This window comes from Tyto alba, unplaced genomic scaffold, assembly GCF_018691265.1.
Source record: "Tyto alba isolate M040663 unplaced genomic scaffold, T.alba_DEE_v4.0 Super-Scaffold_15, whole genome shotgun sequence".
NCBI lineage: Eukaryota > Metazoa > Chordata > Aves > Strigiformes > Tytonidae > Tyto > Tyto alba.
The window spans coordinates 7160165-7231138 of record NW_024881277.1 but is presented as its reverse complement, the minus strand read 5'-3'; the positions used below and the strand labels follow the sequence as shown (position 1 = coordinate 7231138).

The window sequence follows — 70974 nt, the reverse complement described above, 5'->3', positions numbered from 1 at the left end:
GTGTTTCCATCAGACAAGGGGATCTCCTCAGGGCAATGCAGGAAGGTTTAGGTCTTCTTCCAGAGTTGCTCTCAAGAGCATACCCAGGAAATTACCCAGAAGAGAAACCACCAGTGAAGACTGAAATGTGTGAATGCAGGGTGGGGGCACACAGCAGTGTCCTCACACATTCAGGCTCCTGTGAGAGACCTGAAGGCCCAGCAGAGCAGGGGCTGGGCTGTGCCCATGTGCGCTGGGCACCCCGGGGAAGCTGCCCCAGGGCAATCACCACAGACCAGCACATAGCAACCACCATTTCCAGCATGGTCCTCTCACCCCAGCTCAGAGAGGCTGTTTATCTGTCTTCAGAGGGACACGGAGGATTAGGTCAGAAGTCAAATTGTCATTGTGTCTCTCTGCTCCATCACCCTTTCTTGGCTGTCTGGCCCCTGCCTTCAAATGCACAGAATGAAAGGAGCTGCCCTGGGGAGCATCTCACCTGAGCACTCAGAAGGGGTTCTGCAAGCATGAGTGACACTGCTGCCCTTCAGAAGAAGGCATTTCCCACCTTTCAGAAGGCACAGAGCACATCTAGGGAGTGTGAATGCACTCAGAGGCACACATACCTTCACTTTCACCTCTCCCAACTTCCTTTACAATTGATTGAAGCAACTAACAGAGAAGCAAAAGTTCTTCCTCGTAGGTACCACCTCTGCTCACAGCAGTGTCAGTGCTGGTTTTGGCACCTTTTGCAGGTGCTGAGTGTTTCCCGCTGGTGGCCACATCCTAAGGTCAGTACCGGGCTGTGTGCCACCCACTTCTCTCTGCAAGATTCCCAAACTGGCAGGTCTGTGCTGAGAAGGCAGCTGCACCCTGGCTAGGGGTATTGATGTCATCTACGGTCATCATCTCATTCCTGTCCCAGATACAGTGCTGTGGCCCCAGTAGAGTGGGCCACCTCTTCTGCGATTTCACTGGAGCTCTCTGTCTTGGTTTGGGCTGAAATAGAGTTAATATTCCTTTTCAGGGACTAGATGAGTGCTGTGTTTTGGATTTAGCTTTGGGTTTGTAATGGGAAAAATGCTGATAGCACACTGATGTTTTCAGCTGCTACCAAGACTTCAAGGACTCTCCGACTCCTCATGTCCTGCCCGTGCGCAAGGGCACAGGAAGCAGGGAGGGAAAACGGACAGAGCATCAGACCCTAAATGGCCAGTGGAATATTCCATATCATGGAATGTCATGCTCACTATTTAAAGGAGGGGTGGTTGGGAAGGAGCTCTCTCACTTACAGGATTGTGATTGCGGGATCTTGGTATCTCGGGGTCGCTGGCCGGGAACGGGATGGATATTGGTTAGCAGGTGGTAAGCAATTACGCTGTACATTGCCTCTTTATATATTTCTTTTGTTTTCCCCCTATCATGGTCATTGTTCTCATTTTATTGCCATTATTAAACTGTTCTTATCTCAGCCTGTGAGTCTCCCTTCACCCCTCTAATCCCCTCCCCCATTCCCAGGTGGGGAGGGGGAAGGGAGGGTGATTAGCTGCGGTGGTTGGCTGCTGACCAGGCCCAAACCACGACACTCTCTGCAGTGACACCATGACAGTCCTGCTGTTCGCGGTCACACCCTTCTTCTGAGATCCAGTCCTCACCTTCCTCTGAGGGTAGGCTGAGGGACTTGAGCTTCTTCAGCCTAGTGAAGTGGCGGCTCAGGGCACTGTAGCAGTAGCCTGCAACTGCTTAAAGGGTGGTTTCAGAGATGATGGAGCTTTTCTTGGTAGTGGGAAGAGAAGGAAAGCTCCACAAAGTGCAACTTGGAAAATTCAGTCTGGATGTGAGGGAAGGAAATCTCACTACAAGGGTTGCATTGTGGCATAGAAGGTGCCCAGAAGGACTCTCAAAAAGCCCACAGCACTGTTTTTCAAGGAGCAGCCAGCGAGGGTGGAGAGATGTCAGTGAAGGTACAGAAATGCTAGGGTGACAGCTCGGTGGGAAAGCAAGATGGATGTCAAAATCCTGAAGGGAAAAAGGTGCATAAAGGGGACAGTAGAAGGGAGCCTGCAGTAGTGGTGGCCAAGGGCTCTGGAAGGGCTGAAAAGGCCACACAAGAACAAGCTCTTTGTCCCCTTGACTATGGCAGTTGCCTCTGTCACTGAGACCTACCAGGATAAATCTTATTTTGAGGCTCTGGAATTTGTTTCATCCTCTCCCCATCTTGGGGAAGCTGGGGGGTTTGCAGTTTCCCTACACGTGGCATTGCTCACCCTCACACCCCACTGCCCCCAGGAAGAGCCCTGACCCACACGTGAGGGACAAGACCTGCCTTCACAGGGCCTGGGGGTCAGGGCTTGGCCTTTCTGCTTCACAAAACAAAACAAGGGGTTTTTCAGCTTTACAGCCACCTGCACAGTGCCTTTGCCTACCTGCAACCACAGCCTCCAATTATCTGCTCTAACGAGCCCATGGGGAGGCTTTGTCAGTAATGGCCCTCAGTGGGGCCAATCAATGCTTCAAGGTACTTTGGGTTTTCTTCTGACTTTGACTTCTTGAGTATTTTGCTCAGTCTCCTCTCAGTATCTGATGCTCCTGGACTCAGGGCCAAACACACCATGGGGCTCATTAAAATACAGAATGTCCTAACATGCCATGCATTTTCCTGTTATTTTCTTGAAGTCTTCAAGACTTCTACAGCTAATTGAATAATTTTGCCATGTAGTTAAGGAGGAACATTTCCAAAGATATCTAATAAAAATGATTCTTCATTATAAAGAGCATTTTATATTAATTTCACTTTAGAGAAGAGGTGATAACAACATTCTGTTTCTGATATTGATGCAGAATGTCTCGTCGGGAGGTCTGGACAGTCCCTTGGGGTCCAACACAGAATGGACAATCCTCCTCCTCATTGCCCAGTCTCACTATTTATAATATTGACCCCCTGGGACTTGCATCACTTCTCCTTACATCAGCCTTCTCCACTGATCTCTGCAGCTGGATGTTACAGGTCCTTTGCACCAGCTCCCACTGCTGTCCTTAGAGAACTGGCTGCCCACAGGCACAGAAGGGTTTTAGTTCCTTGGAAACAAAGAAATCTAAAGTATGATAAAGCTTCATCAACAGTAAAACCACTTCACGAGCATATGCTAAGTACAAGATATTGCAAATGAGGTTGCCTTCTGCAAGGTCTACTGTCAGGAAAAATACCTTAGGTAGCTAAGTACACAAAGATAGGTATAAACAAAATTAAAGTGTTGACTAAGGAAACAACGAGGCTGTTGAAAGATTTTACTCCCTCGAGTTCAAAACAAGCACAGGTGAGAGTTATCTGAAGGAACAAAGAATAAAGGGAAGGAGAAATCTGGAGAATAATGGAAAGGTCCTTTGCCTCAGGGGTCTGCATCTGAAAAGGTGACATGAGAAATGTTAATTGTATCCTGGACAGGTGCAAATTCATGAAAGATTAGAGAAATTAAGTATGTGGTAAACCAGGCAGGATAGTGGCAATGACGTTAGACTGGAATATGGATATTTCTTTGGCATATGCCTGTTAAGAGGTCATGGAATTGGTAGAGGCTTCTTGTGGGAGAGGACAAGCCAATGTTGCAGCCAACTTGAAAGATCCCACAAGGGCCACCCAGGGAACCACAGGCTGTACAAGCTCTCTTTGGTGAGGAGTGTGCCGTCAGTTAGAGTCCTCTTGGGTGACGTTCCTGGGCACCTAAAAGAGAAGAAAATGTCCAAATGCAGTCGCAGGGACTGTCCAAGGGTAAATCATGCCCCGCCAACCTGATTGCCTGCAGGATGAAGTAACTGTTTTTGTGTGTGACATAAGAACAGTGGATGTCAGGTACCTCCAATGCAGCAAGACATTGGCCATGATCTCCCTCAATATTCTCGTACCCACGTTAGGCCATTACAGTCTGGGTGGGTCAACAGACAGAGAGGTGAAAACCAGTTGGAGGCTCAGGCTCAGAGAGCTGTGGTGAAGGGGTCATACCCTACCTGGAGGCCAGTGGGAGATACTGGGGCATTGTGGGGCAGCACAGAAAAATCTCCTGGGATCTGGGCAATTTAACAACTCTATCCATGACCCAGAGGAGGCAATTCTGACAGTGTTTGTCAATGACAGTAAATTGAGAGGACCATTCCTGTGCCCTAGGGATGCCATTCCGATGAAACCTGGCATATGAGAGGACAGTCCTGTCAGGAACTTCACAAGACAAAAGAAGGAAAATGTCCAGGTCTAGCCCCTGGGAGAGAGTGACACCCTGTAGTGACGGCAGAAGGTGTCTGCCTGGATGAGGAGCAGCTCTGTAGACAAGTCTGTGGTTTTGCTCAGGTATAGAAAGCAAAACATGATCCAGCAGTGATCAGCCCAATCCAGCATGACCTGGTTGCAAAGGCAGCCAGCAGTGTCCTGGAGTGTTTAAAGAGGAGCCCTGCCAGAAGAGTGAGGGGAGTGATTTACCCACCACTCATCACTCGCCAAACCATCGGTACATTGTTGTATCAATTTTGGTTCAAGTGTGCTGGGACTGGCTGGGATGGGGTTAACTTTCATTGTCACAGCCCTTATGGTGGCTTGTTTTGCATTGGAGCCTAAACCAGCATTGAAAACACAGCATTGTTGTGGTTATCGAGGAGCAATGCATGCACAACATCACTGTGTTTTCTCACTCTTTTTCCTTCCTGTCAATAGCTGCAGGTGGGCAAGAAGTTAGGGGTAGATGGGACACAGCCAGGACAGCTGACCCCAACTGACCAAAGATATTCATAGAATCATTGTATCATAGAGCAGCCGAGCTTGGAAAGGTCCAACCTTTTCTGAGAAAGGGAGCCTACATGAGACTACCTAGCACCCTGTCCAATTGCTTCTTGAAAACCTGCAGTGGTGGGGACTCCACCACATCCCTTGGGGAGTTCCTTCCAGTGAATGACTGTCCTTAGCCCTTTGGCCTGTCTCCAGTCTGCCTGTGGATTTCTTTCATTGTGGGGACCAGAACTGCACACAGCACTCCAGCTGTAGCCTGACAAAGCCTGAGCAGAGTGGGATGATCGTGTCCCTGTGCCTGCTCGTAACGCCCCTGTGGATGCAGCCCAGGAGCCTATTTGCTGTTGTTGCTGCAGCGGGGCACTGCCGAGCCTCTTCAGCTTGCTGTCCACCAGGAACCCCCAGGTCCCTCTCAGCAAGGCTGCTCCCCAGCCACACACCCGCTGGCCTCTACTGGGCTCTTTGGTTGCTCTGACTCAGGTGCAGGACTTTTGACTTGTCTTTGTCTCGTGGTTCATATTGTTCTTGCTGGCCCATTCGTCCAGCCTGTGCAGGTCTCTCTGTAAGATGACTCTCCCTTCTGGCATGTCCACCTCACCACCCAGCTTAACGTCATTAGCAAACTTGCTGAGGGTGTTTTCAATCCCAACATCCAGATCATTTATGAAGATGTTGAACAGCATGGGACCCGGTACCAATTCCTGGGGGGATCCAATGTGCTACAGGCTTCCAGCCTAAGTAAAAGCATTGATCACCACCCTCTGAATGCAGCCTCTGAGCCAATTTCCTACCCATCTCTCACACCAACCCTTCAATCTCTGTCTTGACACTTTGTCCAGGAGAAGGATGTAGGAAACAGTGTTGAATGTTTGCTGAAGTCCAGGACAACAACATCCACTGATCTCCCCATGGCAACAGAAAATGTTATTTTGTTGAAGAAGATGATGATGTTATATTGACATGATTTGTACTTGAGCAATCTATGCTGGATTTTCCCAATCACCTCCTTCATTTGGTTTATGATAGTTGAAAGGTTTGCTGTACCAATCCCCAATACAGTTTTCATTGCCTCTTCTCCCAAGTCCATGATGGTTTGGAGGCTCCCCCAGCATCTGACCCCTGCCCAGACCCAGCTGTGGCCCATGCTGGTCTTTACAGACAGCCCTGCTCCAGGGTCTGCCGGGGTCTGGGCCAGGAGAGAGGCTGGGCAGGGCTGGCCGGTCCCCCCATACAGGCACTGAGACCAGCAGGACGATGGATATGGTCTCACAGAAAGACTCACCCATAAGTTGGGTGAGCAGCCAGTGCTGGAAATGGCCTGTGAGAGAGGCTGGGGGGAGATGAAGGCCCTGGGTCACATTCCTGGTCTGTTCATTCTAAAAAAGGGCACAGACCAGCCTCTTCTCTCCTGCACCTGCATGCCTTCAACCCTTCCACAAGCCCTGGCTCTGCACCACAAATCCCCTGGTGTGTCCTCACCCTGTGTGGTCATGCAGTACAACTTATACTCTGTTGTTTTTCTCTTCCTGCTACTTTCCACTCAAGCCCAACTTCTCCAAGATTTCCTCCTCCCCTGACCTCCTCCACCTCATTCCCCAGAAAAGCCCAGTCTGGGTTAGTCCCAAGGCAGGTTCCTGGCACTCCCCCACAGCCTCAGCCCCTCTGAAAGGCAGAGCAGCTCCTTGGGGGCAGAGAGGGGTTAGCCCCGGAGATGGGAGGCTTCAGTGACACAAGTAGAAGGATTCCAGTGGCACCCAGCATCCCATGCTCTCCTCTCCAGCACATCCTGAGGGCTCTGCAGCCCCTCCATGCCATCCCCCTCCCGTGACCTGCACAAGAGCCCTGGCCCTGGAGGTTCTCAGGCAGCTTCTGCTGCCACACTGTCAGAGAGGCCTGACCTGAGATGGTGCAGCCAGAAAGGTGTTTTCATTCCCCATTCATTCCTGCCCCGATCAGGATGGATCTAAGGCAAAAAGTTGTGAGTTCATGTATTCTGCTTAATACACATAGAGCTCCTTATTGAGACCAAGTCTCTGGGTTGCACAAGATGGTTGGATACTGAAGTAGGAGGGAAAGAATAATGCTATTTCTTTGAAGAACACATCATCACAACTGGAAAAACGAGGACCAAAATGTATAGAGAAGCAAAGGTATTCTTGGGCTGTCATGACATATAGTAGGGGTCATCTGCAGAGAAAGGCTGAGAGTCTATGGCTGCTGAAAAACCTCCGATCGGTTTCGTCAGGGCATCCTTGAGTTCCTGGTTCCTAATGCTATAGAAGAGGGGGTTCAATGCTGAAAGCATTCACTACTTACAGAAATGAAACTATCAGATACAGAGATGGGGAGAACATAGAGGAGGCCTTCAGGTAGGCAAACATGGCAGTGTGGATGAACAGGGAGATCACGGCCAGGTGAGGGAGGCACATGGAAAAGGCTTTGTGCTGTCCCTGCTCAGAGGGGATCCTCAGCACGGCCCTGAAGATCTGCAGATAAGACAGCATGATGAAGAAAACCCAACCAAATACTGAACAGGATGTAGCCAGGAGAAATCCTTAAACTGTTTTCTATCCAGGGCTCCACTTCTCAACCTGTTTCTTAAAATGGTTCAACTTTTGCCAGACATCTTCATTCAAGTATTGATTCAGTTGCCCACAAAGTGGTGACCACTGCCCGCAAGATACACAAGGGTAGATGAGGCCATGGCATGGGACTGGGAAATGTGTCCCCAGGCTGATGGGAGACTTTCTGGAGCAGGAGCTGGTGGACAGGCAGGGTGAGCCAAAACATCTCAGTCGAGACAGCTCATTTCTGTCCCTTGAGTAGATGAGGAAGCCTGGACAATTGCACCCAAGCTGCCCTGTGTGGGAGGCGAATAAGAAATGAGTGGGTCCAGATGTTGCAGAGCCTACTGGAAGACGTACTTGTAGCCCACATACAGTGGGATTAGTGCAGATATGACTATTCAAAAGAGGGTATTTCCTTTGTTTAGACTCTTTACATCCCTCTGTGAATTTAGGGAGCTTATAACTTCAGGGTGTGAGAAAACGTGAGTAATTATGGACAGAGTCTGGGTCAGGGCATTCTCTGCTTGACAAAAAATATATTTTCCTTTGGTGTAAGGGCATCTCCACGATAGAACTTGGACTTCAGAGCAGTTTAGGTGGACTTCATATGCAGAAGAGGAGTTCTGTTTTTGTTGTTTTTTTTTTTTTTTTTTTTTTTGTTGTTGCTTTTGCTTTTTTTTTGTTGTTGTTGTTTTTTTTTTGTTGTTTTTTTTTTTTTTTTTTTTTTTTTTTAATATTATTGAACTGGACAATCACTTGGTTTTGTTTTTTGGCAAGTAAGAAACATTCTTCTGTGTCTGTGTGCAGCTCATTTCCCAAGTACGGCATGTAGGTGTTGGTGTGAATGGGCTGAAACGTGCATCTACAGACCATCCTGGAGAAAGCTCAGATTGGAACAAAGGTGCTGTAAGTCACAGGGGGCTGGTGAGAGACGTGGGGTTGGAGGTAGGGACAAACACTGTCCAGAGAGTGTCTGACATACAGGGTCTTGACTTACATCCATATTCATACTTAATCAGGAGATGCTCTAGAATCAGTATCAATTGCAGTTGGGTGATGTCCCTTAGTGTGTAAGCAGGAAAATAAGAACTAATGGAAAAAGAGATTGTTTCTTATTAACATTTAATACTGAAAGCTTTTCACTTTGACTACACTTCTGAAACCACTCAAATTCACCACATAGGAACTGAGGAATTCAGTGATACTCAGAGACTTGGCTATTGAGGACGTTTTAGCTGCTTCTGGGCCCTCTGGTGCCCAGTTGCTGAACTGCAGATCCTGGAAAGGGATTGATCTGGCCTCTAGAGAAGTCGGAGTCAGCAGGAACCCTCCAAGTTCCTGAGGGTGTCAGTGATCACACCGAGGGCCATCACTGAAGAGCCCATGGAGGGAATGAGGAGACAAGGTTCCTGTCCCTGGGGGTGGTGAAGCAGGAAGGCAGAGGCACTGCTGCCAGCCTGAAAATCAAATGTTCAGGCGACTGTGAAAGCCCTTGATGTGTTTCCTCATGCAGGCTGTTCAAGCCCTGACCCCCATAGCCTGGGAATGGGGATCCTTCCCCTCAGGGGATGCTGAGGGCTCTTCCTGGGGTCAGTGAGATGTAAGGGGGTGTGATGCCAAGTGTAGGACAGCGGGAGGACTCCTCCCAGGCTGTGTGGAGGGTAGAGGAGGAGGCAGCAGAGCGTTGTGGCTGTAAGGAACTGGTGTGCTCTCAGGGACCTCAGTGGAAGAGACAGCAGCCATTATCAGAAGGACAAGGATTTCAGTTGTGTTGGGGGTCCCAGCCCCATCGGAGGGGACATTCCCACCACAGGCTGTCCTACACTTGCCTATGCCTGGGCCTGTTTCTGTGCAGAACCACCACCTCTGCTTCCCCATCTCACTCTGATCCCATCGCATCCCAAGATTTACTGGTAACACTCTGTCCTAATTCATTATTTGTTCAAACACAAAACTGTCATGTTCTCTTCTTTTTCAAATGGCTGTGAGTTCCCCATAACCTGTGGAACTTCTTCCAAAGGCCTGCTATTGCTCCTCAATTGTCAAAGTTATCCCTGAACCCAGCCTTACTTCAGTCATCTATATAGCTCCATGTCTCAGCACTGAACTGCACACCTTCTTCTCCTTCAAATCAAAACTCCACCACTCCCTTCACTACGATACACTCCCACTTCACTACGATACACTCCACTTCACTACGATACACTCCCACACCTCCCCTTGCCGCAGACCTCTCATCTTACTGTTTGTTACACACACACTGCCACACCCCCCCCACTCTCTCCCTGCACTCCCATCTGTCTCACACACCCTTCCTCTTCCCCTGCAGCGGTGGAACCTCAGCCCAGGAGGTTTGTGCATCCTCCAGGCTCCTGGATGTTTCCTGAGGCCCATCCAAGTGTGGGGAGTGAAGGAAGGAAAGAGAGGTGTCTCAGCCTCCCCATCAGCCCCAGGGCTGAGGGCCAGCCATGGCATGAGGAGACGGAGGCCAGTGTCTCCCTGTGTCCCTTGCTCCGGTCTCCCAGGCATCCTTATTGTCCCCTGCCAGCAAGCCCCTCTGGGCCAGCCCCTCTCCCAGGAAAAGACTCCTGGCCCAGGGGCTCCTTGGGCTTCTCCCATTGCCCCAGCAATAGAGAATCTTGATCCAATCTGGTGCATTCAGAAATAGATTTCTTCTGAGAAGAATAGTTGAAAAGGTAAAGAACATGCAAAAAGCCATCCAGAAATTGAAGGACGAGGAATTTCCCAGTTTAAGAAAATTGTCTTAATCAAAACAACATAAGATCTTAGGGTCCACAGACACAGACTCTGGTTACAAATTAAATAACTGCAGCTAGATATTGGCCAACCACAAGATTTAGAAAAAGAACAAAAGATTTTTGAAAATGAGCTAGAGAAAGATGGAACAGCATCTCGGTTTCTAGCAGAGGAACACATTTTCACTCACATAAGTGGCAATAAATGCAATGCCTTCACTGGAGTCTGGGAATTCAAGTGTCAGTCTTCTTCAAGTTCCACAGGTTCTTCCGGGAAGGCCCAGGTTCCTGTGGGCTGCCACCATGGATCCTGGTACCCTTGCCAGAACATTCTTGGGGATGACCCATAGTTAAAGTAACTAAGAATGTTCAGGTAGAATCTAATTAAGCTCATCCATGAGCTAATGCAAACCCTCTGAGCAGAGTGAAGGACAGTGAGTGCTGGCCTAACAGGAAGAAGGATGTAGATCTCTGGTGTAGGAACTGTCTTTCTCCTGCCATGACCAGTGCAGATTACGCTGGAGTTAAAGCCCCAGTCTAGCACCAACAGAGTGAAGAGCCACGGGCACAACTACAGACTGATTTTGTGGGACCTCTGCCAGTGACAGCTTGAAACACCAAATGCATCTTGGTAGTAGCACATCCTATTAGTAATGGACAGAAGCCCCCCTTGCAAAACCGGCATGGTTGCCACCACTGCAAATCTACTGTTTAACAGCATCATTTCTTGATGGGGTGTGTTGCACAGCACAGACTCTGATCTCAGCACGGCTTTGTCACAGTCATTATGCATCAGCTGACTCCTCATCCATCCCCAGACAGAGCTCCATGCATTCCTGTTGCCCTCTTCCAAAAAGGACAAGTTCCCCTTCAGGTAAAGGCCTATGGCATAATCAGTACCAGATGCCCAAGCACCCACAGTATCTCCAGGAGGTGGTTTGAGCCACCTTACTCCTCCAGTAGCTATTTCCATAAATTCTGGTCTCTCTATTGTCCAGTCCAGATTTAAGCTGTCAAAAATTTCAGACTCCCAGTCCTCTTCTACTCACTGTTGCTCTGGTTTGGTGTTTGCTAGTGGTTACACCCACTGACATACATACACACCAACGTGATATACACACACCTGTCTCACCAGTTGCTGGCCCTATCGAAGAACATTTGGAAGAGCAAATGACATCATCTACCCAGACTTGTGCAAGCCATTTGGCACTGTCCCACATGACATCCTTCTCTCTGAATTGGAGAGACATGGATTTGACTGATGAACCAATTGGTGGATAAGGAATTGTCTGGATAGTCGCACTCAAAGATTTGCGGTCAACACCTTGATGTCCAATTGGAGAAGTGTGATTAGTGGTGTTCCCCAGGAGTTAGTGTTAGGCCCGTTGCCGTTTAACATTGTTGGTGCCAACATGGACAGTGGGATCAAGTGCACCCTCAGCAAGTTTGCCGACGATACCAAGATCTGTGGTGAAGTCAACACGCTCGAAGGAAGGGATGCCATCCAGAGGGACCTAGACAGACTGGAGAGGTAGGCTCATGTAAACCTCCTGAAGTACAGAAAAACCAAGTGCAAGGTCTCGCACATGGGCTGGGACAACCTCATGCACAGAGACAGGCTGGGTGATGAGTTGGTTGAGAGCAGCCCTGCAGAGAAGGCAGCCAACCACAATGGGGGAGTGTCCGGAACTTGTTCCTCCTGCTCCATCGTGGTCCCTCTCTCACAGGAGACAGTCCTCCACAAACTTTCTCCGACATGAATTCCTCCCACGGGCCACAGCGTTCCCCACACTGCTCCGTCACGGGTCACTAACTTCCTCTGACTGGATTCCCTCCCACGGCTGCATCCCTTCCCGAGCTGCTCTGGCGTGGGACTCCCCCGCATGCTGCAATCCTCCCAGCACTGAATTACAGCAGCAGGGCTGCCTTTTCCCATGAGACCCCGGCCTTCTTCAGGCAAAGAACCTTGATCATCCGAGCAGGAACAACAGGCCACAAATCAATGTCTGCTCCACTGTGTATCTTCATGGGTGGCTGGGGGGGGCCGCCCTGTCGTCTCACCACAGGATACAGGAGGGTCTCTGCTCCGGCACACCTCCCCCTTCCTTTCTTCCTCTGTTCTTCCACTGACCTTGGTGTTCACGCAGCTGCAGCAACTCCTCCTCACAAGTCCGACTGCCTGTCACCACGTCCCTTCTTAAATACGTTATCGCAGAGGCACAGCTGATTGGCTCAGTTTTTCAAACAGAAGTGCAGCTGACTTGGAGCTGGGGGATCTTCGAGAAGCTTCTCACAGGGCGCCACCCCGATAGCCCCCCCCCTGCTACCAAAAATCTCCACCACTCACTCAACCCAGGACATTCCACCCCTCACCTCTGCAAATCATGTATTTAAGAATTAAGAGATCCAACATTCAGTACAGAAAATAGCAAACACATCAACATCAGAACAAAGATTAGGCAAAACCAGAATGAAATGAACTTCCCCACACCCAAATAAAACATAACTGACAAAATACTGAGACACAATACAGAACATCCACCCATAGTCCCTTCACCACACCTGAAAAAAACTTCCCCACAATTACAACTACAGACATTACAAAGATCATTCCACTAACGGAGTTCAGTCTGTATTTTGCTCGCTACCTCTCCCAATTAATATCCTTATCACATCGCAACCCTCTGCCCCACGTTGGGCACCAAAAACTGTCGTGGTTTGAGCCTACTCAGCAGCTAAATGCCACACAGCCACTCACCCACCCTCCCCCCACTTGGGAATGGGGAGGGAATCGGAGGGGCAAAGGGAGACTCGCGGCTTGAGATAAAAACAGTTTAATAACAGTAACAGAATAATACACTGATAGCAATATCAGTAGGTAATGTACAATACAGCTGCTCACCACCCACCGACCAACACCCACCTGCTCCCAGCCAGCAATCCCAAACACAAAGACACCACAGCAACACTCCCAGAGGTGGCAGCTTCTCCCCCCTCTCCTGCCTTTATATGGTGAGCACAATGTCACATGACATGGAATATCAGCCAATCCGGGCCCAGCCCTCCAGCTGTGCTCCCCCACACACAGGTGAGGGCACTAGGACCTGGGGAGCCCCTGGGGTCTCAGTGTGCTGCAGCACTCCTCCAGCTACTAAAACAAACAGGAACTCTATTCCAGCCCGAACCAGGACAGAAAGTCACTGAGACAGCTGATCCATTACACTGAGGGATCAGCAGATCTGCCAGAGACCTCTTAAAGTGCCTTCACCCACTACTCTATATACTAACAGTACCAAGATCACCTTTTCCTGAGGGTTAAACTTTTGGCTGAGGTGCTGCTTAAGACATGCAAACACAGAGCTGTCCCTGGGCAGTGTCCTGCTGCCAGGAGGGGTCTGCAGGGCAGAGCTGAGCACACAGCGGGTGGGATGGGGGCTGGCAGCACTGACAGGGAGGTGACATTTGGACAGAGAAATGGCTCCAGGCAGGGAGATCTCCAGGGAGCAGAGACCAGACCACCCCTCTGTATCCCATTCTGTTCAGCTGTACAGGAACAGAGAGAATATTTTGGAGAAATGGAATTTGAAAATGGCTCTTCCAGGCTTACAGAAGTCAAATTTCTTCTTCAAGTATGTTGTTAATTACATCATCCTCCAGTGGAGAGAGCTGTAAGCAGAGGGCACCTGTGTGGTAACCAGCAGGTCACTCAGGGCAGATCAGCTCTTCCGACTCTGCACTAGGGCACAGGGAGCCCTTTTCTCCCTCAGCTCTCTCCCATGTTCAGGGTGAGAGCCATGTGAAAGATGAGGATTTCTGCCACTTCAGAGAAGGTACCCTCACTCAGCAACAACTCAAACTTGAGATCACTACTAAAAAAGGAATGATGTTATTCTAAAGAAAGAGAAGTAATTCTGAGGGGATTTTCTGTGAAAAAAAAAAAAAAAAAAAAAAACAAACAAAACCATAGCTTGGGCTCAAAGAAGTCTGCTCTAACTTGTCAGTATCTGTTGGAGAACGGCTCAGAGACAAGGGTCATGAGCCCACCGAGCAATTGCACGATCAGAGCCTGTTCTAAGGGCTGATGCTGCCTCGCTGATGCTGGGCCTCACTAGGGTTTGCCTGCAGCTGCTCGCAGATGCTGATACATGAAGAATGTCAAGGACACTTCGGCCTTGTGTACCGTGGTGTGTCGAAAACAAGTTAAGAGGAATTAGAAATAGTGGTCTGAGAAACCTAGTGTTATGGTAACGGTGGCCTGAGAAACTTTGTGTTATGGTACCGTTGTGTATCGAAAACAAGTCAAGAGGAATTAGGAATAGTGGCATGAGAAACTTAGTGTTATGAGAAGCTTGTGCTGTTAGCTAACTGCAAGTAGGTGGACCGTGTGAATACGACCTTTAGAGCTTAAGCCAATCAGCTAGTGACTAGGAGGCATAATAATTAGCGCTGGCTGTATAAATATATGTACCCTGGTCCAATAAAGATATATGATGCTCTATCACCCACATTGAGTCCGTCTCGGCATGTCGTTCCTCCGCAGCTCCACAAGATGGCACCTGAACAGGGACCTGCACAGAAGAATAACACGGATGGAGCAGCGGACACGGAGAAGCGCCGGGTACAGCAGCGCCCGGGGACCGAGACTGGACGCGTAGAAGCGTCACATACAGCAGCACCCGGGGATTTGAGAGCGGACGTGGAGAAGCACCGGCTCCAGCAGCGCCCGGGTGATCGAGAGCGGACGCGGAGAGGTGCCGGCTACAGCAGCGCCTGGGGGGGTCGAGACCGGAAGCGGAGAAGCGCCGGCTCCAGCAGCGCCCGGGGACCGAGACCAGAAGCAGAGAAGTGCCGGATACAGCAGCGTCCGGGGGTCGAGACGGGAAGCGGAGAAGTGCAGGATACAGCAGCGCCCGGGGGATCAGAAACGGACACGGAGAAACACCAGATACAGCAGCGCCGGGGGATCAAGAACGATCGAACATTGGATCTCCGATGTGTCATTCCGAGGACCTGAACCAAGATAGAGGGTCGCTCTCTGCAAGGGCTACTGGCAAGAGCTGCAACTGGTGCCTTAATCACGGAGCATCAGCAACATGTCAAAGTAAGGGAACATTACTGTGCCTTAGACAGGGAGCACAGGGCCGACGGTGCCTTAATCAGGGGTGGGTCGGCGGTAACAGTACTGTGCCTTAGTCAAGGAGCACAGGACCGGAGGTGCCTTAATCAGGGAGCACCGGGCCGGCGGGAGTGTTACTGTGCCTTAGCCAGGGAGCACAGGGCCGTCAGTGCCTTCATCAGGGGTGTGTCGGCGGTAACGGTACTGTGCCTTAGCCAGGCAGTGCAGGACCGGAGGTGCCTTAATCAGGGAGCACCAGTTCGACGATATGGAACAGGAGGTAGCCCTGGATTTATTACAGTGCTTTTTAGAAAAACGGGGAGTAGATTGTGTAAAATCACTTGTGGGATTAGTAGCGTTATGACAGGTCAAAGGATGTTTTCAAAATCCTAATTCTCTTTTTGATGTCGAGGATTGGAGACGATTAGGTGATGTTTTATGGGATATGGTAATTGACAAGGATAAAGCTGCAAGGAAAATGATGAAACCGTGGAGGAAGGTGGTGAATAATATTAAGCGATATCAGCTTGAAAAGAACCTTGCAGCTGTGGCAACTACAAAGTTGGGGGGGAAAGTTCCACTGTTACCCCAGAAAGTGATGCATCCGGTTCTATGGTTTTTGACAGTGATCATATTCCTGTACCATCAACAGGAGTGCCAGTTTCTGTTAACATAAATAGGGGAAGTCTGGAGGCCAGCCCCACCCCAGTGCCCTTACAGTCATGCTCCCCCACCCCCCCCAACCTCGGAGGCGGGGGGGGAGAGGGAAGATGGCCTCCCAATGTGGTCAGATACAACGAAAGCACAGGGGTGGGTACGTCATGTTGACTGGCGGGAGATCATGCGCCAGGCGGCAGAGGATAAGCAATATGACATTGTTGGTACCCTCTCTGAGAATCTGGCATTTCCAGTTTGATTCAAATGGGCTGAAGATGGAGCCATTTATGGCAGCCATAGTCCATTGAATTGGAAAATGCTCTCGCAGTTGAGTAGTACTGTTAATGAGTCTGGGTTACATGGTGAACCCACGAAGCAGTTATTAAATTACATATGGGGGGGAACCCTTTTGTGTCAGGAAGATATTAAGGTTGTTATGAAAATGATTATGACCCAGTCTCAGTTATTGATATGGCAGGCCCACTGGCAACGACTCTGTGAAATAGCAGCTCAACAGCCCAGACAGCAGCATGACCCACTGTTTGGGGTAACTGTGGAACAGCTTATAGGAGTGGGGCGATATATTACCATAGACGCTCAAATGCAGCAAGGTCCAGATGTCTGCCCGGAGGCCATGCGGACAGCAAGGCTAGCCATAGCCGCAGTTAAAACAGCCCCCCCTTCTCCATCTTATATGGCAATAAAACAGGGACGGGACAAAACCTTTGCACAGTTCATTGATCGGGTAACCGCAGCTATAGAACAGGCAGAGGTTCAAGACTGGATGAAACCTGTGCTCCTCAGGCAATGTGTTTTAGAAAATACTAACCCAGCAACAAAGTCTATTATACTAACATTCCTGAGGATGTTAGGATAGAGCAGATGTTGGAATGTATGAGCAGGGTGCCTGTAGGCCCCCAGGCTATGTTGGTAGAAGCAGTTCGGGAGTTAGGGAGGGACCTGATTCAGGCCCAGCACCAAGCCTTTGCAGCCCTAGCCCCATTACGTCCATCTGAGAAGCAACAGCGACCACCGACGCGGGCCGTCCCAAGTGTTTTCGATGGGAAAGAAGGACACATTCGACAAGAATGCCCTGTTCGACGAGTCTGGTGCGGGAAGTGCAACATGAATAGCCATAACACCAGTGCATGTGGGCGATCAGGAAACACCCAAATGAGTGCGATGGGCTGCCGCGCAACGACAACAGTGGCAGCCCCTGCACAGCTAGACAACAGCCTGATACTGCCTCAGCAACAAGTTCCAGCATCTGCCAACAAGAATCCGTTCCTGCGAGTGCCCTCCAGCCAGCCACTAGAGGGAGCCTCGGCTTGGACCTGGCGACAGCAATAGATGTTACACTGATCGATCAACAACCGCAAAGGATTGCAACTAAGGTTAAGGGCCCAATAGTAATTAATGGACAGCCACAAGGTGCTTTACTAATTGGGCGATCATCAAGCAGCATTAAAGGACTGTTTATTCTGCCAGGAATTATTGATGCTGACTTTACTGGGACTATATGCATAATGGTACAGACTTTATTTCCCCCAATTCATTTTCCAGCAAACAGCAAAATTGCTCAATTAGTGCCTCTGCCCCAACTGACCAAAGAGATGGAGGCCTCCCCCACGGTTACCAGGGGAACCGCTGGCTTTGGATCAACAGGAGATTTGGCTCTGCTAACTATGGCAATGAATAGCTGTCCAGTGACCGACGTTACCTTCTGCTGAATGGGACACAGATTTGCCTTACTGTATTATTGGATACTGGAGCCGACCTCACCATTGTGGACAATAACCATTGGCCACCCAACTGGCCTTTGGTACCTATGGCTCGTGGGGTTGAAGGAGTTGGGGGACACTCATCAGTGATGCGCAGCAGAGAGCACATTCAAGTGATCATAGATGGGAGAGCCAATATGTATGTAACAGTTATGCCTCTGCCTCAAGGAGTTTATGGCCTAATTGGCCGTGATGTGCTGGACCAGATTGGTGTCATCCTGACTACCAGCGATCCTTTTCAGCTACGGTCACTGCTTCTAAAGCTTTCCGATCCCGTTGAAGTGTTATCAGACACCCCGGTTTGGATCAAGCAGTGGCCGTTGAAAAAGGAAAGCCTTGCAGCAGCGCATCAACTAATTGAGGAACAGCTGTCTCAGGGACATTTACGATTGTCCACTAGCCCGTGGAATACACCCATATTGTTGTCCGGAAAAAGTCAGGGAAATTTCGCCTCCTCCATGATCTGCGTGCGGTAAATGCGCAGATGCAGCCCATGGGAGCCCTCCAGCCCGGGCTGCCCAATCCATCTATGCTGCCTGAACACTGGCATCTACTCATTGTTGATCTGAAAGACTTCTTCTTTACCATCCAACTGCATCCAGAGGATACACAGCGCTTTGCCTTCACCCTCCCATCGATTAATCGTGAAGCACCGGCTCAGCGATTCGAGTGGACAGTATTGCCACAGGAATGAAGAACAGTCCAACACTCTGTCAACTGTTTGTAAGCAATGCCTTACTACCTGTCATAATTGCCTGGCCTACTGCAATATATATCATTATATGGATGACATTCTGATTGCTCAAGAATGCCCTTTCTCTCACCAGCAACATTCCTTTTTGACTCACGCTCTTCAAAAGGAAGGCCTTGTTACTGCTCCTGAAAAGGTTCAGTCTTCGGCACTGTGGAAATACCTTGGGTGGCTGTAACAGACTCACAAATACAACCACAGAAATTACAGATACAGCTTCATGTCCGTACCTTACATGATGCGCAGAAGTTGCTTGGAGACCTACAATGGCTTCGCCCTGTGGTAGGAATTGCCAATGATGAATTGGATGTCCTCTGACCTTACTCCAGGGGGTTGATCCCTCTCGCCCAGTGCACTTATCAGAGGAACAACGATCAACCCTGTCCCGAATTACAGACTACGTTACCCAGCGATGGGTTGACCGCCGAGATCCCCGGCTACCGGTAGACCTCACCATCTTAAATGGCCCATCCCAGCTCATCGGCGCATTAACTCAACACCAAAAGAAAAGGGGAGAAGGTCAAGGTACTGGAAGTGGTATACACAAGGCTACAGCCTCAAAATCCATTCAACAAAAACTGGAGAACCTAGCAGAATTAATTAGAAAGGGCCGAACTCGCATCGTACAGATTACGGGATCTGAACCGGGCAGCATACATCTCCCATCAAGAGGGAGTTGCTTGAATGGTGCATCAGACAATCGGAAGAGTTGCAAGCCAGCCTGCTAACTGCAGCTCAGGATATAGCAGTGACTCCAATCAAATCGCCAGTACTGCAATGGGTGAGCCAACACGACTGGATCATGCCTTCCAAACGCAGTGAGACGCCTCTATCAAACACCATTACTGCTTTCACTGATGCTGGAAAGAAATCTAAGCGTGCCGCCGTCACCTGGTTGGAGGATAAATTATGGCACCACCATGTTTTGTCAGCTCTTCCAGGGGACTCATTGCAAACGCTTGAACTGTCAGCAGTGGTTTGGGTCATCCTTTGATGGCATGATCAACGTCTCAATGTAGTAACTGATTCTTATATGTTGCAGGAGTCCTACACGTATAGAAGATGCACGACTCAGGGACTCAAAAAATCCCAGATTAAATGAACTATTTTGCCGACTTCAATCTGCTTTGCAACAGCGCCAGAATCGTATGCAGTCATTCATATAAGAAGTCATATGTGGTCCAAGGACTAGGGGAAGGAATCAAAGAGCAGACCGACTCGTCACCCTAACAGTGCCACTCAGCAACTTTGTCAAGGCCCACGAGGCTCATGCTACTTTCCATCAGAATGCAAAAGGCCTGAAAAAACAGTTTAATATAACCACTGAAGAAGCAAAGGGATTGTAAGAGCCTGCCCAGAGTGCAGCCATCATGGTCCGGCCTGGGAGTCAGGGTTAACCCCCGAGGGTTGGCCCCTGACCTCTGGCAGATGGATGTGACACATGTACCAGAGTTTGGTCGGTTAAGATATCTGCACGTCACAATTGACACATACAGCCCATTTGTATGGGCCACGCCCCAGACAGGCGAAAAGGTATTGCACGTAGTACGCCATTTGACGAGCTGCTTCGCTGTCATGGGGGTTCCACAGAAGATAAAAACGGACAATGGTCGGCTTATATTACTGAAAAAATAGAAAGTTCTGTCAGAGCTGGGGGGTTGTACACATGACAGGTTGTGTGGTTTAGGCCTGATTGTCAGCCAACCACAATGCAGCAGCTCTCTCTCCCTTCCCCTCCGGCAATGAGAAGGGACAGAGAGCCAGGCTTGGGGTTCAAGATAGGACTGGGATGGGGAAAAATCACCCTTTTATGATCACGAGCAAAAGGCAGACTCGTTAGGGGAAGAAAAAACCCATACATTTATTACAGACTAACAACAACACATAACAGAGTAGGACAGTGAGAAGCATTGCCACATCTTGAGAACACCTTCCCCCCACCCCTCCCTTCTTCCCGGGCTCAGCTCTGCTCCCGATATCTCTACCTCCTCCCCCAGTGGTGCAGGGGCAGGGAATGGGGGGTGCAGTCAGCGCTGCCACTTCCTTCATCTTCGGTGAGGGGAGTGTCTGAAACTTGTTCCCCCTGCTCCATCGTGGTCCCCCTCTCACAGGAGACAGTCCTCCACAAACTTTCTCGACTTGAATTCCTCCCATGGGCTGCAGCGTTCCCCACACTGCTCCGTCATGGGTCACTAACTTGCTCTGACTGGATTCTCTCCCACGGCTGCAGCCCTTCCCGAGCTGCTCTGGCGTGGGACTCCCCCGCATGCTGCAATCCTCCCAGCACTGAATTACAGCAGCAGGGCTACCTTTTCCCATGAGACCCGGCCTTCTTCGGGCACAGAACCTTGATCAGCTGAGCAGGAGCAACAGGATAAATCAATGTCTGCTCCACTGTAGATCTTCATGGGTGGCAGGGGGGGCCGCCCTGCCGTCTCACCACAGGATACAGGGGGTCTCTGCTCCGGCACACCTCCCCCCTCCTTTCTTCCTCCGTTCCTCCACTGACCTTGTTTCATGCAGCTGCAGCAACTCCTCCTCACAAGTCCGATGCCATCACCACGTCCCTTCTTAAATACGTTATTGCAGAGGCGCAGCGATTGGCTCAATTTCCCAAACAGAAGTGGAGCTGACGTGGAGCTGGGGGAGCTTGAGAAGCTTCTCACAGGGGGCACCCCGATAGCCCTCCCCTGCCACCAAAAACTCCACCACTCACTCAGGACACAGTTATTCCCCATTCTCCAACTGGGCAGGCTATAACTGAAAGATCACATCAGACAATTAAAATATATTTACAAAAATTCCACGACGTCAAAAATATCCAAGAGAGAGTAGCTAAGGCACTGTTTGTGATGAATTACCTTTGCATTTTTGGAGATTCAGATGTAGCGCCGGTTAAGAAACATTCTGACACCTCGGGAACAACAAACCACAGGGCATGAAAGTCTATTATAGAGACCTATCCACAGGGAAGTGGGAGGGACCTGCTGAGGTCCAGTTCCTTGGTAAGGCTATATGTGTGTTCTTACTCCCTCAGGCTCCCAGTGGATTCCTGCCAGGTGGACTAAGGCCGCTTTGGACGTTGGACACTCGAAGTTCCAGACTGTTAAATTTCCTTGGGATAACTGAAGCAATGTGGTGGTTTCTGTTACTGGTTTTGGGGGCGCGAATTCGATTGGGGTTGGGATAAGGAGAACCGTGTTCGATCCAAGAGAAAATGTATGGGTAACATTAGGCTGAGCCGCAAACACTACCACCTTTTGCACTAGTCTCGCCACCCAAGTGTGCCCTTTCTAACATGCTTGGTAGGCATCCCCCTGAACGGTGCCAACTGGGGTTCTCTAAACCAAACACTTGCGGAATATGCCCAACGCTGGAACCAATCCAGGAACTGGTATAGGGCTTTTGCATCAAACATGAGTAGCTGGTTTGACAAATATGATTCTTGGGCTAACCGCCTGCCCATTGGCCCACGCCCCCAGGAACTTGAACTAGTAGACTCACTGAATGCCTCTTACTGTGTTTTCCTAGATGCGTCTAAATACCCCTGCAGTGAAGGGAACCGGTACCCTTGCAAGGTCACAGTAGGAACTGAGGTATCCTCACAAGGCAGTAGCGCCTGTTGGGGAAATTGGTGTAAGTCAATCAGCCGAAACAGGCTGCATCCAGCCCCTGGTACTACCACGCCCAGGAGGTTACCTCCTGGCCTATTTCTCATTTGTGGTGATCGGGCATGGCAGGGGATCCTTCCGACCCACTGGAGGGCCCTGCACCATTGGGCGTCTCAGTTGGCCTTACCCCATCATCACCCTAATAAAACCCATCCAGTCCGGATATAGATGCGCACTAAAGACCCTCACTAATGCCTGTGATGACAATGTCAGCTTATGGAACAAATGGGAAGCAATATTCTCTTCTTTCTTTGTCCCAGGTGCTTCTGCTGCCCAAGCGCACCGACAGTTAGAGAAATTATCTTGCTGGGTGGTAAAACAGGCAAATCTTACCAGCACTGTACTTTCAGGCCTAGCCGAGGGTATGAACGAAGTCCAGCATGCCATATTACAAATCGAATGGCCATTGATTTCCTACTCTTGGCGCATGGTCATGGCTGTGAGGATTTTGAGGGTATGTGTTGTATGGATTTGGAAGACAAATCGAGGTCAATTCATACGGAACTTAAACAGCTTGTAGAACATACCCGAAAGATAAAACAAGATGTGGGGTTCTTTGGACTAGACGGACTCACTAACTGGATGGGATTAGGTGGTGGTTAAAAAGCCTTTTCCAAAGTTTGCTTCTTATTCTGATCTTTGTCATTATTGGGCTTGCATGTTTAAGTTGTGCTTTATCATGTATTAAGAAAATCTTTGAACAAACGTTGGGGCAGGCTCTGCTCGTACAAAAAGAAAAAGGGGGAACTATTGGAGAATGGCACAGAGACAAGGGTCATGAGCCCACCGAGCAGTTGTACGATCAGAGCCTGTTCTAGGGGCTGATGCTGCCTCGCTGATGCTGGCCTCACTAGGGTTTGCCTGCAGCTGCTCGCAGCTGCTGATACATGAGGAATGTCAAGGACACTTCGGCCTTGTGTACCGTGGTGTGTCAAAAACAAGTTAAGAGGAATTAGAAATAGTGGCCTCAGAAACTTCTGTTATGGTAACGTGGTCTGAGAAACTTCATCTTATGGTACCGTTGTGTATTGAAAACAAGTTAAGAGGAATTAGAAATAGTGGCATGAGAAACTTAGTGTTAGAGAAGCTTGTGCTGTTAGCTAAGTAGGTGGATCTGTGAATATGACCTTTAGAGCTTAAGCAATCAGCTAGTGACTAGTAGGCATAATAATTATCTGTCTGTATAAATATATGTACCCTGGTCCAATAAAGATATATGATGCTCTATCACCCACATTGAATCCGTCTCGGTGTGTCATTCTCCGTCGCTCCACACATGCATGTGACAATAAACCAGCCACAAACTGGAACCAAAAAGTGGACGAATAGACAAAAATGAGGAAAATAGACATGAAAAATTCTTTAGACCCACATGGTATCTATTGGGAGAATGGTTACATCAAAAAAGAAAAGATCTCTGGCCTACTGCTTTTGCCTGTATATATCTGGGTTTTCACAGGTCTACTTTTCCATTGTGCTTTGATCTTTCCCACAGCAGGGCAGGAAGCTCAAGGATGTTCAATAAGGTGCCTGTGTTTCTCACAGGCCTCTGTTATCTAAGCACAGACATTCTACCTGTCAAGCACACAGAGGTAAACCACAATTAGTGTGATATATGTGTTTTTTGGCACCCCAGCTGCAAGTCACTTGAGCATATTTACAATCCTCGGCAATTTTCCATTCTATTCCCACAACAGGGCAACCTAATAAAAGCCAACAGCTACCTGCAGAGATGGTGGAGCCAAGCTCTTCTGCAGTGGCCAATGATATGACAGGGGCACCAGTCACAAACTACCTTTGGGGAGCTCTAGGCTGAGCCTCAGGAGAAATAGAATGGACTAGGAGGAGCATTGCTGTGATCTCCACCTTTGGAGTGCTTCGGGTTTCAGCTCTACAAAGTCGCAGCCAGCCTGGAGGCTGGACTAAGAGACCCCTAGAAGTCTATTCCCCACCATCTTTCCATGAGCCTGTGCCTTGCACACACCCTACAAGAAGAGACTAAGATGGAGGTGAGGGCCTCTATGTCATAGGACAATTCAGGGTAAAAGGGAGCTCAGGAAGCCTCGAGTCCAATGCCCAGCTCAAAGCAGGGCCAGCTCTGAGGTCAGACCAGGTAGCTCGGTAAATGTCAACATTCACATAGAGAGTTTACACATGAGCCAGGCATCTAAGCCACCATTACAGAATTGAAGATGAGACATTTGACCATCTCCCTGAACACAGCTATCAGTATGCCACCCTCCTGAGATTCCTGGGAACATCCACCTTCTTGTGCAGAAGATTCTTCTGTAAGATTCCTGGCACATCTCCAGACCAGGGGGTGCTCTAGGCCGTAAAAAAGAAAGAAAGTCTGACTTGGGTACTATCAACTTAATTGCTAAAAGAGAGGGAGATGGAGGGATCTCAGAGCTTCCATGTTGCTGCTGAAGATTTAAGCCTCTGAAAAAGGAGCTCAGAATGAAAGTTTTGAACTAACATACCTTTTTGATCATTTCACTTGTGAAGGCTCTGCTCCCCACATCCAGTCACTGGTACCCAGATACCTGCCCGCTTTTCCTTCTTCTCCTCCCCAAACCTGACCAAGTGATGAGAAGAAAGGAAGCAGAAAGGCCCTAGGCCTCTGTGAATCAGTGGGGGTCTGGCACTTGGAGGCCACAGTGTCATTTCATTGTACACCCCGTAAAGAACCAAGCTGGGAAGTGAGACTGAAAGCCCAAATCCACAGGTTCATTGACAGGCAAGGCTGTGTCCGTGGCTGGTCTGGAAACCAGTACACCTCCTGCGTAGTCAAGCTGGTGTTGAAACTCTGGCTTGGGCTTCAATGGTCTCCTGGGCCCAGGGACAGAGGTGTGGGCCCAGACCCGAGGTTGGGCTGCCAGGGCCGATGGAGGCCTATGGATGCTCTCAGTGCCCTGACACTGCACCCACGGGATCCCCCCTGGCAGTGCCCTCGAAGCCAAGTTCTCCTTCCCTGAAGTCCAGGGCCTGTGCTCTGCTCCTCTCCTTCCACATCCCTGGGGATCTGGGAGACCAGGATTTCATGGTCACACCCTGACAATGGTATTCACATCCCTGACCAGTTCTTTTGGGAATACCAGGTCCAGGTGAGCAGACTGAAAGGACTATTTGCCATCTGTGCTAAGAATATTTCCACAAACTCCACAAGAAACGTCCTGGGTGGTTTGCATGCTGCTGTCCCACATGAGCAGTGAATACAAGGAAACTGTGTCCTCCAGAAGACCAGGTTGTGTGATCCACTGATTTCCTGCGATCATTCAATTAAGACATTGTTGACTCCTCACTCTGGCTCTATGACCTGTAAATGGCTGGGATGGAGTTGATTTTCTTCATAGCAGCCCATAGGGTGATGTGCTTTGGATTTGTTACTAAACCAGCACTGATAACACAACAGTGTTTTGACTGTTGCTGAACAGCCCTTGCAGAGCATGAAGGCTTTCTCTTTTTCCCACTCTGCCCCTGCGCAAGTAGGCTGGGGGTACACAAGAAGTTGCAGGGGCACAGCTGGGACAGCTGACCCCAAAGGATCAAAGAGATTTTCCATTCCATATGATGTCAGGCTCAGAAATAATAAAACAAAACAAAACAAACAAAAACATCCCCAACCCCCCCACACTAAAAAAAACAAAAACAAAAACCAAAAAAAAAAAAACAGGAAAAGAAAACAGAACTCAATGGAAGTAGAAAAAAGGGGAGATTTTCATAGTCATGGCATTTGTCTTCTGAAGCCCTGCTTTCCTAGGAATGACTAAACATCTGCTGCTGATGAGACATAGTGCATGAATTCCCCATTTTGCTTTGCTTGCACACACAGATTTTGCTTCACCTATTAAATAGTCTTTGTCCTGACCCATGAATTTTCCTGCTTTTGCACTTCCAATTCCCTCCCATGCCCTGCTGGGGTCGTGGGAGGCAAGGGGAGTGAGCAAATGACTCTGTGGGTGCTTAGCTGCTGCCTGGGGCAAACCAAACTGAACACCTACCACAGTGTCATCATTTCTGGTTTCTCCTTTGACCCACACACATCTCGATATGAGCTTTCCCTCTTGTCCTGTTGAGTGGGCTGAGTGAGTGAGCAGCTGGGTGGCTGTCTGGCTGCTGGTCAAAGTTAACACACCACAGGACCACATCAGGACTGCTGGTCCAGTACGGGGTTCCCCAGCACAAAAGATCCTGACAGACTGGAGCGAGTCCTGCGGAGGCCAGAAGGATGGTTGGGGCCTGGAGCACATTATGGACAAGGAGTGGCTGAGAGAGCTGGGGTTCTGAGAAATCCCTCAGAGCCAAACACTGCAGCAAGGACCCAGGCCAGTTGGTGGGATCTCACTCAATGGATATTTTCAGTATTTGTCAAGACAAGCCCATGAGCACCTGATCTAGCTGGAGCTGTCTGAGACGGGGCTTGGCTGAGAGACCTGCTGTGGCAAGAACTATGGGACTTGGTGCGTCATGAGTGTCAGTAGGAAACTTTTCCTTTTTATTAGTAATGGTGGTAGAGTTGGGTATCACTGGTGTTTCCTCTTCCAGGACTTTTCCAGCCCAGCCCAGCCCCAGCCCAGCTCTCCCCACCTGCCCTGGCCCCAGGGCAGTGCCCACCACAGGATGCTGCAGCACTCTGGGCACTCAACCACAGCTCCAGCTCCTCGGAAGGGCACAGCAGCTCCTGGAGGTCAGACAGGGGGGTCAGCCTTCCCACAAGCACCAGGGCTGATGCTGGCCAAAGGGGCAGGAGGAAACAGAGGCCAGTGTCTCTAGCTCTGCTGCATTCATCTGGTAGGTTGTCCCTAACCTCGACTGCATTTACACCCTTCCCTTCCCCTACCAGCCCTGCTCCCCAGCACAGCACAAGAGTCCTGGCCCTGGGCCTCCTCAGGCAGCTCCTGCACCTCTCCAGTCTCCCTTTCCCATGCCCACTGCGTTCACACTGACCCCCAGGGCACTGTGGAGTCCTTGCTTGCATATACCTTGATTTAGTGCTTTGCTTTTGGGGGATGTCAACTTCGAGGGTGTTTCACTTTGTGTGTCCATTCATTCCCACCCCAGGGCATGTGGTGACCCCTACTCCTCTCCTGACCAAATTATTTTCCATAAAGACAGCTATATGCCATGAGTCTGGCATATATGAAGCAGCCTGAGGAGGTAGTGGGGAGCTCATGCACCATCTTACACCAAGAAGAGAGCCTTTAAAAGCAGAACTTTTTGTCCAGTGAAACCCAATGGACTGTGAGCTTAACTCCAAATACAGGGAGAACATAAGGAGAAAAGAATTTTAAAAGACCAATTCCTTAGACATTTTATTGGCAGCCACTTTGGAGGAAGAACCCAGCCTTCAGGCACTGCACCCAGGAGATCCATTTTATTCAAGAGCTGCTATTGGACACGTCACACCTGACACAGTGTGGTGCAAGAGTAAGACACAACAGGAAAAATCCTCAAGAGAGGTAGTATAAGTCCAGAAAATTATCTATATGTAGGATTATTACAGGGAAAATAGCAGACTCCTGGCCTAAGATAAACTCTGGGAAATGTGAAGTGACTTGAGACAGGTTGTTGTCAGTGAAACTACATCCCTTGGGTCAGTTTCCATAGGGCATCCTGAGCTGCTGGTTCCTCATGCTGTAGGTGAGGGGGTTACTGCAGGAGGCACCACCGAGTACAGAACGGACAGCACCAGGACCAGGGTTGGGGAGGAGATGGAGGGGGGCTTGAGGGAGGCAAACATGGCAGTGCTGAGAACCAGGGAGATTATGGCCAGGTGAGGGAGGGATGTGGAGAAGGCTTTGTGCCATCCCTGCTCAGAGGGGATCCTCAGCACGGCCCTCAAGCTTTGTGCCTAGCACAGTGCAATGAAAACAAGGCAGCCAAATGCAACAAAGACACTAACCATGATAAGCCGAACTTCCCTGAGGTAGGAGTCTGAGCAGCAAGCTTGAGGATTTGGGGATTTCCCAGAAGAACTGGTCAACAGCATTGCCTTGGTGGAGCGGTATTGACAATGTATTGGCTGTGTACAGCACAGCATAGAGAAACCCACCGCCCCAGGCAGCTGCTGCCATGTGGACACAAGCTCTGCTGCCCAGGAGGGTCCCGTAGTGTAGGGGTTGGCAGATGCAACGTAGCGGTCGTAGGCCATGATTGTGAGAATCTCAGCTGACATAAAAAAGAAAAATAGCTGAGCCACACACCCTTGGCAGGAGATGGCCCTAGTGTCCTGCAGGGAATTGACCACGGATTGGGAACAGTGGTGGAGATGGAGCCCAGTCAAGGACTGAAAGTTGAGGAGGAAGTGAGAGAAGGCCAAAACTATTTCTCTTGTTTAGAGCAAAGAAGTTGTTTATGGTAGAATCCTAGTTGGTCAGCATGTTCTACTCATATTATTTTCTTCCTTTCACTCACATAGTTAGTCAACTGCTAGGCAGAATTAATATCAAGATGTTTTGAAATATGCAACGTCTCCCTCAGAAAATTTAAGTAGGCCTTGAGATGGTTCGTTAAGTTTCCTGAGTACCCCTGATAACAAGGGCCTAAGACGCCACTGTCAAGATAATCACCTGGGAATAGTTTAAACTGACCTTCTTGGAGCATCCCAGGGCCAAAGAATGGATGAGCTAACTGCATGACCATATGTGGGCAAAGGAATCCCAAAGTTCAATCACCGGACACTGTGAGGAAGACTATGAACGACCACCAGAGGGGGAAAAGACCCTAATCCTAATTTTATCACACATGCTCGGACTATGTAGATAAATTCTAGGAAATCTTATGTATATGTAGATTAGTTCTCAGAAATCCACAGAATATGTACAAGCTCACAGCACATATTCTCTGTGATTGTACCTGTCTGTGGGAGCACTCGTGGTGGAGCGATCCCCAGTGCTGCCCAGCGCTGCTAATAAAGAATACCTGCTCAGCAGTTCTACTGGATTCTAAGTGTTGAGTGAATTTCTGTGTCAGAAGGAGCAGCCCCTGCGGCCCTGGCTGGAGCAGTCGGGGTGGGGGTGGCTCGGGGGCACCGCGGGGATGTGCCTGGGCTCGGCTCCAGGAGGAAACCACAGACTTCCTGCCCGGGCGCTTGTGGGGGGAGTGCAAGGAGCTCGTGAGGCCACGTGGGCTGTGGTTTGTGCACCTGCAGGCTGCAGCTCCCGAGCCCCCGCGGGGAATAACGGCCCCTCGGTGACATGCTGAGAGTCAGGGATCCGTCTGAGCTGCTTGTCTGCTGCCAGGACAGGGACATGGCCCAGCCCCAGCTCGTTTGAAGGGACCTTCCATGGGGCTCTCCAGGGAGGGACGGTGAGCCAGCGCTCCTGGGATGGGGCTCTGGCCTGGGCTGAGGCCCTTTCCCGCTGCTGCTCCCAGCACAGAGGGGTCTGAAGCAGGGGCAGGGGCTCTTTCCTTCCCCCCGACACTACCCCCGGTGCCGTCCCAGCCCCGTGGTTCCCGTGGCATGGGGATGGCTGGGCACTCGCACCTTGGGCTCTTGGATGTGCCAGTATAGGAGATGCTCAGTGCTCCCGGCCCACACAGCAGGGTTCAAGGCATGAAAAACCCATTTCCCCCACTACAGCCAGCCCTGTCCTGTGACGCCGCACCACCACAGTGATGTGACACCTGCAGCAGAGCCATCCCTCATATATGGTCATGCATGGCACTGGAGACGTTCATTGGAGGGCTGGGCTGTGTCGAGGGGAGATAACTCCCGATAATGTCTAAAAAGGTGCTGCTGCTTTGATTGGCTCCTCCCGTAGCTGGCCTGGCATGCAGAGCTATATTGCCCTCCCGTCATCTTTGTCCCCGTGAGTCCCCAGGACCTGTGACAGGAGTGGCGCGGCAGGGATGTGCTGGCAGGGCAGGAGGCTCAGGATGGGCACAGAGGGACTGCTGTCCCCTCAGGTGCTGGGGCTGCTCCTCTGGGTACAGCTGTGCAGGGTAAGTGCCGGCTCCCTTGTCCCACAGCCCAGGAATAGGGGTACCAGCGTGGTCATCGGGATCTGTTTGGGAATGGGGATTCTTTGCAGGTGCTACAGAGATGATGGACACAACGTGCTCAAGTCCGTGGACCCTGTGCCCTTCCCTGGGCCCATCTGGGTGGGAGACAGTATCTCCTTTTGTAGGGTTTCAGTGTCTAGGGCAGCCTGTGCCTGGCTGGATTCATAGACACCCTGTCCTGGGGTACCTTTTGGGACCCCCTGTCCCCTCGCACTGTGCCTCTGGAGTCGGTGGTGGCCTTGCAGGTGATGGCAGCACCCAGAGATCCTCCCGGGACACTGCTAATGTCTGGGTGTCCTGAAGGGATTTTACACTGTTCACTGCCCCCTTTTTCCAGGGGAGCCCTGACCCCATGAAGACAGTTTGTACCCCACGGAGAGATGGGGACCAGGGCATCTACAGCAGAGAGACACCCTTCCTGGGGGACCCGGACCAGTGCAGGGACTGGGCTGACACCAGGGATGAGAAGAGGATGTGGGTGGGGGATCCTCTGGATCGTCTCAGTGGGAACACGGAAAGCCCTGGGCATGGGGGGGGTTTGGCTGGCTGGCAGGCAGTTGCATGGGAAGCTGCAGGCCTGGGTAACGGGGCTGTTCAGGGGGTGCTGGGGAGGAGCAGGTGCCCAGTGCAGGGCTGGGCAGTGTGCGGGTGGGCATGGGAAGGAGGCAGGTGGCCATTGGGGTGGGAAAAGGTGCCTTGTGTGGTGGGATGGTGAATGACCCAGCAGGCTGGATCTGGGCACCCCAGCCTTGCACAGCCCATGAGGATAGAAGGGACCCCTGAACTGCCCTGGGGACAGCCTGGATGGGAGTGGGCTCCCACCCTGGTGCCTCTGACTCTACCTTGGCAGTGGGCTCCCCCAGACCCACAGTCTGGGGCTGGTGCTCCCCTGACCCATCCCATCTTGGTGTTTGAAGGTGCTGTGGAGGTGAGGCTGGCAGACGGGGCAGGCGCTGTGCTGGGAGAGTGGAGGTGAAACAACAGGGCAAGTGGGGGACGTGTGTGATGACTACTGGAGCATGAAGAATGCAGCAGTGGTTTGTAAACAGCTGGACTGTGGGTCTGCTGTTGGAGCTCCTCGGTACGGACACTTTGGGCCAGGATCTGGCCCCATTTGGATGGATGATGTTGGCTGTAATGGCACCGAATCTGCCCTGTCTGACTGCACACACGGAGGATGGGGTGAACATGACTGTGACATTCTGAGGATGCTGGAGTGTGTGTGTTCAGGTAAGAGACAACCTATTCCATACTTCTGGGCTGGGATGTGGAAAGGATCTGGCTGTGCCCTCAGGGAGCAATGCGGACACTGGAGCACTGCTCAATGTGGCCAGTCACACTGCGAGCTGGGACTGTCATTGCTGGTGACCCCAGTCCCTGGGGAAAGCCGAGTGAGCCTACCCAGGGTGAACTAACCCTGCCACAGTGTCTCATCCCCTCTTCAGCCAGTGTCTTAGGCTGCAAATGAACACTCTGTCCCTGCCCCAGTGTGTCCACTGGTATCCACTGGTCTCCACCCAGTCTGCCCATTCCCAGCCAACAGTGCTGAGGGCCCTGTGCTGGAGAAACCAGGGTGGGACTTTCTCAGAACATCACACCTTGGAGGAACGGCATGAGGTGGCTGGTCCCTGTGGGTCATTCCCCCTCACAGGCATGAGTACCTCAGCTGAATCAGACCGGCTTTTCAGGGAGCACAAGTGCTGTCCCTGGGCAGAGGAGCAGGGTGGCACACAGCCCTTGGCGCCTGTCCCCAGGGCTGTGCTTTGTGATCCAGCACTGCGAGGCCTTGGAGCTCGGCAGCTGCTGGACTCTGGCTGCTCCCGACTGCATCACCCGTGCACAGGCTAGCACTCAGACATCCCTGGGACTGTGACAGCCCAGCAGGGACACGGCCCCATGCAGGCAGCACTGATCTGCTGCCTAGCCCCTCCCGCCTGCCCACAGCAACCCACACTCCCCACGAAACAGGGGCTTGGGCAGCACTTACTGACTCTCAGCTGTGCCTGCTGTCACCTCCAGAGCCAGCGTGAGCCCAGGGCCACATGTGGTTCTCCTGCCCCTTTGCCTGACCGTTAGCTTGGGACCTGTGCACTCTGGTCAGAGCACTGTGTCCCTGGCTGAGGAGACCCGCTCCCAGCAGGCATCGGAGGGGTCTGGACAGGCACCAGCCATGGTAACAGCTGCACCGTTTCTGAGCTCTGTGACATCTCCCTGCTAACAGGGTCCTCCCAGCACCCCGGCACACCCCTGGGAGCGGGTGCCATTTATGGCTGCATCAAGGTGATGGCCCTGCCTGGTGCCAAGCTCTGTAGGGACTGAGCAGGCTGCAGCAGTCATTAACACCTGGGCCACTTCCTCTGGACCCAAAATGTGCACACCACTGCGGTGCTGGGGGGACCATGCAAGGCATCACGGGGCACCTTGTGCAGCAGCAACTTGTCTGAGCAGTGCCTGGTGCTGTCTGTCAGACACATACATTTGGATCTTGTAATAGTATAGAGAAGGGGAGCAGAGGGGCCTGGATATGCTTGTGCCACCAACTCTCCACCAACAGCTTCTTCTAAGATGTGCAGTGTGTGACTTTGGTCACAACTTCCATGGAGGTGGTCTGGGATGTGGGAATGGGAATGCCACAAGACTTGGGAACTCCCAGTTGATTTGTTGATTTTCTTTTTTTTCCAGAATTTGTCCGTCTGGTGGAAGGGAAGAACTGCTGCTCAGGACGCGTGGAGATCCGTGACGGGGACCTGTGGAAAAGTGTCTGTGATTCCCACTTTGATCCCAAGGCTGCTGACGTGCTCTGCAGGGAGTTGCAGTGCGGCGCAGCCCTGCCTGTCGCTGGAGGAAGTCACGTTGGAGAAGGGTGGGTCCCATGTGGGATGGAGAGCTGCGGTGTGTGGGGAATGAATCCCTCCTCGCCTCCTGCCCCAGGGGGTCCCCTCGGGACCAGCCCTGCACCCACGCAAACAGCGCTGCTGTGAACTGCACAGGTAAGGACTCAGGATGGGCTGTTGAACACCGGGGCTGTGCGGGGGCAGGGGAGGAGTGAAGGGACTGTGCTGGCCTTGGCCTGAGAACGGAGGGGTGATGTTGTCTCCTGCAGTCTGCAGTTATGCAGGAAAAGATGCAGAAGCCAATGTCTCGCTTCTGTTCTGTCCTCCTGCATTTGGTGCACGGCTGCCGAAAGGTTCCAGATGGGGACAGAGTCCCTCTGTCCCCTTAGTTACTGTAGCTGCTCCTCTGGGTGCAGTTGTGCAGGGGGAAATGCTGCTGTCCTGCAACAAGCCCTGGGGCCAAGGAGCAGCACAGGGATCCCTCTGGAAACGGGGCTTCTTCCCATGTGTCGATGTGACAAGGGGTAGAAAGTGAACAGGTTCACTGAGCCTGTGCTCTCTGCGTGGCAGAAGGGCTTTTCTGCTTCCAGGGCTCCCACGTTTCTGGCCGTTGGTACCCGGGTGTGGATTTGCCATCCTTGGGCACCGTCCCTGGGGCCCTGGCTCTGCCAGCTCTGTTCCCTGTGAGCTGGTGGTGCCTTAACTGGTGGCTCTTTGTTCTGTCATCCCAGAGGCACAGCCAGCCTCCGGGGTACCCAGGAAGGGTGTGGGCTCTTCACTCTTGTCCCGGAGTCAGGGTGATCCCCGGCCTGACTGGGGGTGGGTTGTGCTTGTGGAGACAGGGGAACTGGGGTATCTGTTCCCAGAGGCTCGCAAAGGGGTGACCTTCCTGTGGGGATCCCCGACAAGGTCAGGTCTGGGCTGATGCCCAAGGACAAGGAGGGGGCATGGTTTGGGAGGCCTCACTGGGACCATCATGTTGCTCCACAGGGACACAGAAAGTCCTGAGGGAGGAGGGTGAGTTGGGAGGGGCCCAGGGCAGGCTGTGGTCCAGGGGAGCTGGGGGCTCTGAGAAGGAGTAGCCGTGTGATCCTGGGGGATCCCTGGTGGGGACAGGTCCCTTTTCAGGGTGCTGTCTGGGGAGGAGCAGGAGCCCTGAGTGGGCACGGGCCAGGGGCGAGGGGCTGTTGGAGTGGAAGGAAGTGCCAAAGTCTGTGGTGGCACAAATGACCCAGCAGGGCTGGAGCTGGGAACCCCCAGCCTTGCACAGCCCATGAGGATAGAAGGGACCCCTGAACTGCCCTGGGGACAGCCTGGATGGGAGTGGGCTCCCACCCTGGTGCCTCTGATTCTACCTTGGCAGTGGGCTCCCCCAGACCCACAGTCTGGGGCTCGGTGCTCCCCTGACCCATCCCATCTTGGTGTTTGAAGGTGCTGTGGAGGTGAGGCTGGCGGACGGCGGCAGGCGCTGTGCTGGGAGAGTGGAGGTGAAACAACAGGGCAAGTGGGGGACCGTGTGTGGTGACCAGTGGAGCATGAAGAATGCGGCAGTGGTTTGTAAGCAGCTGGACTGTGGGTCTGCTGTTGGAGCTCCTCAGTACGGACACTTTGGGACAGGATCTGGCCCCATTTGGATGGATGATGTTGGCTGTAATGGCACCGAATCTGCCCTGTCTGACTGCACACACGGAGGATGGGGTGAACATGACTGTGAGCATTCTGAGGATGCTGGAGTGGTGTGTTCAGGTAAAGAGACAACCTATTCCATACCTCTGGAGCTCAGATTGTGAAAAGAACCTTGCTTTGCCCTCATGGAGCAACAGTCAGGCACCGGAGTATTGCCCAGTGTGGCCAGTCACACTGCCGAGCTGGAACTGTCATTACTGGTGTCCCCAGTTCCTGGGGAAAGCCTAGAGTGAGCCTAACCTAGGGTGAACTAACCCTGCCACAGTGTCTCATCCCCTCTTCAGCCAGTGTCTTAGGCTGCAAATGAACACTCTGTCCCTGCCCCAGTGTGTCCACTGGTATCCACTGGTCTCCACCCAGTCTGCCCATTCCCAGCCAACAGTGCTGAGGGCCCTGTGCTGGAGAAACCAGGGTGGGACTTTCTCAGAACATCACACCTTGGAGGAACGGCATGAGGTGGCTGGTCCCTGTGGGTCATTCCCCCTCACAGGCATGAGTACCTCAGCTGAATCAGACCGGCTTTTCAGGGAGCACAAGTGCTGTCCCTGGGCAGAGGAGCAGGGTGGCACACAGCCCTTGGCCGCCTGTCCCCAGGGCTGTGCTTTGTGATCCAGCACTGCGAGGCCTTGGAGCTCGGCAGCTGCTGGACTCTGGCTGCTCCCGACTGCATCACCCGTGCACAGGCTGGCACTCAGACATCCCTGGGACTGTGACAGCCCAGCAGGGACACGGCCCCATGCAGGCAGCACTGATCTGCTGCCTAGCCCCTCCCGCCTGCCCACAGCAACCCACACTCCCCACGAAACAGGGGCTTGGGCAGCACTTACTGACTCTCAGCTGTGCCTGCTGTCACCTCCAGAGCCAGCGTGAGCCCAGGGCCACATGTGGTTCTCCTGCCCCTTTGCCTGACCGTTAGCTTGGGACCTGTGCACTCTGGTCAGAGCACTGTGTCCCTGGCTGAGGAGACCCGCTCCCAGCAGGCATCGGAGGGGTCTGGACAGGCACCAGCCATGGTAACAGCTGCACCGTTTCTGAGCTCTGTGACATCTCCCTGCTAACAGGGTCCTCCCAGCACCCCGGCACACCCTGGGAGCGGTGCCATTTATGGCTGCATCAAGGTGATGGCCCTGCCTGGTGCCAAGCTCTGTAGGGACTGAGCAGGCTGCAGCAGTCATTAACACCTGGGCCACTTCCTCTGGACCCAAAATGTGCACACCACTGCGGTGCTGGGGGGACCATGCAAGGCATCACGGGGCACCTTGTGCAGCAGCAACTTGTCTGAGCAGTGCCTGGTGCTGTCTGTCAGACACATACATTTGGATCTTGTAATAGTATAGAGAAGGGGAGCAGAGGGGCCTGGATATGCTTGTGCCACCAACTCTCCACCAACAGCTTCTTCTAAGATGTGCAGTGTGTGACTTTGGTCACAACTTCCATGGAGGTGGTCTGGGATGTGGGAATGGGAATGCCACAAGACTTTGGGAACTCCCAGTTGATTTGTTGATTTTCTTTATTTTTCCAGAATTTGTCCGTCTGGTGGAAGGGAAGAACCGCTGCTCAGGACGCGTGGAGATCCGTGACGGGGACCTGTGGAAAAGTGTCTGTGATTCCCACTTTGGTCCCAAGGCTGCTGACGTGCTCTGCAGGGAGTTGCAGTGCGGCGCAGCCCTGCCTGTCGCTGGAGGAAGTCACGTTGGAGAAGGGGTGGGTCCCATGTGGGATGGAGAGCTGCGGTGTGTGGGGAATGAATCCCTCCTCGCCTCCTGCCCCAGGGGGTCCCCTCGGGACCAGCCCTGCACCCACGCAAACAGCGCTGTGAACTGCACAGGTAAGGACTCAGGGTGGGCTGTTGAACACCGGGGCTGTGCCGGGGGCAGGGAGGAGGCAGGGACTGTGCTGGCCTTGGCCTGAGAACCGGAGGGGTGATGTTGTCTCCTGCAGTCTGCAGTTACGCAGGAAAAGATGCAGAAGCCAATGTCTCGCTTCTGTTCTGTCCTCCTGCATTTGGTGCACGGCTGCCGAAAGGTTCAGATGGGGACAGAGTCCCTCTGTCCCCTTAGTTACTGTAGCTGCTCCTCTGGGTGCAGTTGTGCAGGGGGAAATGCCTGCTGCCCTGCACAAAGCCCTGGGGCCAAGGAGCAGCACAGGGATCCCTCTGGAAACGGGGCTTCTTCCCATGTGTCGATGTGACAAGGGTAGAAAGTGAACAGGTTCACTGAGCCTGTGCTTCTCTGCGTGGCAGAAGGGCTTTTCTGCTTCCAGGGCTCCCACGTTTCTGGCCGTTGGTACCCGGGTGTGGATTTGCCATCCTTGGGCACCGTCCCTGGGGCCCTGGCTCTGCCAGCTCTGTTCCCTGTGAGCTGGTGGTGCCTTAACTGGTGGCTCTTTGTTCTGTCATCCCAGAGGCACAGCCAGCCTCCGGGGTACCCAGGAAGGGGTGTGGGCTCTTCACTCTTGTCCCGGAGTCAGGGTGATCCCCGGCTGACTGGGGGTGGGTTGTGCTTGTGGAGACAAGGGAACTGGGGTATCTGTTCCCAGAGGCTCGCAAAGGGGTGACCTTCCTGTGGGGATCCCAGACAAGGTCAGGTCTGGGCTGATGCCCAAGGACAAGGAGGGAGCATGGGTTGGGAGGCCTCACTGGGACCATCATGTTGCTCCACAGGGGACACGGAAAGTCCTGAGGGAGGAGGGTGAGTTGGGAGGGCCCAGGGCAGGCTGTGGTCCAGGGGAGCTGGGGGCTCTGAGGAGTAGCCGTGTGATCCTGGGGGATCCCTGGTGGGGACAGGTCCCTTTTCAGGGTGCTGTCTGGGGAGGAGCAGGAGCCCTGGTGGGCACGGCCAGGGGCGAGGGGCTGTTGGAGTGGAGGAAGTGCCAAGTCTGTGGTGGCACAAATGACCCAGCAGGGCTGGAGCTGGGCACCCCCAGTCTTGCACAGCCCATGAGGATAGAAGGGACCCCTGAACTGCCCTGGGGACAGCCTGGAGGGGAGTGGGCTCCCACCCTGGTGCCTCTGACTACCTGCAGGGCTCCCCAGACCCCAGTGCTGGGGCTCGGTGCTCCTGACGTCTGGTGTTTGAAGGTGCTGTGGAGGTGAGGCTGGCGGACGGCGGCAGGCGCTGTGCTGGGAGAGTGGAGGTGAAACAACAGGGCAAGGGGGACCGTGTGTGGTCACTACTGGAGCATGAAGAATGCAGCAGTGGTTTGTAAACAGCGGCTGTGGGTCTGCTGTTGAAGCTCCTCAGTACGGACACTTTGGGCCAGGATCTGGCCCCATTTGGATGGATGATGTTGGCTGTAATGGCACCGAATCTGCCCTGTCTGACTGCACACACGGAGGATGGGGTGAACATGACTGTGGTCATTTGATGATGCTGGAGTGGTGTGTTCAGGTAAGATGACAACCTATTCCATACCTCTGGGGCTCAGATTGTGGAAGGAACCTGGCTGTGCCCTCAGGGAGCAACAGTCAGGCATCGGAGCATTGCCCAGTGTGGCCAGTCACACTGCTGAGCTGGAACTGTCATTACTGATGTCCCCAGTCCCTGGGGAAAGCCAGTGGGAACCTGCCCAAGGGTGCCTTACCTGTGCCTGGTCCCTGAGCTGGTGCAGATGAACCCTCTATCCCTGCCCTGCATGGTCTGTTGATTGCCATCTTTCTCCTCCTGTTCACCCAGGAGCTGTCTGGCAGTGCTCAGGGCCAGCTGTCCCCATGCCAGAGGCACCAGAAGTGACTCCTGTGGCCACCCACCGTCCTGTGGAAGGGCGTGAGATGGGGAGCTACTTTGCGGTTGTCCCCCTTAGCAGACACAGGTCCCTTGGCTGATGTGTTTGTGCCACCAGCACCCCCTGAGAGCAGCTGGGGATGTCGTAGGTTTTTTTTGCCTGTGGCCACCTTGGAGATCAGCTGGCATGTAGTCAGGGTATTACCAGATGGCTGTGGGAACTCTCAGGGGTCATTGGTTGGTCCAGAATCTGTCCGGCTGCTCTAAGGGCACCGGTCCTCCTGAAGACGTATAGTGATCCATGATGAGGACCTGTGTGACTCACACTTTGGTCCCAATGGTGCCAACGTGGTTTGCAGACTCTGCTGTGGGTCTGCAATAGACACACACCCCTGAGTGCTGTGATGGTGGAGAGAAAGTGTGTAACTTGACATGGATGCCTTTGTGACACCATCACTCCTTAAATAGCTTCTTCTGAGATGTGCAGTGAGCGATTTTGGTCACAGTTTGCGTGGAGATGGTCTGGGATGTGGGCATGGGAATGCCACAAGGCTCTGGGAACTCCCAGTTGATTTATTTCCAGGATTTTTCCGTCTGGTGGAAGGGAAGAACCTCTGCTCAGGACGTGTGGAGATCTATGATGGGGACATGTGGAAAAGTGTCTGTGATTCCCACTTTGGTCCCAAGGCTGCTGACGTGCTCTGCAGGGAGTTGCAGTGCGGCGCAGCCCTGCCTGTCACTGGAGGAAGTCACGTTGGAGAAGGGGTGGGTCCCATGTGGGATGGAGAGCTGCGGTGTGTGGGGAATGAATCCCTCCTCACCTCCTGCCCCAGAGGGCCCCCCCGGGACAAGCCCTGCACCCACGCAAACAGCGCTGTTGTTAAATGCACAGGTAAGGACTCAGGGTGGGCTGTTGAACACCGGGGATGTGGTAGGGGTTGGGGAACAGAGCAGGGACCGTGCTGGGCCGAGTGTGAGGACAGGAGGGGTTGATGGGTTTGTTTGCAGCATGACAATACTGCAGAATGAGAACAAAGGCATGTGGTCCCTCTGGCCCCTCCACCAGCTACTGAGGGTACAGGAGCACGAATCCACTCTCTTTTCTCCACATCTGTCCCCAGAGTACACAGGGATCAGACTGGTGAATGCAGCACAGTGTGTGCGGGGAGGGTGGAGGTCCAGGTGCTGGGACCTGGGGGACCCTCTGTGCCTCCCGCTGGGACCTCTCGGATGCCCACGTTCTCTGTCGTCAACTCAACTGCGGGTTTGCTGAGTCCATTCCTGGAGGAGAATATTTTGGGAGAGAAACTGGCCCTGTCTGGAGAGACTCATTCCACTGTGACGGGACTGAAGCTCTCCTGCAACAGTGCCCAGTGACCACCCTGGGGGCCTCACCGTGCTCCCAAGGGAACGCTGCTGCTGTCCTTTGCTCAGGTTAGTGCTGGAAAAATGCTGCATAAACTCCATTTGTCACTTGTGTGCAACATAGCCACTAAAAGTAGGGGTTCCATGGCCGTATCAGGCTGAATTTCTCCTTGGGGAAACCCTGGCTTCCCCAGGAACTGTCTGGAGGGCTTTCCCTGCTCAGACTGACCGCTCGACTTTGGGAGAGCTGAGGACTGAACGGAGGCAGGCATCTGCCCCCAGGGCAGTGGCTTAGGCCCCAGCACCACCTCCAGGCCCGGGCTCCTCTGTCCTCGTACTGTGCAGCGAGCCCAGGACAGGGCTGCAGGGCTCTGCTCCATCCCCCTGGCTGCAGCCAACCGCATCCCGTCCCCACAGAGAGCCCTGCAGAGCCTCATCCCCCCACCCAGGCAGGAGCTGGTGCCCCCAGCAGCAGCTGACCTGGCTGTGAGCTGCAGGGAGGGCCCAGGCTTTGCCCTTGTTTCTCGTCAGCACAAGGCTCCATCTTGTCCCATTTGGTTGAAAATCCCCCCTCGCCCTGCTCCCTGCAGGGTGTCATGCTCCCAGTGCCGCCGATGGCCGTGGCATTCTCTGCTCTCCCCAGGCCCAGCCGGCTTTGGATCCCTGCGGCTGGTGGGCGGAGGGAGCCGGTGCGACGGACGAGTGGAGATCTTCCAGGATGGGGAGTGGGGCAGAGTCCTGGATGAGAAGTGGGACATGCAGGAGGCCAGCGTGGTGTGCCGGCAGCTGCAGTGCGGAGAGGCAGGGACAGCCTACAACCCCCCAAAGCCTGAGCGAGGGACGGGCCCCGTGGGGCTGCGAGGGGTCCGGTGCGCAGGGCACGAGGCCAAGCTGACCCTCTGCAACACCTCCCTGCCCGGCACTGCGCTGGCAGCAGGGCTTGCGGAGGACGTGGGAGTCATTTGCTGGGGTGAGTGGCACTGCCCAGGCGCCCAGGTGATGGTCTGCGCAGGCGAGCAGGCCCTGACAGCGACTGGGGTTTCCACCCGCTGCAGGGAGCCGGCGGGTCCGGCTGGTGAACGGGGCCGGGCGCTGTGCAGGGAGAGTGGAGATCTACTCCCAGGGCATCTGGGGGACTGTCTGCGACGACGGCTGGGACCTGTCTGATGCCGCCGTCGTTTGCCACCAGCTGGGCTGCGGAGAGGCAGTGGAGGCAGCCGGCTCCGCTCGCTTCGGGGAAGGCTCCGGGCAGATCTGGCTAGATGGTGTGAACTGCTCCGGGGCCGAAGCTGCTCTCTGGGACTGCCCGGCTGGGCCCTGGGGGCAGCACGACTGCGGGCACAAAGAGGATGCGGGAGTCATCTGCTCAGGTCTGTGCCACCTCAGGAGCTGTGGTGGGAGCCTGGTCCCGGGGTAGGGCAGGACGCGGGGAGAGCCGACCATGGCCAAGGCTGCCCCTGGATGCCTCTGAGCTCCTGCCCGAGGCCCACCCGTGCATGGACACCCTCAGTCCCACGGGGGATCCCTGGGGAGCTCAGCTGTCCCCGAGGGTTCGCGGGAAGGGCAGGGCTGGCTGTAAATCCGGGACTTCTCTCTGCCCCTGGGTGCAAGGGGGATGTGGTGGCCTTGCCCCTGCCCTGGCTGAGGTCCTGGAGGGATGTAGAGGTGTCCTGGCTCCCACAGCCCCAGATCAGCCTGTTCCCGCTTTGGGGCCTTTTCTTCCCAGAGTTCGTGGCCCTGAGGCTGGAGAACAGCGACGGCTGCTCCGGGCGCCTGCAGGTTTTCTACAACGGGACATGGGGGAGCATTTGCTCTAACTCCATCACTGACAACACGGTGACACTGGCGTGCAAGGAGCTGGGCTGCGGGGACGGAGGATCCCTGGAAACACGCCTGCCCTCTGGCAGGGTGTCTGGCCCTGCCTGGCTGGATCGCGTGCAGTGTGGGGAGACAAACAGCTCTTTCTGGCAGTGTCCCTCCACACCCTGGAACCCACAGTCATGTGAATACCTGGAAGAGGAGATCCGCATCACCTGCAATGGTAACTCTGAGGCACCCAGGCACCAGTGTCACCCCAGCTCCTGCTCCCCACGGGGCATGGCCAAACACAGAGAAAGAGCTTGGAGAGGCTTTTACTTTCCATGCCAGACCCAGTGGCAGAAACATGACCGCGGCCACACATGTCCAGCAGCAGTTGCCTGCAACTGGGGGTTGCCAGCAGTGCCTGCAGGAAGCAGAGGCATCTCCAGGTGAGGTCTCAGAAGAGACCCGACAGGCTTTCAGAAGAGCCTCCCCTCCATAGACAAGCTACTGCTGCTCTGTGAAGCCAGGGACCTTCTGGGGCTGAGCAATCAGGGTCCCCCCACAGTCCTGCACGTGTCCCATGGATGATGGGGTTTCAGTTGCTGCCGTGCCCCAGATGGTGCAGGGAGGCCTGAGCAGAGCTTAGCCCTGCTCTCTTCTACATGATCCCCCAAACCAGCCCCGTCACCACAGTGTTTCCTTCTTCAGGGGGACAGCCAGAAATGCACCCGACTCCGCTGGTGCCGTGCCCCAACTCCACGAGCTGCACAGGTAGGGAGGTCCCCTCTGTGTCTGGAAGGGCTCTTCCTGCTCTCCCGGTGCCATGGGAGGTCTTTCCTTTCTCCAGCCAGGGAGAAGATTCGTGCCGTGGGAGGCAAGGACGGGTGCTCGGGCAGAGTGGAGGTCTGGCACCGTGGCTCCTGGGGGACGGTGTGCGACGACTCGTGGGACATGCAGGATGCCGAGGTGGCGTGCAGGCAGCTGGGCTGTGGCCCTGTGGTGTCTGCCCTGCATGAGGCTGCATTTGGGATGGGGACGGGCCCCATCTGGCTGGAGCAGGTGGAGTGCCGGGGGACGGAGCCATCCCTACAGGACTGCTGGGCCCGGCCCGGGGACAGCGGGGCTTGCCGGCACAAGGAAGATGCTGCCGTGCGCTGCTCAGGTGAGTGGCAGGTCTGGGAGCCCTTGCTCGGGTATTGGCAGGGAGCTAGGGAAGGCCTTTTGTCCACACAGTCCTGGCATGGACCCCGACCTCCCGAGAGAAAGAACGTTCCTGTGGAGTGCAGGAGCCCGGTGCCAGGCAGGGAGCAGCCTCAGTGTAACTGGCCGTGCTCTGGCCACTGCCCGTGGGGCTCTGCAGCCCCAGGGCTATCCCCTGGGCTGCCTCTGCCATCCTGCCTGCTTCCCAGAGCAGAGGTGCTGGGCTCTGCCCCGGCCTCCCTTTCTGGCACTACAGGAGGGGCAATTTGGGTTGGATGTGTCAGGGACATCTAGACACACACACACACACACACACACACACACACACACACACACGGTGTGTTGGGGAGGAGGTTTCCTGATACCCACACACCCAGTGTCTAAGCCCAGCTCTCCTTTTCCTCCTCTGCAGCTACACCCAGGACGACAACACCCCCACCCCGAGCAGGTAACTTGTCCTCCCCCCAGGCTGGATACCCCCGGGGCCAGGCTGTGACCCACAGCTGGATGGAAGGGGCTCCTAGCTGGGGTGTGAAACTGCCTGGAGGAGATACTGGAGTGGTGGCAGGGGGCTGGGGAGAGCTGTAATTTACCCAGGAGGGTGGAAGCTTCCCTGTCACTCACCCCTGGGTGCTGCCCCTTCGAAGTTGTCTCCCATGCAGATCCCACCCAAAGCCATCAGAGCAGCAGCGGGAGAGTCTCAGTGCCCGTCATCATGTGCATCATCCTGGGGACCCTTGTCTGCCTGCTCCTGGCCCTCCTGGCTGGACAAGTGCTGAGCGCCAGGGCTGGACGCAGAGGTGGGTCCTTGCCCAGAGGTGCTGGGGGGAGATACCTCCTGGCAGGGCTGTGGGGTGCTGCAGGGGGTGTCAGCAAGGGGCACAGGCAGAGCGGGAGGGTGAGACTGTGTGCTGCTACCTGCCTCATGTGCTTCCCCGTTCAGTGCCTGGCTGTGGGGCACCAGAAGCAAGGGGTGGAGAGAGCCCTGAGGTGGGGGCAGTTAGCCATGGGGTGAGGAGAGAAATGGCAGAGAGGGGATGGCCAAGGCTGGCAGTGCTCTCGGTAGTGCTGGAGGGGGCTCTGGGGCAAGAGAGGTGCTAGGAGGAGTGTGGGGCAGCAGGGTCCATCACCGTGGTGTCAGGCCCCCAGGCTGTCCCCCTGCCCAGCCCTGCCCACCCCCTGGTGGGACAGGGGCAGGTAGGGGCAAGCTCCAGGTGACGAGGAAATGTGGGAACATATCCAGGGTGAGACAAGGGGGACATTGTGCACAGGCCAGAGGGGCATGAGCGCTGTCTCCAAAGGGATGATGTGAGGGTGATGCTGCCCCAGATAATCTTCACACCAATGCTGCCCTCACTGGGGATGTGGCAGCTGTGCCTGGACAGTGCAGTGGGGCTGTGCTGTTGGACCAGTCCTGAGGTGGCACATGGAACCGTTTGGGGAGCACAGTGGGGTCCCTTTGCCCCTCTGCCTGTCCCTGTGCCAGCCCTGTCTCTGTCCACAGGCTCCAGCAGAGCCCAGGAGCCCTTCCCCGAGGCTGTGTACGAGGAGATCGGGTACAGCCCAGCGTGGGAGAAACGGGCCAAGTTTGATCGCTCAGGTGGGTGTGGGTCTTCCCTGGAGGCACATCCGCAGGACCCTTTCCTCTGGCCCCAACCGAGAGCCTGACCCCCTGAAGACCCCCAGCCTGTGGTCCCTGTGGCGCTGGGGCTGTGGGAGCTGTGGGGAGAGCATCCAGGTCCTGATCCCAGGAGAGAAGCTTTCTCCCAGTCAGCTTTGACTGTCCCAGCTGGACAGCCCCTCTCTTCCTGCCCCTGCACCCCATGAGACACCCGAGGAGCGAGGGAAGGGGCTGTCCTGGGCCAGCTCTGGAAGCTCCTTTGAGACAGGGTTTGTCCCGGGGGAGCAGGGTGAATTCCCAGACCTCCTCCCCACATAGCCCCAGCTCTGTGGGTCCCCCTTCCCCAGCAGCGCTGACCGTGAACCACGTCAGTGGGGCTTGCTCCATAACACCCGCTGTGCATCTCTCCAGGCTCCTATTCAGAGGAGTCCCTGACCCAGCTGCAGCCCCACCCTGGGGTCAGTGAGGAGGAGAAAGGTCTGGGATCAGCACCAGGTAACGGAGGCAGGAAGGGGTTGATCTCCCTGCAGACATGGGGTGGACAGAGGTGTCCCTGAGTGTCACCATCGGAGAAGGGGAAGACATGGGCATCTCTTGTGGTTCTGCCAAGCCCAGTGTCTGCGCTCTGTGTCCCTGCACATCCTCCCATCCTCTGCTCTGCAGGACGGATCTTCTCACTGTCACCAACTCCCCTCTCCTTTCAGACGTCCTTGTCCTGCCCGGAGGTGACCCAGCAGATGGCTACGATGATGCCAGGGAGGTTCCTGATGCGGGGGAGGATGCTGTGCCTGGGCAGGGAGAGTGGGAAATGCCCAGGATGCCAGAGGAGGGAGCAGGGCCCAGGGCTGCACCTGGAGGTGAGAGGGAAAGAGAGCGCTGCCTGTTCCTAGGGTGCCATCCCTGGTGCCCCTCAAGTCACTACCCTACTGACACCCAAACCTGCAGGGAAGAGGAAACCTGGCATGGGAGTTTTCTTTGAAAGGCCCGGGGGTGGGAGAAGGAGCTGAATGTGGTGAGGACCAGGGAGGGTGGTGGTGTACAGACCCCATGGGGTGAACTGAAAACGTCCGACCTTGCTGCTTGCAGGGGGCAGCCTGCGCTCCTGGAGAAGTGCCGACGTCCCTGGAGCTGAAGGAGACACCTTGTCCCTGTCCCCGGGGAGCATGGGCTATGATGATGCTGAAGAGGTGCCTGTGGCACTTCCCTGTGAGGACGCAAAGGCTGTGACACCCGAGCTTGGTGCACAGCAGTCCCTGAGCCCCAGGCCAGGAGAGCCCATCCCTGCTGCACAGCTGGGTGCAGCCGGGAGGGAGGAGAGGTCTGTGCAGCTGGGAGAGCCGCGAGCACCAGGGGACTGTCTCCCTTGAGCCATGGGCAGCAGAAACTGCTGGGAGTTTCCTCCGTTTTTATTCCCATTTTTATGCTGTGCATTCTTATATTTGCTTATTAAAAGCCTCTGGGGGCTTTGACCCAGAGCTGGTGCTTCCCTACCAGGTGTCAGGGCATCTCCCTGAGGCTGGTCAGGGGGAGCAGAGAACAGAGACACCATGGCAAGGAAGGGACACGTCTCAGGGACAGCAGGCTCAGGGTCAGCCTGTGGGGCTGCGTGAGGCCATGGTCCCTGGGGAATAATCTTGGTGAGAGAGACATCCATCCTGCTGCCCACAGGCAGTTTCTAATCAAAGTGACTCTCTGATAGGTCCCATGATGCACCCCAGTGGGAGCACCCATTTCTTCCCCCAAGGGTTCCAGCTGCTCTTTCCCACAGGCCCTGCCTGGGCCACACTGATCCCACCATGCAGAGGCCACGACAGAGCTGCCATGTCAGGGTGAGCCCTGGGCTTTTGTCTCACAGAAGCGAGCACTAAGGTGACCGCAGGTCCCTGAAAACCCCAGCCAGCCCCAGGTGGGATCATGGCCCGCGGATTACTTCCCACAATGCTTGGGAGGCAGCTCTGCTCCCCACTGCCGTGGGACAGGGTGCAGAGCCACCTCCTGGGAAACACGTGGCTGGGATTCTCTCTCCTCATGCTCTGCCAGGACCCCAGTCTCCATGGGCTGTTCCTCCTGCCTTGCAGACCCAGAGCAGCCCTGGGAAACCCTCCTCCTGCTCCCCTGCAGCTCCCACCCCTGCCCCCCTGCTGCCTTGCCAGGTATGTCAGTTTGGGTTGTGTGCGGGGCAGTACTTGTGGGCAGGTACGTGAGGGCTGGGAGCACCGAGGATGAGGGCACCGTTCCCTCAGCGCTGTTAGAGGGCCAGGGGGTTGGAGAAAGCTTCCCCACAAGACGCGTGCAGCAGCCAAAAGCCGTGGTCCAGCCCCTGGCCTGGAGAAGGACCCATCTGGGAGGATGCTCATGTGGGCACATTTCCATGGCAGTGGAGATTTTGTGTCCCTCCACTAAAACAGGTGCTGCTGGGAGCTGAGCCAGGGTCCCGGTCCCTCTCCCTCAGCTGGGGTTTCACCTGCCCCAGCACCCACGGCACAGAAACCTTGTGCAGAAGCCAGGCTGGGAGAAGAGTTTGGCACCTGGGCAGGACCTGGCGCCCAAACTGCCCAACTGCCCTCCCTGTTCCCGCTGGTGGGTCTCCGCACTCCACCGGCTCTTCACCAATGGGCTTCTCTGCTGCAGGCTGGAAGGTGTGTTGGGTGTCTGTGGCAGGATTGCCTGTGGGGAGTAGCTGCAGCTCCATAGTGCTGCAAACAGCAGGATCTGGCCATGGAGCAGAAGTGGAGAGGAGGCAGACGTTGCCAACATCTTCTGCTATAGCAGTGTTGCCCCATTCCCTGCTGGGAGCTCCTCCACCCCTTGGCTGACCCTGGGGGCACCTGGGGGGAGCCGAGGTTCACACATCCCTCTGCCCCACACCTGAGAGCCTTCCTGCTGGCAGCCCCCATGGGAGAGCAGTGTTCCCAGGGCAAGACCCCCACAATGATGCGTGACATCCATGGGCATTGCAAACACAGCCTGGACAACTCCCACTGGGATAAGCTCCAGCCCTGCATCTCAGAGAAATAAGGTATAAAGGTGAAGTAAAGAAGAGGGGAGTGTTATCTTCTGAACACGGGATGGTGGGGGCCTCTGGACAGTATGGACACTGATCTGCACACTCCAGGTGCCCCAAGTGGGAACTGGGGAGAAGAGCCCAGTGCCTGTCTGGTGTGACTGCCCCACCAGCTCTGCCCTCCCACAGGTGTAATATTTTTCCCATAATCTGGCACCTGGTAGAGGTTTGCCTCTTTCTCCTTGAGGAAATAAGCCCCAGGCGTGGGTGTGCTTGAGGGGGCAGCACCCCTGAGCAGAAAGAACCTGTTTCATGCATTTTGGGACCTAACAGGATGGCCCTCCCAGATGGGTCCCTTCTCTGCATCAAAGCAGGATTGCCACTGTGCCCCAGATCTGTGTCTGCTCCTGCAGCTCCTGAGGATCTACCTGAGGGGGGTCGCAGTGAGACCCCAGCCCTCAGCACCGCTGCCCCACACTGGGCAGAGCTCAGATGTGGAAAGCCCATGGGAGAGCAGCCTTATTTCTCTGAGTTTGGGCTCCCTGTTCCCAAGGAGGAGCAGTGCAACAGGGCGAGGTGCCCCCAGGCTCTGATGACATCCCAGGGTGTGTGGTGGGGGCACACAGGGGCAGAAATCCCATAACCCCTCCTCTAGTCACTGGGCCTTGCCCTGCACCACTCCTCCCACCAGCATCCCAGGAGGTGAGGTGGACAGCAGGCTTCCATCTCCCTGGGGCTGCGGGTGTGGGTTGGGCTCAGGGACCTCCCCACTCCTCCAGTGCTGAGGCCTGTCCTGACAGCAAAGCAGTGCCCTGGGACAGCACTGGCTGGGGTCTCCGTGGCAGGGTGGCTGAGCACGGGCAGCTGTTAACTCCAAGGCTGAGAGCCTGACCACATGCAGGGGTGGTATCTTCGTGGTAGTAAACATGGGACAATTGTGCTGCTCAGCTGCAAGGAGTGCCTCTCCCTGGGACTGCGGAGACGATGGCCTCCCCGTGGGCAGTGTGCCCTGGTCTGGGAACTGAGGTTGAGGTGAAGGATGTGTGTGAGGAGGGGAGCAGTCTGTGCACCAGTGAGAATGACCATGAGGAGAGAGACAGTCTTTGCAGAGACCCCTGAGTGGAGAGATCCCGATCCCTGTGGAGCAGGGAAGGAGACCCAGCTGGAGAACACCCCAAAGACACACTGAGTGGAGAGTCCTGCCCAGCGGAAGGCTGGGGGCTTGTGGTGCAAGAGGAAGGCTCCTTCTAACCTGTAGATGTGCAGCTACAGCACACGGGCAGTGCTCTGGCAAGAGGGGAAGGAGCGAGGAGGGCCAGGGCAGGATGGACAAAGGCAGACGGGCTCTGCAAGACCCTAAGGGAGAAAAGCATTGCTGAAACCCATGGTTGAACCAGGGACCTTTAGATCTTCAGTCTAACGCTCTCCCAGCTGAGCTACTTCAGCCCTGACCCAGCAGCCCTTGTCCCTGTGCCACCCGTGCCAGGCCACAGCCTGACACACATGAGGAGAGCTCCTTGGGGACGTTCCCAGGAAAAAGCTGTGCCCAGTTCAAGCAGAGTGCGCCTGGCCTCTCCCTGCCCCTGTGGCCAGGTGGGCTCCAGTTGCGGGGTGGGTGCCAGCTTACAGTGGGCGTGACAAGATATGTGTTGGGCCTTAAATACAAAGGTGATGGTTGCAAAGTCAAGTGAGCAGGCCAGGCACATGCAGCTGCAAAGGCTGAGGAAGAAAGAAGTGTGGGATTGGTGGCAGACACCTCTCACAGAGAAGTGAAGGGCCAGGGGAGGAAGAGCTCGTGTTGGTGCCATAGGCTTTTGCCTCATTCTTGTCTGAGCCAGAGCTTTTTGTTCAATATTGGGAGACCATATGTAGGGGGAAAGGAGGCTTGGAAACCTCCAAGGGTCTGGGTTGCAGAGCCTCTCAAGATAACCTCTTCCAGTGTGTAAGTGACCTCATGGTTATGACCTCATGGTCCTCATCTCCTGCCTGAATATTCTTTCCATTTTTGTCCCTTGCCTCTCCTTTTCCCACCATCCACCATGATGAAGAGCCTGGCTCTATTTTCTTAGCTGCCTGACAGGTACTGAAATGCTCCTACGAGGTTTCCCAAAGCCTTCTCGTCTCCATACTGGAGAGTGTTCCCTCAGCCTTTCCTCAGGTGGGAAGCTCTCCATCCCCCTGCACATCTACACATGCCCGACTGTATTGGTGCCTCTTCATTGATCTTGCTCCAGTTGATCAATGTCCTTCCTGTACTGGGGGCAGGAGGCCCCAAACTCAGTGCAGTACTGGGCATGTGGTCTAGCAAGCACTGAATGGGATCGGAGGATCCTTCCCCCTCATCTCCTGGCCATGCTCCTCTTCAAACAGCCAGGATGCTGTTGGCCTTCTGGGTTGCCAGCCGTCACCGCTGACTCATGTGCAGCTTGTTGTCCACCATGACCCCCAGGGCCTTTTCTGCTGAGCTGCACCCCACCCAGGGCTGTTGCCCAGGGTTAGGCCAGCACAGGGAAAGACTTGGTTGAAGATGAGGGGTGTTGAGGGAAAGGATTAGGGAGGTAGGTAGGGCTTAGATTTCAGGTATCTGGTGAGGTTTTCAGCTTCAGTGATCAGGGCAGGGCTAAGGATGAGAGCTCACCTTTCAGGGTTAGGTGTTAGGCTATAGGCAAAGGTTTAGGGGGAGCTGCGAAGTGCCAGGCCTGAGGGGCAAGGATGTGGCACTCGGCGTGTATTTGTCCTCAGAGTGACCGGGGGAAAACCTCAGCTGCTGATGACCAAAGGCATCACCATTCAGATGGGCTGGGAATTAGCACTGAGCCCCTTGGCAGGGCACATCCAAGGGGGTACACGACACAGGATGTCTCTGTCTCCTTTCTTTGTCACCCTGAAGTCACTTGCCTCTGTTCTTCTGCTCTAATCAGCCCCCAGAGAGGCTCACATCAATCTCCTGAGGGAGCTTCCTCACCCAAACCCCTCAGCATACCCCACTAAACCCCAAAGACTCTTTATTCCTCCCATAGCTCTCCAGACTCAGTAACTTTCCCCTGGGAGCTTGTTAGAGTGCAGAAACTATAATTAGTTTATTCTTGCATCTTAATTTCTGTCCAGTCGCAGGGGGGCTTTTAGAACAGGCTGTTTCGAGGATGGGTTTTGTTAAATATAATGTTTTTAACAACCACATGATGTAAAATAAGTGCATTTCTTTCTCAGTTATACCTCAGAAATGCTTTGAACATTGACAAATGATTTTTCTGTTGCCTGTAAAATGTTACCCACAACACCCCAAATTAATTTGCTAGAGGTGGGCATGGAATAAGGAGGCACAGGAAGATAGACAGGGAGATCACTAGAGGCATGAGGTCGTAACAAGGCTCTGGCCTAGAAATTTGGCCAAGAAGGTGGAAAAGTTGATTTAAACTGCCAAACTCTCTTTTTAGCCAACTTGCTAATTGTGCGTATAGTTATAATTTCCTATCTATTTGTCTAGCATATTTCTTTTATGGTCATCACTTGAGGAAGGTAGACCTTAGTGGAGGCTTGGACTTGGCATACAGTTGAGGACTTCAATGTTGTTTGTTTGTTTGTTTGTTTTTTAATAATTTGTTTCATATTTTACTTCCGTTTCTTCAAAATTAATAATATTCCTGTGACTATTTACAGTCAAGTCTCAGGGTAAATCAGGTGGGAATTGGTGCAAAGGAGCTGTAACATTCAGCTGTGAACATCAGTGAGGAAGTCTGATGTAGAAGAATGCAAGTCCCAGGCAGCCCCTGAGGGAAATGGTGGGGCTGGGGAGGTGGGGAGGAAAGTTTCCCATACAGTGGGGGACCATGAGGAGACCGCTGTTGCTACATTTCCTGTCCTCCGTAGAAGACCATCAGAATTGGAGAAAGCTTCTCTCACTTCTGTAAAATTAAGAAAGGATTAAAAACCCCTTTAAAATGAACAAAGAAAAAAAAAATATTTACGAAGTTGTCATTAAAATCTTCCACTTTAAGTAGACTGCTGAAGCCTCTCTAATTAGCTGTACAAGCCTGGAAGTCCTGAAATAATTGATGGAAGAGATGTGGCTCGTTCAGGTTTTCTGCATTTTAATGAGACCCGGGGTGTATTTGGTGCTTGAACCTCAGATACTGAGAGGACCTGAACCAACCACTGAAGGGGTTAAAGTCAGAAGCAAAAGCCAAAGTGTCTTGGAGTGTTAATTGGCCCCTCTGAGGCCCATTACAGATCAGGTGTCCCCATGGATTAGTTAGAGAAGAAAATTGGAGGCTGTGAGTACAGGTAGGCAAAGGCACTGTGCAAGGGGAGTTGATGCTGAGTAAAACTTGATATATTTTATCATGCCAAGTGGTCAGCCCCAAGAAGGGGGATCCCGTCCCTCACACTGGCTCAGGGCTCTTCCTGGGGCACTGTGGGGTGGGGTGGGCAATGCTGAGTGGAGGACAGTGATACCACAGCTCCCAGCCTCCCTGGGGGGCTTCAAGGAAGCCAGGAGGCCCCAGTTCCATGCGATTATCATGTCTCCTTTCAGGCCTTGGTAGCAGAGACAACTGCCATAGACAAGGGGACAGAGACCCCCAGGCTGTGGACACCCAACCTATGGCATCTCCCTGCCTTTCCTGAGATCTCTCCTTCCTCCCTGCCTGTTCCTTGGAACACAAAGCACTGCACTGATCCAGGCTCTGGGTGACCTCTGGCATCACAGCAATTACCCTTTAAGGGACATTTTTTTCTCCTCCTGTCCAGTCTCAACCTCCCAAGCTACACTTTGTGATGCTTTTCCTTTCTCAGGTGGTTTCCCACTACAAAGAAAAGCTCCACCATCTCTGAAACCACCCCAAACTCCTAATTTCAAGCTACTTTTTTACTCCCGCACGACCTTCCACACCATCAGGACAAGGAAGCCCAGGTCACTCAGCTACTCCACACACTTCATGTGCTTCATGCTCCTAAACCCACCTTTGCAGACATCCTCTGGGCACTCTCCCGTTCCTTCCTGCTCCTCAGAATTGGAAGACCGGGAGTATGTTACAGGTGTGGCCACACCAGTGTTGAGTCGAGGGGGATGATAACTCCCTGTGTCTCGATGGTCATGCTACAATGCAACTCCATATGCAGGAGCTGGCTCTATTCATGGTGAGCCTTTACCAGCAGCACATATGGCATCACTCACAGTGCCCAGGGCCTTCTCCTCAGACTCACTCCTCTGCTGGTCCAGTCCCACTTTTCCCCTTCTCCTTGTACAACTTGAGGTTCCTGCTGGCCAAAGCCCCAAGTATCTCAAGGTCCCTGTGCACTGAAGCTCCAGCACATCAGCATTTAAGGCACGTGTGCAGATGGTTCCTCTGAGAAGACAATAACTTGAGTGGATGTATGGCTGTATGGGTAAGAAAAAGAAATGTTCATTTAATGGAAGTGATGACGAAGGTGGAAAGCACCACTGTAACAATGAGCTAGCTCATCCTCAGTCACACTGAACTTCACAGGAAGACAATGAGCAGCGAGGTTGACCTAAATCTATGTGACTCAGAAGGTCAGTACCACACCTTATTGGGCAATGACAACGTCAATTTTGGGGATAGGAGCGACAAAAAGTAGCATTTGCTGCTTTCCAAAACTTGCAGCAAACTCCTGCCAGCAGGCAGCGGAGGCACAGATGCAGAAGCCACCCCGACAAGAATGTTGTGCACGCTGAAAAGTCTTTTTCGTTGAAGGCAGATCGTGATGAGGGCTGAGCAGTTTGTCACAACAGGTAGAGCACAGCCTGACATTTCCAATCCTAGTTCATGTGACTGCAAAGAAAAACAGGAAGGAATTTGTTGCTTGCAAAAGGCCTGGGTCATGAGCATGACCCATGGCCTTTGGTCACAGAGGCCAAATGATCCAACCAGCTGGTGTGCATGTCAGATGCAGAGGGCAGTGGGGCCCATAAGAACTTGCCTATTTGACAAAAAGGGTTGCAAGGAGCCAGGCTTACCAAGAAAAGCAATCTGCAAAGTCCTGATTTCAGCTGGGACAGAGTTAATTTTCTTCCTAACAGCTGTTACAGTGCTGTGCTTTGGGTTTAGGATGAGAATAATGTTGAGAACACAGGGATGTTTTAGTTGTTGTTGAGCAGGGCTTATCCTAAGTCAGGGATTGTTCAGTTTCCCATGCTGCCAGTGAGGGGGGGCACAAGAATCTCAGAGGGAGCATGGCCAGGACAGCTGACCCGAACAAGCCGTAGTGCTATTTGATACCACAGGACATCAGGCCCTGTATATAAACAAGAGGGAGGAAGGCGGTGGGTTGGCCGTGAGATGTGGATCAGTGCTTGGGGGGACCAGCTGGGCATGGATCAGTGGGTACAGAGCAATTGCACTGGGCACCCTTTGTCTTCTTCTTTGGTTTTACTCCTCTCTCTTTTTTTTATCTTCCTTTTCATTACAATTATTGCAATTATTTCTATTATTATTATTAATATTATTATTATTACTACATCTTGATTCAATTATTAAATTCTTCTTAACACATGAGGATTTTTGCTGTTTTCACTTTTTTTTTTTTTTCTGATTCTCCTCCACATCCCACCAGGGGACATATGGGGATAGTGAATTAGTGGCTGCATGGTGCTTAACTGTCAGCTGGGGGTAAACCACAATATTCCTTTTTGGTGCCCCAAATGTCATCTGATGGTGTGACCACAGCCCTGAGAAGTACAGCTGGGAGTGGCAGTTGGTCCTGACACCAATCACCACCGTGCAGTACAGGACCTGCAACAGGTGAGTTTGGGGTCTGGATGGTGCCATTTTTTCTCCTGAGACAAATGTGAAGACTCTGGTTATGTCCTATTAAAGAGGAGCCTAAGCACCCCTCAGGTCGTTCTGGATATCCAGAGAAGTGGGGGGTGGGAGCAATGGGCAGGCCTGAAGCCTGTCTTCAAATCTTAGAGGTGTTTCTTTCCCAAGGTGGAGATGGTGTGGGTACAAGGAGAGTGGCCTGATCCTCCCGTGCCAGGCAGAGCATCCAGCCCAGGGGTGCAGGTGTCTGGAGGAGGCTCAGACCAGAGGGGTCTATAGGAGATCCTCCTGCCAGCACTGAATTTGGGAGATGCTTTGGCAGGGCTTCCTAAGGGCTGATACAAAGGAGACAATTCCTGGTGGTGAAAGGCCAGTGCAACCCTTCATGCCCACCTTCCCTCTCCCCTACAGCCACTGTTATGGAGGCTGTTGGTCACCTGTGAGTGGCTCTCAGCCAGGCAAGAAGAGCTGCCCGGAGGGGCATGAAGCCACGTGGAGCAGAAGTTGCCAAAGTCCAGAAGGGCGATGAAGCTGCCCTTGGGTTGGCAGCAGGTGGAGCAGGACCCAGCAACGGCTGGTGGCTAAAAGAAGCATGTCCCCAGAGAAGACTGGTGGCATCCAGAACCTGGGCTGGCTGCCCAGCAGATGTTGTAGCCCCACCTCTCAGTGAGATGAAGGAGCTGATGCAGGGGGAAGCACCGCACTTCCCCAAGTCCTGCCTCAGCACTGAAAATGGGACAGTCAAACCCTGTCACTTCTCCGTTCCTCCAGGAATGGGTGCAGCAAGATGAGAGGCTTGATGTGTCCTGTCGTGGCATTCTGGAGAAAATATTTGAGACAGAGCACCAAGAACTTGTAACCATGGGCACATGAGCTTTTCCACTGAGGGTCGGTGTCACATGGCTGCAGTGACCAGGAGATGGTGGGGTTTAAACTCCCAAGAGAGGTGCGCAGGATAAACCCCAGAATCAGAGCCTTGGAGTACAAGGGAGAAATTTTTGTCTTGCTCAGGAAGTTCTTGGGCTGGATTTCTTGGGAAACTGCCCTGTAGAACAAAGGGGCCTTGGACAACTGTTTCAACTTCAAGGCCAACCCTGTTGAAATGCAAAACCCACGTGGAATTTTATGGATGAAGCTGAGCAACCATGGCAGGAGGCCAGCACACTTTCTTGTGCACCCTTGCCACTGCAGTTGCCTGTGCCTGAACCTGCCCACTTGCTTTCGCGGCAGCCACATTTTCACTGGAATTCCATGGAAATGCCAGTGCTCCTACTCTCAAGCTGGCATCCACCCCAAGCCCATACAGCCTGGCCAACCACCGAGGCACCAGCCCCCCCGTGCCCCTGTGTGCAGCCCAGGGCATGTCTCGCACCCCCCCTTTCCTTGTTGGTGCTCCTGCTCCCAGCACTGCTGTGCTGTCCCCAGATGCCACCCTCTTGACACCAGCCTGCCTGTGGGACAGGGTAGAGATGCACAGAGGGCTGAAGGGGTTCAGGATCCCCTTGGGGGAGCACAAAGACCTTGTCTGTGTGTTCAGGGATGGAGCTAGGAAAAGCAGAGCTGAGCTGAAGCTGGAACTAACAAGGGATGAAGAAGGTAGCAAAAGAGGCTTCAGTAAGGGTGTTGGCAGCCACAGCAAGGCTAAAAAAAAAAAAATATGTGGGCCCAAATCTCTAAACTCAGTGTGGCAGTGGGCCTAGTGACCAGGAACATGTGGAGAGACTTTCAGCAAGCTGGTTGGCCATACATGCCTCTCTGGGTCCTCTATGAGGTGAGTTTCAGCCAAGGGTGCTGAGGGTGGTGGCCAAGGTCAGTGTGTGGCTGCTTCTGTCACCCTGGAAAGGCCGTGGCAGTCAGGGAGGTTCCTGACACCCGGGAAAAGTCAAACATGCCACCCATCTTCATGAAGAGCAAAAAGGAAGATGAGGGAGCTACAGGCTGCTCAGCCTCACGTCTGTCCCTGGGAAGGTGATGGAGCAAATCCTCCTGGAAGCCATTTCGAAGCACCTGAAGGACAAGAATGAGATTTGGAACTGCCAGTAAAAACTGAACAAGGGCAAATTGTGCCTGACCAACCTGAATACCATTTACAATGAGATGATGGGCCCTTTGGATGAGGGGAGAGGTGGATGTAGTAGCCCTCAGTGAAAAGGGCTGCCTGGGACTGATAAGAGAGAGAAATAACCAGCACCAGAAAGACCTAAGCAAAAACTGAGGAAAAAACCCAGAGAGGGATGGCAGCCTCCCCAGTGTCCCCACTACTTGAGCTGGTCCAAAGGGCATGAGGAAACAGAGGCCAGGCACTCTCTCTCTGTCCTGCATTCATGCTGCAAGTGACCCTCAGCCCTGGCTGCCTTTGTCCCGCCTCTGCCTCCCCACCAGCCCTGCTGCCCAGGACAGCAGGAGACCCCCTGCCCTGGGGCTCCTCAGGCAGCTTCCACATTTCTCCAGTCTCCTTTCTCCGTGCCTGTTGTATTTTCATGCATGTTACGGTCCTTATCATGTGTGATCAGTGCCAGTAAATGCCTCGTGGAGTCGATGTCATCAGGACTTGGTCATGGTCAGACAAACTGTGCTCCATTTCACATATAACCTCCATGGACATATTTATCTGACCTAATCTCCAACACTTCCACAAACATAAATAATTTCCATTTCTTAGGACAGGAATCACCCTGTTTTCAGAGAAACAATTTAAAACCCAAAGTGAAAAATACTCGTTCACAGAGAGGTCCAAAAGATCTGGGTGTGACATTTAACAAGTGGGTCAATCGGAGGAGTCTCCCAGAGTGACCTTGCCGACCGAGGGTGGGGGTTTCTGCCTCTGGGGGTCTGAGAGTCCTTATGGGATGCCAGAGAGAGCACTGGGGATTGTGCCAGGCTTGCTGTGGCATGCCTATGAAAGAACCAAAGGCAGGGAAAGGGAAGGACCAAGGTGGTTTGGGGAGAAAGAAGCATCGGAAAACAGGGGGAAATGGGGATGAAAGGAGCTGGTCATGTGTGGCTGGTCAGCATAATTGTTTATGCACACCATGCAACTGAAAGTCTGTCCTGTCTTCTTATGAAATTCCATCCTCCACAACTTTCTGGGGTGAGTAGATGTCTGCTCTTGGTACGGATAGAGGCCCAAGGGCCCATCCCTGGAGTGGGAAGCACGAGTCAAAGGGGCTCATGCAACTTCAGGGCCAGCAACTGGAGAGATCAGGCTGTGTGCATGTGTCATGCTGGTGCTTATGTCATTGGGAGGAACCACTAATGCACATCAAACCAAATTAACCAGCAAGTAGGAGAGTCCTGGGAGCCATGTATTTAGAGACCCTATGTCTGGACTAGACCCTGGCGAGCCCAGAGTATCTGTGAGTTGGTTGCTCAAGGGAGAAAGTGGCCCAAAGCAGCACCTGGAGAAAATGTGGGGTCTTGCAGTCAGGTATTGATAAGGCCACAGGTCTGGACCTGGAGGGGAGGTTGTCCTTGGTGTGAGAGAGCATCAGGAATGCATGGAGCTCTGCCTGGGGACTGACGATGAGTTAGCTGAGAGCTGATAGGCCAGGATCAGAGGGCAGAACAACATGGGCAGCACTGTGGGAGGGTGGGTGGATTTCTGCTCCAGACCTCTTGATCAGGTAGATGAGGCCTTCTTCAGACAATTGGAAGGAGCTTTATGCTTGCAGGCCCTGGACCTCATGGCAGACTGAAACTGTCCCAGTTGCCACTGCTGAAGAGGTGCAAGCCACCCAGGAGGATTTTGGAGCTCACTGGTGACATCTTCCTGACAAGGGTGACTGAGGAGCCAGTGAGGTGAGGGGCCCTGCAGCAGGACTTGATACTTGCAAACAAGGAAGAGCTGCTCAGGGCTGTAACAATCAAGGGTGAGAAAGTAGAGTGTAGCATGCTGAAAGAAGGGAAGAAAGCAAGGGGCAGGACGTCAGGAGAGCAGGCTTTGACCTGCTGAAGGACCTGCTTGGAAGAATCCCATGGGATACAGCCCTGAAGAGGAAAGGGTGCAGAGAGCTGTTTGATGGTTAATGATCTCCTCTTTTCACTCCAGAACAGTCCACACAGACATGCTGAAAGTCAAGAAAAGGTGTCAGGAGAATGGCATGGATGAAAAAGGAGCTCCTGACAGAAACCAAGCATGAAGAGGAAGGACAGAGGAGGTAGAACCTGACAGCATTCCAGGCTCAGCAGTTCTGTGATGCTGTGCTGGAGAGAGACATTTGCGTGTGCGTGTGCTTGTCTGTGTGTGGAGGAACTGGGGGGATGAGGGAATTCTGGATCCAGGTCCCAGACAGCTGGAGGACCTAAAACCAGCTTCTGGAGAGTTCCTTATTGTTTCAATCTCTCTACAGGTATATATTTTCCACTAACACGGTCTAACATACAAATAGCCCAACCCTCATTTACCCTTTCTCCACTGACCCTGACTTTGCTTGTTTTGTGATCTCATTTGCTGTTTTGAAGATTGTGTTGATGGTAATTCCTACCTGGGGCTGTAGAGCCCTGCAGCTCCTCAGGCTGTTATTACGTGAGAGACACCACCACCATCAAGGTGAGCTATCTGCACAGAGGCACTAACAGCTGACCAAGTGGAGCTTCAGCCCAGGGAAACCTGAGAAACTCTGGGATTCTGGCCAACAGAAACCTCTGGAAGTTTACAAGGAGAAGTGTCCAGTCCTGCATTAGGAGGAAGAATAATCTCCTCATTTCTCAGGGCAGTCTGGGACCTGAGTAGCTGAGCAGGACCCTGAGGAGAAGGGCCTGGGCACTACGAGGACACCATACAAGACAGCGGTGCATGCTGGCCACAAACAAGGCCACCTGCATACAGGTCTGCACTAGGATGAGCATGGCCACCCGGACTATCCTGACATGGGTTGAAGTGTGGTTTCAGAGATGGTGGAGGTTTTTCTCTAAATCGAGAAACAACATAAGAAAGAAAGAATGGCACAAAGTGAAGTTTTGGAAGTTGAGACTGGACGTGAGGATTTTGTGTTACATTGAGTTACATGAAGCGTCCCTCCAAGTGCAGTACAATAGGCCACCCAGAAAGAGTCTGGATTAGCCAAAGCTTTGCTTTCCAACCATCAGCCCGTGAGGATGGAGAGATATCAGTAAGGGTAGGAAGATGGTCAAGTGAGAGCAAGGCTGGTAAGCACGGTCGATGTCCGGAGACTTCAAGAAAACAAGTGCAGGCGTAGGCCACCATAGGAGAGCCTGTGGTGGAGATGGCCAAGGGAGCTGACAAGGTTGAAAGCCCCCAGCAGAGCTGAGCTCTTCCTCCTGTTGGCTCTGGCTGTTGGCTGTGTCATCAAGGCCTACCAGGAGACACCTAATCCTTACAGCACTGGGGCCTCTTGGCCCCCTTGTCTCCACCCAAGAGCCTGGCATGTGTCCAACCACAATCCTGCCCTTGGCATTGCACATCCCCACAAAACTCTGCCCCAGGAAGAGCCCTGAGCCGTGGGTGTAGGACAGCATCTCCTTTCCCAGGGGCTGGAGCCAGGGCTGCTCTTTGGCTTGATAAAATGCATCCAGGCTTACTCAGCATCAGAGCCACCTTTACATTGACTCTGCCTCCAGTTTTCTGCTCTAACCAGCCCACAGGTTTGCTCTGGCAGTAAAGTCCCTCTGGGGGACCCATTAATGCTCCAAGAAACTTGGGCATTTACATCTGACTTTGCCTTCTTGAGAGGTTTCATCAGCTTTCTCTCAGGGTCATGGACTGGGCACCAAGCCCACCTGAGGGATCATTAAAATGCCTTGGACTGGTCCTCTGCTGCTGAGCTGGTCCCAGCTGCTGGGACAGAGGGAGCTGATGGCAAGCGGGCAGTGCTGCAGAGAGACAGCTCTGCCCAGGAGCAGCTCCTCTGCAAAGCGCAGCAGGATGAAGGGCACTCCTGGGGTATCTCAGGGAGATGAGCGAGGGAGATTAAGAGTTTAAAGGTGGTCAGGACTGGGAGGATGACTGAGAGTTCAAAGGAGGAGAAATCTTTACAGCCCTTGACACGGTAAGTCTCTGGGTGCAGGGTGATGTGTCTGTAGTTCCTGGAGGCATCTCCTGAAGCTGACACAGCCCACAGCTTATGGGATCTGCAAGGAGGGGGCTCTTTTTAGGCAATTTTGAATAGCTGTGAAGACACAGTGTGCAGGCAGGGGTGCCCAGGGCTGTCCTTCCCAGCAGGGTCCCTGCACCCCAGGGGGACTGTGTGCTGGGGCAGGGACTCTGCCGCCTGCCAGGGTCAGCCCTCAGCCTGCCCGGGGAGCTCCCCACGGCACTATGGGGAGAAACTGTGGGGGGAAGGAGAGACCCCCGCCAGGGCAGGCTCCTTCTGCTCTGCAGAGGGTGCTGCTGCGTGGATCAGGGATGCTCACAGCTCCAGATCACCTCTAGGACATTGGCATTTCAAGAGGAAGTTCAAAGCAGGGGCCACCTTAAAAATGTGAACCTTTCTAGGCTCTATGATCTCATGTTTCTTCTAAGAAAACATAGAAAGGGGCGGTGAAATTTTAATATGTCACTGAGACTCCTGAACTGTTAAACTGAGGGATCAACACATTTGCCAGAGACTTTATGAAGTGCCTTCACCTACTCCTCTACTTACAGACACACCAGCATCACCTTTGAGGGTTCTGGTTTTGCCTGCTGTTCTCCTTTGTATCTGGAAGTAGGGAATGAGCCTGGGCAGTGCCCTATTGCCAGGAGGGGTCTGCAGGGCAGAGCTGAGCACACAGAGGGTGGGATGCGGGCTGGAAGCACTGTCAGGGTGCTGACATGGGGACACAGAAATGGCTCCTGGCAGAAAACAGCTCCAGGGAGCAGAGAGCCAGGACTTGCTCCAGCATTCTCTTGAATCTGTACTAGGGCACAGGGAACCTTTTTGTCCCTCAGGTCTCCGCTGTGTTCAGTCTGAGAGAAATGTGAAAGATGAGGATTTCTATCCCTTCAAAGATTGACCCCTCTGAAACATCACAAATCTGAGCTCATGTAAAGGAACTGAATATATTACCCCCAAAGAAAGAGAAATAATTTTGAGGAGACTTTTTGGTAAACAGCATAAGATTGAATAAAAGAAGTCTGTCCTAACTTGTCAATGTCTTCTAGTTCAATCTCCCTGCCTGCAGTGAACAAATGTCCAACAGCAGCTCCATCACCCACTTCCTCCTCCTGGCATTTGCAGACAGATGGGAGCTGCAGCTCCTGCACTTCTGGCTCTTCCTGGGCATCTACCTGGCTGCCCTCCTGGGCAACGGCCTCATCATCACCACCATCGCCTGTGACCACCACCTCCACACCCCCATGTACTTCTTCCTCCTCAACCTCTCCCTGCTCGACCTGGGCTCCATCTCCACCACTCTCCCCAAAGCCATGGCCAATGCCCTCTGGGACACCAGGGACATCTCCTACTTGGGATGTGCTGCACAGGTCTTTTTCTTTGTCTTCTTGATAACAGCACAGTTTTCCCTTCTCACCATCATGGCCTATGACCGCTACGTTGCCATCTGCCAACCCCTGCACTACGGGACCCTCCTGGGCAGCAGAGCTTGTGTCCACATGGCAGCAGCTGCCTGGGACACTGCGTTGCTCTATTCTCTCCTGCACACTGCCAACACATTTTCCCTACCACTCTGCCAAAGCAATTCCATAAACCAGTTCTTCTGTGAAATCCCCCAGATCCTCAAGCTCTCCTGCTCAGGCTCCCACCTCAGAGAAGTTGGGCTCCTTGTGGTTAGTGCCTATTTACCATTTGGGTGTTTTGTTTTCATTCTGATGTCTTATGTGCAGATCTTCAGGGCCGTGCTGAGGATCCCCTCTGAGCAGGGACGGCACAAAGCCTTTTCCACGTGCCTCCCTCACCTCACCATGGTCTTCCTGCTAATCAGCACTTCATTTTTTGCTTACCTGAAACCCCCTTCCATTTCTTCCCCATCCCTGGACCTGGTGGTGTCATTTCTGTACGCCGTGGTGCCTCCAGCAGTGAACCCCCTCATCTACAGCATGAGGAACCAGGAGATGAAAGACGCACTGAAGAAGCTGATTCAGCCAATTGTCTCAGCAGGGATAAGATGCCCATGTCTCTTCAGAAGTGATTTGCAACTCTTATCTTAAACCTTCTGTGCAGTAAGCATTTTATTTGTGAAACTCTTGTTTGTTCCAAAATGTCTCCATCCACTCCTCTTTCTCAGAGACATGAACCAGCCTCTCTGACAGAGAGGCTTTTGTGCATGTGTCTGGTAAGACAGTACAGCTGGCCTCCCATGTTGCATATCCACAATAAAAGAGGCTTGTCTCAGTGCCGATGTCTGGAGGTTGGTCTCTTCTTCCAAAGCTGAGGTCAGGAACAGGCTGAAGGAATTGCCCCTCTGAGCGTGCTGCTGTGCTGGGGTTCTCCAGGGGTTCAGGGCAGGAGGGCATGGGGGGATGTGTTAGGGAATAGGCCTGTGCTGCCCCTTCACGTGGGGGTGCCCAGTGCAATGGAAATGATGGCTGATCCATGGGGATCTCCCTGGGACCATCTCCCCGTGGCTTTCAGCCACCACTGCCCTGCAGAGCAGCACCGCCAGCTCAGGGCCGTGCCTGAGGTGACATCCCGCGACAAGAGCAGACCTATTTCTGGAGGCACCAGTTTGGGCAGCTTTTCTCTCGCTGGCACAGCAGGAGCTGCCTGGGGAGCCCCCAGTGCAGGAGTCTTGTGCTGGGGAGAGGGACAGGCACAGAGGGGCTGCCAGCACTGGGCAATCAGGATCTCTTGGAGAGAAGAGCAGCAGAGAGAGGGAGACGCTGGCCTGCGTCTGCTCATGGCATGGCTGGCCCCAGCCCTGGGGCTGATGGGGAGGCTGAGAGCCCTCTGTGCCCCAGGAGCTGCTGTGACCTTCCGAGGGGCTGGGGCTGTGGGGTGAGTGCCCAGAGCTCTGCAGCACCCCCTAGCCTATCTCGCTGGTCATTTCCAGCACTGGCTGCTCACCCGGGTTTATGGGTGAGCGTTGCTGCTAAACCATCTCCATCCTCCTGCTGGTCTCAGTGCCTGTATGGGGGGACCGGCCAGCCCTGCCTGGCCTCTCTCCTGGTGCAGACCCTGGCAGACCCCAGAGAAGGGCTGTCTGCACTTGCTGTGAGGTTGCGCTCTGTCCTATTTTTCCATGGACAAAGGAAAAAAACACTGACCACATGAGCAGAACACTTGCCCTTACAGTACATGGATGACATTTTAGTAGATACTGAAAAAAAGTCGACCTGTATTCAGCTAACCATTGAACTCTTAAAATTTTTGGGAATTAATGGCTATAAGATGTTGTCCTGGGTTGAGTGAGTGGTGGAGTTTTTGGTGGCAGGGGAGGGGGCTATCGGGGCGGCCCCCTGGGAGAAGCTTCTCGAAGCTCCCCCAGCTCCACGTCAGCTCCACTTCTGTTTGGGAAATTGAGCCAATCGGCTGCACCTCTGCGATAACGTATTTAAGAAGGGACGTGGTGACGGGCAGTTGGACTTGTGAGGAGGAGTTGCTGCAGCTGCATGAACACCAAGGTCAGTGGAGGAACGGAGGAAGAAAGGAGGGGGGAGGTGTGCCGTAGCAGAGACCCTCCTGTATCCTGTGGTGAGACGGCAGGGCGGCCCCCCCCTGACACCCATGAAGATCTACGGTGGAGCAGACATTGATTTACAGCCTGTTGTTCCTGCTCAGCTGATCAAGGTTCTGTGCCTGAAGAAGGCCGGGGTCTCATGGAAAAAGGTAGCCCCGCTGCTGTAATTCAGTGCTGGGAGGATTGCAGCATGCGGGGGAGTCCCACGCCGGAGCAGCTCGGGAAGGGCTGCAGCCGTGGGAGGGAATCCAGTCGGAGGAAGTTAGTGACCCATGACGGAGCAGTGTGGGGAACGCTGCGGCCCGTGGGAGGGACTCATGTCAGAGAAAGTTTGTGGAGGACAGTCTCCTGTGAGAGGGGGACCACGATGGAGCAGGGGGTAACAAGTTTTGGACACTCCCCTCACCGAAGATGAAGGAAGTGGCAGCACTGACTGCACCCCCCCATTCCCTGCCCCTGCGCCACTGGGGGAGGAGGTAGAGATATCGGGAGCAGAGCTGAGCCCGGGAAGAAGGGAGGGGTGGGGGGAAGGTGTTCTCAAGATGTGGCAATGCTTCTCACTGTCCTACTCTGTTATGTGTTGTTAGTGTCTGTAATAAATGTATGTTCTTTTTTTTCTTTCCCCTAACGAGTCTGCCTTTTGCTCGTGATCATGAAAGGGGGATTTTTCCCCATCCCAGTCCTATCTCAAACCCCAAGCCTGGCTCTCTGTCCCTTCTCATTGCCGGAGGGGAAGGGAGAGAGAGGTGCTGCATTGTGGTTGGCTGTCAATCATGCCTAAACCACGACAAACTGTGCAGGAAGACACAGTCCATGTGGGCTACGAAAATGGAAAACCAGGGCAAAATGCCAACTTGGGAAGGCCATGTGTGTCGGAACAAAGAGGAAAAGACTCAAAGGGGATGCCCAGGAAGAACCACATGAAGGAGGAGAAACAGACAATGGGCCTGTGAAATGCAAACTGCTTTTTGAGGTGTGACACCAAAAATTCAGGTGGTGGTGGGGACATCCAATTCCCCATGCTTGTGAGGGATCTCACAGCTACCTGTAAGACCATTGTGGCGGGCAGGTCAGTGCTACATGTTTTGTCTTGTTCTTCGGCTGACGACCTGATCAAAAAGCTCTGTCTGACTGAGCCAGGGGAGAAGTCAGGAGTGGGCTGGGACTTGGGCACTCACCCTACAGCTCCAACACTTCTGAAGGGCACAGCAGCCCCAGGGAGCATCCCAGATAGGGACAGAAGCCTCCTCAGTGTTCCCACTACTTGAGCTGGTCCAAAGGGCGTAAGGAAACAGAGGCCAGGCACTCTCTGTCTGTCCTGCATTCATGCTGCAAGTGATCCCCAGGCCTGGCTGCCTTTGTTCCCCTTCTGCCTTTCCACCAGCCCTGCTGCCCAGGACAGCAGGAGACCCCCTGCCCTGGGGCTCCTCGAGCAGCTTCCACATTTCTCCAGTCTCCTTTCCCCGTGCCTGTTGCATTTTCACTGGCTCCCACCAAAATGCAGGGTCATGGCTTATGGGTATCTGGATTTAGTGCTTTACTCTGGGTGATCCTCACATTTGAGGGGTGTCTCATCTCCTGATTGTCCATTCACTGCCCACACCAGGGCACACAGAGAGTGTTCTTTCTTTCCTGACCCCTCCAGACTCCTTTCCACAGGGAACACTACATGCCATCAGCCCTGCTATATATGTGGCTACCTAAGAGGTAATGGAGAGCTCCTGCAGCATCTACACAGCCCCTGGACACCAGGAATAGTCTTTGAAAGCACCACTTGGTGTCCAATAGATCACACAGTTGCCACAAATTTATCGCCCCAAAGCAGGAAGTAAATATTGAGAAAAGAGATTTTTAAAAGTCCAATTCCTTGGGCTTATTTGTGGCAGCAGCTTTGTTAGGACAGCCCAGCCTTCAGGCACTGCACGCGGGAGACCCTTTTTATTGCTGAGATGCTCTCAGGGAGGCCGGATCTGGTAGAGTGTTCAAGGCATTTGTGAAAGTGTGAGACACAACAGATGAAGCCTCTAGAGAAGTGGTATGAAGCCAAGCAGTTACCTCTTATGGTAATTATCACAAGGGAAAAATAAATCAGAGGCTTGGCCTAAGCCAAGCTCTGGGTACTCTGCAGAGAGGGTGAGGCAGGTTAATGGTGGTGGAACAAGGTGCGTTGGATCAATTCCTTCACGGCATCCTTGAGCTCCCTGTTCTTCATGCTGTATATAAAGGGGTTCAAAACTGGAGGTACCACTGAGTACAGAACAGCCACCACCAGATCCAGGGATGGGGAAGAGATGGCGGGGGGCTTCAGGTAGGCAAAAAATGCAGTGCTGATGAACAGGGAGACCACAGCCAGGTGAGGGAGGCACGTGGAGAAGGCCTTGTGCCGTCCCTGCTCAGAGGAGATCCTCAGCACGTCCCTGAAGATCTGCACATAGGACAGCACAATGAAAACAAAACAAGCAAAGGATAAAAATGCAGTAAACAAAAGGAGTCCAACTTCCCTGAGATAGCTTGAGTCAGAGCAGGAGAGCTTGAGGATCTGGGGGATTTCACAGAAGAACTGGTCCACCACATTGCCATGGCAGAGTGGTAGGGAAAATGTGTTGGCAGTGTGCAGCAGAGCATTGAGGAATCCACTGCCCCAGGCAGCTGCTGCCATGTGGACACAAGCTCTGCTGCCCAGGAGGGTCCCGTAGTGCAGGGGTTGGCAGATGGCAATGTAGCGGTCATAGGCCATGATGGTGAGAAGGGAATATTCTGCTCCAAGGAAAAATACAAAGAGAAAGACCTGGGCAGCACATGCCAAGAATGAGATGACCCTGGTATCCTGGAGCAAATTGGCCATGGAATTGGGGAGAGTGGTGGAGATGGAGCCCAGGTCGAGGAGGGAGAGGTTGAGGAGGAAGAAGTACATGGGGGTGTGGAGGTGGTGGTCGCAGGCGATGGTGGTGATGATGAGGCCGTTGCCCAGGAGGGCAGCCAGGTAGATGCCCAGGAAGAGCCAGAAGTGCAGGAGCTGCAGCTCCCGTCTGTCTGCAAATGCCAGGAGGAGGAACTGGGTGATGGAGCTGCTGTTGGACATGGTCTCCATATGAACCTGGGTGCCTGTACCAGAGGGAAAAGACAGTGACAAGTGAGGACAGACTTCTCTGTGAAAAACCAAAGAAATCCCTCAAATAGTCATGCCCCTTAGACACACTACCCCTCACTTTTTTCCTGCTTCTTAGGACCTTCGTGGACATCCCTGGATATTACTCTGGTTTGTGCTGGCTGGGGGTGCTGTGAAGAGCAGGGCCTGTGGGCTCCCAGATGTTTTGGACAAGCTCTAGGCCAGGATCTGCCTGGGAGCAGGGGGCACGTAGGGGCCAGGTCTCACAGATTTTCTCAGGTGAATTTCCTCTGAACATTAAAGGGCTTGACAAAATCTACAGCCCCAATTCCAAGGAAACTTGACTGCATCAAGGAGTTTCAGGCTTTTGTTTCTGTTTTTTCTTTCAGAAAGCTCTTCCCTACCACCCCACTGCCCCCACCCCAGCCTCATCTCCTCTGGGGACTCTTCTGTGAAATCAGAAATGCTCAGCATCTCTGTTGTGCTCAGTCTGAGCAGCAACAAGTCCTGGGAGGCAAAAAGATTTCCTGTGGATTAACACAGGGGAAGGTGAGCTGGTCTGTCCGTTTGTCTTGTTCCCGACTGCCCTGTGTCTGCCCCTTGAAATGGAGGGGGATTGATCTCTTGAGGTACCTGGAGAAGCAATCAGACCCCGCTGAGAGCAGAGGGATCCACTGCAGATCACTAAATATTTCACCCTGTTTCCCGGTACTTTAGCAAATTCTTACCACCCCACTCCTTGCCAAGGACACAGAGTTCATTTTTCCAACAAATTAACATTTTCCTTCTTGTAGCATCTCAGGGATTCTCCAATGCGTTTTACACACAAATGCTGGGGGAGAGATTTGCTGTCTGCAGGGTGACTCCCAGCTTGGGAGGACAACCCAAGGAGTCACCAAGTGTCCTCTTGGTGGCATCTCCTGAAGTCAGCTCTGTCCTCAACCACATGGGCAGCACAGCCCAGAGCCCCACAGCTTCTAGGAGATCTGGGACACCAGGTTCCCACGGACACATCTGCATGGGAGGACCCACAAAATGCACCGTAATGGCCTAGCTGGGAGAGGCCAGCAAAGAGACAGCCAGGCACTCGGGACAGCCTTCCCCTCTCCCAGCTCTGCCCGCCACCTCCCAGCCGGTGACACCGCAGGGCAGTCACCCTCAGCCCCTGTGCTGCACGGGCACGGGGCAGGAGAGATGCCCTTCACCTCTTCTTGGCGCTCAGGGGGGCGAGGAGGCTGCTGGTGGCCTGGACTCCATGGCTGTGAGGGCAGAGGCTCTGCTGGGTGGGAGAGAGAAGGGGAGAGATGTCAGTGTCACAGAAATCGGGAATGAAAACTCCTTCATGCTGGGTTTAGCACTTACGAGCAGGCATTACTATATTTGGCTGGAGACATGAGGGAATTATTCCACCTGACATGTCCAACGTACATTACAGTAGCCAAAACTTGTATCACTCTGTTACATACATATTCATCAAATTTCCTAAAACTCATTATCATATATACATAGTTATTAGGTATGCAGTTTAGGTCCCCGAGGGGCTTCCATGGGGGTCATTGGTGGTCTCTAGCAGTCTGTGGTGGTGTTTGGAGAGGAGCCCTTCTTGAACATTTCCTACATATTAGAATTGGACTTCATTGGTTTATGTATGCACTTCTTATCTCCAACCTAGCTTCAGCTAGTTCATTCTTTTTCAGAGCACCTTAATCTCCAAGGACAAGGGCTTCTCATTAGGATTCTCCCAATTTACACACAGAGCTTCTCCATTTAGGCATTCCCCATGAGGTGTTTATCACAGTTGCCTAGCTGAAGGACCTCTGTGCAACAGACAACGTGTTACAGGTGTTCGACTGATTGCTTAAGTTCTTATGCTACCCTAAACAATTATTTTTTTTTTTTTTCACCCATTTTCAAACATCAGGGGAAGCGACCTGCACTGCAGGGCATGGCAGGAGGTGCTAGTAGATCCCCTGAAACAGGATTTCTGATAAAAATCTCACTCCCTGCCAACGTCTCTGCTGCCTGGAGCTGTGCCTGCTGGCAGCCTGGTTTCTCAGTTCCCATCTCCTGCACTCACAGACCCCATCCCAGCTGCTGCGTGCTCAGCTCTGCCCTGCAGACACCTCCTGGGGCAGGGCACTGCCCAGGACCTTCTCTGTGCTTCAAAATTCAGGTAGGAATGGCAGAGGAAACCTGCCAAGCCTGCTGCTGGTGATGCTGGTGATCTGTAAGCTGTGGGGGATTGCTCTGATGCTCCCAGACTCATTCACCTCTCAGTGAAACAGATCTGCATTGTCAGTACCTTCTCCAAACCAGTGAGAGTCATTCCCATCTCTCACTGCTCACCCAGCCAACCCAGAGTAGCAAACTGAAAGCACAGGCTCCTTCCCTTGCAGGTGAAGACTCCCTTTTTTCTCTCTTGCAAATTTCTCCCCCAGAGCTGTCCAGGCTGTCAGCAGGAGCTGTGGGCAGCCCTGACCCACGCCTCACCCCCTCAACAGCACAATGACCCTGCCCTACCAGGGGTGATTGTGATGAAGGACAGCCCGGGGTGCCCCTGGCTGCACACCCAGCTTCATGCTCCTGCAGTCGTCCCCAGGAAAAGGGAGATGACATGACCCATCCCCCCGACTGTTCGGCAGATAATCACTGCTCCAGAGAGCATCAGCCCTGGCATGTGCCAGATCTAGAAGGACCCTCCCAGAGATTCTACCAGTTCCCACCTGCAGCCAGAGACTTACCGTGTTAGGAGCTGTGATGATTTGTCCCCCAGTGAACTCTCAGCATCCTCCCACTCCACGCTGTCTTACATCCTTCTCACTTCTCTCCTCTCTCCTTGTCACCCGTGGGCAGTGCCCTCAGCCCTGTCGTGCTCCGCAGAGATGCTCCACCCGGGCAGAGCTGTCTCTCTCCAGTGCTTCCCACTTGCCATCAGCTCCTCCTGCCCCTGGAGCCCGGCCCAGCCCAAGGCACCACTTTCTCTACCCCGCTGCTCTCCCTCGAGAGATCCCTGGGGCTCAAGGGCTGACAGCTCCTGAAAAGCAGCGGGGCCACCCCTGGGGAATGTTCTCTGAAATCAGATGAAGTAATCACCAATGTACCTGTCCCAACAGTGGAGAGAGACTGGTTCCAGCATGGTCTGGCCTGATAAAGCTGTCAATGCGTCTGTCTGGAAAATGTCATTTTCCTGTCTCAAACCCAAAAGAACGCATAGAGCGGAACAAGCAACTGGCTAGTTTCCCTTGTGCAGGGCAGGAATTTGGTTGAGGCAATGTGGGCATCTCATCCCGAGATGGAAGCCCTTGGGCTCAGACAGGATCCATTTCACCTCATGCACCCCACATCTGACATGATGCAGCAGCTTTTGACATCATCTCACAGAAGTCACCCCTCCATGTCCCCCTCCCTGCTGCTACCTAAAAACCGTGCCACATAAACCCAATACAGGTGCCAAGGCACCTGTAAGTTTGTGGAGGACTGTCTCCTGTGAGAGGGGGACCACACTGGAGCAGGGGAACAAGTTCCAGAAGCTCCCCCCACCGAAGATGGAAGAAAAGGCAGCACTGACTGCACCCCCCATTCCCTGGCCCTGCGCCACTGGGGGAGGAGGTAGAGATATTGGGAGCAGAACTGAGCCCGGGAAGAAGGGAGGGGTGGGGGGAAGGTGTTCTCAGAATGTGGCAATGCTTCTCACTCTCCTACTCTGTTACATGTTTTTAGTGTCTGTAATAAATGTATGTTCTTTTTTTCTTCCCCTAACGAGTCTGTCTTTCACTCGTGACCATAAAGGGTGATGATTTTTCCCATCTCAGTCCTATCTTGATCCCCAAGCCTGGCTCATCTGTCCCTTCTCATTGTTGGAAGAGAAGGGGGAGCAAGTGGCTGTGTGGTGTTTGGCTGCTGACCAGGCTCAAACTACGACACACGGTCAGACAAACTGTGCTCAGTTTCACACATATCCCACATGGGCATTTGTATCTGACTAATCCCCAACACTTCGACAAACATAAATAATTTCCATTTCTTAGGACCAGAATCACCCTGTTTTCAGAGAAATATTTAAAACCCAAAGTGAAACACACTCATTCAAAGAGAGGTCCAAAATATCTGGGTGTGACATTTAACAAGTGGGTCAATCGGAGGAGCCTCCCAGGGTGACCGTGCCGACTGAGGGTGGGGGTTTCTGCTTCTGGGGGTCTGAGAGTCCTTATGGGAT

At 53.3% G+C, this 70974-nt stretch overlaps 1 protein-coding gene and 1 pseudogene across 1 annotated transcript; one reads left to right on the top strand and one right to left on the bottom strand.

Annotated features, from left to right (window-relative positions):
- The first annotated feature begins 16997 nt into the window (after positions 1-16997).
- LOC122153058 lies at positions 16998-44334 on the top strand (annotated as a pseudogene).
- Positions 44335-65792: 21458 nt separating this feature from the next.
- LOC122153057 (olfactory receptor 14J1-like) lies at positions 65793-66731 on the bottom strand. Its single transcript, XM_042789175.1, has one exon. It carries the CDS (start codon positions 66729-66731, stop codon positions 65793-65795), a length of 939 nt encoding a protein of 312 aa, XP_042645109.1.
- Positions 66732-70974: the final 4243 nt, after the last annotated feature.

Excerpts from the sequence above, each read along its gene's own strand:
- LOC122153057 (XM_042789175.1), bottom strand. The coding sequence starts at position 66,731 with ATGTCCAACAGCAGCTCCATCACCCAGTTCCTCCTCCTGGCATTTGCA.